The sequence below is a fragment of the Zea mays genome, chromosome 2 (genome assembly GCF_902167145.1).
Source record: "Zea mays cultivar B73 chromosome 2, Zm-B73-REFERENCE-NAM-5.0, whole genome shotgun sequence".
Classification (NCBI taxonomy): Eukaryota; Viridiplantae; Streptophyta; class Magnoliopsida; order Poales; family Poaceae; genus Zea; species Zea mays.
The window spans coordinates 15201756-15271463 of NC_050097.1; the positions used below are offsets into that span (position 1 = coordinate 15201756).

General features: G+C 49.1%; 5 protein-coding genes across 5 annotated transcripts; 2 read left to right on the forward strand and 3 right to left on the reverse strand.

Moving 5' to 3' along the window:
- The first annotated feature begins 28811 nt into the window (after positions 1-28811).
- Positions 28812-31580, forward strand: LOC100276228 (Protein MULTIPLE CHLOROPLAST DIVISION SITE 1). Its single transcript, NM_001150066.2, has 4 exons — positions 28812-29147; positions 29921-30087; positions 30665-31052; positions 31261-31580. The coding sequence occupies exons 1-4, from the start codon at positions 28929-28931 to the stop codon at positions 31444-31446; spliced, it is 960 nt and encodes a 319-aa protein (NP_001143538.2). The 5' UTR covers positions 28812-28928; the 3' UTR covers positions 31447-31580.
- A 1141-nt stretch (positions 31581-32721) lies between these two features.
- On the reverse strand, positions 32722-36467 carry LOC100273127 (GTP binding). The gene is made up of 6 exons (NM_001147574.1): positions 36246-36467; positions 35750-35810; positions 35475-35610; positions 35049-35376; positions 34665-34793; positions 32722-33460 (listed from the first exon to the last, which is right to left on the reverse strand). The coding sequence occupies exons 1-6, from the start codon at positions 36322-36324 to the stop codon at positions 32946-32948; spliced, it is 1248 nt and encodes a 415-aa protein (NP_001141046.1). The 5' UTR covers positions 36325-36467; the 3' UTR covers positions 32722-32945.
- Positions 36468-36633: 166 nt separating this feature from the next.
- LOC100304218 (Pentatricopeptide repeat-containing protein) lies at positions 36634-39639 on the forward strand. Its single transcript, NM_001165668.1, has one exon. It carries the CDS (start codon positions 36681-36683, stop codon positions 39336-39338), a length of 2658 nt encoding a protein of 885 aa, NP_001159140.1. The 5' UTR covers positions 36634-36680; the 3' UTR covers positions 39339-39639.
- Positions 39610-44988, reverse strand: LOC542224 (calcium dependent protein kinase). The gene is made up of 7 exons (NM_001111834.2): positions 44007-44988; positions 42904-43047; positions 42648-42800; positions 42410-42525; positions 42041-42208; positions 41243-41467; positions 39610-40079 (listed from the first exon to the last, which is right to left on the reverse strand). The coding sequence occupies exons 1-7, from the start codon at positions 44719-44721 to the stop codon at positions 39957-39959; spliced, it is 1644 nt and encodes a 547-aa protein (NP_001105304.2). The 5' UTR covers positions 44722-44988; the 3' UTR covers positions 39610-39956.
- Positions 44989-47608: 2620 nt separating this feature from the next.
- On the reverse strand, positions 47609-51624 carry LOC103646023 (putative E3 ubiquitin-protein ligase LIN-2). Its single transcript, XM_008670762.4, has 7 exons — positions 50125-51624; positions 49943-50037; positions 49225-49848; positions 48971-49115; positions 48591-48827; positions 48164-48491; positions 47609-48036 (listed from the first exon to the last, which is right to left on the reverse strand). Exons 1-7 carry the CDS (start codon positions 51472-51474, stop codon positions 47921-47923), a joined length of 2895 nt encoding a protein of 964 aa, XP_008668984.1. The 5' UTR covers positions 51475-51624; the 3' UTR covers positions 47609-47920.
- Between the last annotated feature and the right edge of the window lie 18084 nt (positions 51625-69708).

Sequence of the window (69708 nt, forward strand, 5' to 3'; positions counted from 1 at the left end):
AGGTCGATAGGAAGAGTACATCGGGGACGTGCCAATTCTTAGGAAGGTCCCTGGTGTCATGGAATTCTAAGAAACAAACCTCCGTTGCCCTATCCACCGCTGAGGCTGAGTATGTTGCCGCAGGTCAGTTTTGCGCGCAACTACTTTGGATGAGGCAAACCCTCAGGGACTTTGGCTACAATCTGAGCAAAGTCCCACTCCTATGTGATAATGAGAGTGCTATCCGCATGGCGGAAAATCCTGTTGAGCACAGCCGCACAAAGCACATAGACATCCGGCATCACTTTTTGAGAGACCACCAGCAAAAGGGAGATATCAAAGTGTTTCATGTTAGCACCGAAAACCAGCTAGCCGATATCTTTACCAAACCTCTAGATGATAAGACCTTTTGCAGGCTGCGTAGTGAGCTAAATGTCTTAGATTCGCGGAACTTGGATTGAATTGTAGCATACATGTGTTTATGCCTTTGATCATGTTCATTCTGCATTTTGTTGCTTATTGTGGTGCTCAAGTTGTACAAACATTCCCTGGACCTCACAAGTCCTTGTGTAAGTGATGCACATATTTAGGGGGAGTTGTGTTACAACTTGACCCTTTGAGACTAACCATATGCTTGAGTTTGCTTGATTTAGTCTCGAAGGAGAATTGAAAGGGAAAAGGTGGACTTGGACCATGAAAGACTTCCACTGCACTCCGATGAGAGGGTAACTTATTCCAAGTTCATCTCATGAACTCTTATTGCCATTTGCTCTTAAATGAAGATTTTGGTGAGGCAATGGGGTTATAGGGCCAAGATTGATCCCGTTTTGGTGCTTGATGCCAAAGGGGGAGAAAATAAAGGCCAAAGAAATAAATGGATCAGCTACCACTTGAGAAATTTTGAAAATAGTAAAATAGAGCTTTTTGTTTTGTCAAAACTCTTGCATTGTCTCTTTTGTCAAAAGTTGGCCTCTTGTGGGGAGAAGTGTTGATTATGGGAAATAGGGGGAGTTTTTGAAATCTTTGATCAAACTCTTTTGGAATGACTCTCTTTATGCTTCAACATGTGTGTTTGACTTAGAGATAGAGATTTGAGTTTGATTTGCAAAAACAAACCAAGTGGTGGCAAAGGATGATCCATATATGCCAAAAATTGAATCAAAATAAATTTGAGTTTTATTTGAAGTGATATTGCACTTGTTCTAGTTACTTTATGTTGTGTTGGCATAAATCACCAAAAAGGGGGAGATTGAAAGGGAAATGTGCCTTTGGGCCATTTCTAAGTATTTTGGTGATTGAGTGCCAACACAAGTGCTTAAATGTGAATTTATGCTCATGGATGGACAAAGTGCAAATCAAGAGTAAAGGTATGTTTCTAAGCCTTAGTACATTGGTTTTGTGTACTAATATACTTGTCTAAGTGTTAGAAACAGAAAGAAGAAGAAAAGAAAAGAGATGAAAAAAGGCTTGGCTGTGTACAGCCAAGACTCAGCTCAGTCTGGCACACCGGACTGTCCGGTGGTGCACCGGATAATGTCCGGTGCGCCAGGCTGACTCGGCGTGAAGTGGCCGCTCTCGGGAATTCGCCGACGGCGTACAGCTAAAATTCACCGGACTGTCCGGTGTGCACCGGACTGTCCGGTGAGCCAACGGTCGGCCGGGCCAACGGTCGGCCGCGGAATCTGCGCGCGACACGTGGCCGGGCCAACGGTCGGAAGGGGGCACCGGACTGTCCGGTGTGCACCGGACATGTCCGGTGCGCCAACGGCTCCCAGATCTGCAACGGTCGGCCGCGCCATTTTAGGAAGGAAATCGGGCACCGGACAGTGTCCGGTGTGCACCGGACTGTCCGGTGCACCCGACGACAGAAGGCAAGATTGGCCTTCCAGATTTACGCTCAACGGCTCCTAGCTGCCTTGGGGCTATAAAAGGGACCCCTAGGCGCATGGAGGAGAACACCAAGCAACCTTAGAGCATTCTTGATCATCCACACTCAGTCTTTGCGCATTCGTTTGTCATTCTCAGTGATTCGAGCTCCGTTCTAGTGAGAACTTTGAGATAGTCTTTTGAGCTCGATTCTTGGCCGTGTGTGTGCGCATTTTGCTGTGGATTTGTGTGTGTTGCTTCCCTCCCTTACTCCGTGCTTCTTTGTGAACTTCAAGTGTAAGGGCGAGAGACTCCAAGTTGTGGAGATTCCTCGCGAACGCGATAAGAAAAGAAAAGCATAACACTGTGGTATTCAAGTTGATCATTGGATCACTTGAGAGGAGTTGAGTGCAACTCTCGTCCGTTGGGACGCCACAACGTGGAGTAGGCAAGTTTTGTACTTGGCCGAACCACGGGATAAACCACTGTGTCTTCTCTGTGTTGAACTCCTTGTGGTTATCGTATTGTGCAAGATCTTCTCTCTAGCCACTTGGCATTAACTGTGCTAACGCTTAATCAAAGTTTTGTGGCTTAAGTTTTTAAGTTTTACAGGATCACCTATTCACCCCCCCTCTAGGTGCTCTCAACCGGACATGTCCGGTGCACACCGGACAGTCCGGTGCCTCCTTCTAGCCGTTGGCTCGTCCACGTGTCCCGCGCAGATCACGCGGCCGACCGTTGGCTCACCGGACAGTCCGGTGCACACCGGACAGTCCGGTGAATTATAGCCGAACGTCGCCGACGATTTCCCGAGAGCGGCTAGTTCGCTCGAGCCAGCCTGGCGCACCGGACACTGTCCGGTGCACCACCGGACAGTCCGGTGCACCCAGACTGCGCTGACTTTGGCATAACTTAGCCACCTTTGCTCCAATTCAATCTTTCCTGTTTCCAGCACTTAGACACAATACATTAGTCTCTAAAACAATGTACTAAGTCTGAGAAACATACCTTTATCCTTGATTTGTACTTTGTCCACCATTTTACACTTAGGCACTTGTGTTGGACACTAAATCACCAAAATACTTAGAAATGGCCCAAGGGCACATTTCCCTTTCACTTAGTAAGGGTCCGGACTCATAGCAGTTGTCACTGAGCAGTTCCACCCCTAGGATACGTGGCGGCACCGGAACTGTTCTTAAGCCGGGAATGGGTCCCGGGTCCAATGGTCCCGTCACATGGGTCTGGACCCATGTGCCCGGCTTATCAGTTCCTTAGTACATGGTTACAAATAACCACGCGGTTATCTACCTTTAGCACAGTAGGAGAGGGTACCCCGGTTACAGGGTATCGATAAAAAAGATACGTTGAAGATCACCATTAGGTCTGAATAGAACAGGAGGCAAGCACGATCGGCCACCCCGCCAAGGGCCCTTATCTAGTACTCATCGGATAGTCTGTCTACAAAGGCATGATAGTCCAAAGATGGCTAGCAGCAACGGTGCCCTAGGAATTTGAGGCCTCGATGACGTTAGATAGGTACGTGTAAGCAAAATATATCTAGAACATCTTGGCGGCTCATTAGCGCTGGCCCCACTTTCGATCATCTCCTCTCTAGGTATGTCAACAAGAAGACTGCTCCATGCGATCGCCGAGAAAGCGACCTCAATCACCAACATTAACGAGGCAGGCAATAGAAAGCCATATAGAACGAGAGACATGGTCGACTACAAATGGCCTAGGAGGTGGTCAAGCTGGTTCCACCAACACAACTGGTACTACAAGCACCATGGATAGTACCACATGCTTATCCATTCGCTTACCCACCTGCTTATACATCCGCTTATCCAACCATTATCCACCTGCTTATATGTGGTTACGTTAATGGGCACAATATTATACCCATCTGTCGGCGTTTCGACCCCGGGGGGTCCCTGGACCGACGAGTAAATTGTCGCCGCGTGTCCTAGCTCAGATGGGTCGGCGCGAGACGGAGCACGAAGGGGGGCAAAAAAGGGGAGACCGGCAAAAGGGGAAACCCGCGGCCTTCGTGTTGCCCTGCGCCCAGGTCGGGTGCGCTTGCAGTAGGGGGTTACAAGCGTCTGCGTGGGAGAGAGCGAGAGACTTTACGCGTCGTCCCGTTCCCCCGCGCGGCCAACCTTCTCGTACGAGAGCCCTGGACCTTCCTTTTATAGGTGTAAGGAGAGGGCCCAGGTGAACAATAGGAGATGTAGCAGTGTGCTAACGTGTCTAGCAGAGAGGAGCTAGTGCCCTAGGTACATGCCGTCGTGCCAGCCGGAGAGGTTTTGGCACCCTGTTCATGTGATGTCGTGGCCGTCGGAGGAGCGCCGGAGCCTTGCGGAAGGACAACTGTCGGGGCTGTCAAGTCCTTGCTGACGTCTCCTTGCTTCCGTAAGGGGCTGAGAGCCGCCGTCGTCATGGAGCACGCGGGGCGCCATCATTATTTGTTTACCAGGGCGAGCCAGATGGGACGCCGGTCTTGTTCCCTGTAGCCTGAGCTAGCTAGGGGTAGGGTAATGATGGCCCCCCCTGTGACGTGGTCGGTCCGAGCCCTGGGTCGGGCGAGGCGGTGGCTCCTTCGAGGTCGAGGTCGAGTCTGTCTTCCGAGGTCGAGGTCGAGTCCGAGCCCCGGGTCGGGCGAGGCGGAGACCATCGTCTGAGGCCAAGGCTGAGTCCGAGCCCTGGGGTCGGGCGAGGCGGAGTTCGTCGTCTTCCGGAGCCGAGGCTGAGTCCGAGCCCTGAGGTCGGGCGAGGCGGAGTTCGTCGTCTTCCGGAGCCGAGGCCAAGTCCGAGCCCTGGGTCGGGCGAGGCGGAGTTTGTCGTCCGAGGCCGAGACGGGGGTCGAGCCCTGGGGTCGGGCGATGCGGAGCTTCCTATGGCGCCCGAAGCCGGACTTGGCTGTTGTCAGCCTCACTCTGTCAAGTGGCACAGCAGTCGGAGCGACGCAGGCGGCACTGTCCTCTTGTCAGGCCGGTCAGTGGAGCGGCGAAGTGACTGCGGTCACTTTGGCTCTGTCGACTGAAGGGCGCGCGTCAGGATAAGGTGTCAGGCCATCCTTGCATTAAATGCTTCTGCGATACGGTCGGTCGGTGTGGCGATCTGGCCAAGGTTGCTTCTTGGCGAAGACTGGGCCTCGGACGAGCCGAAGGTGTGTCTGTTGCTTGAGGGGGCCCTCGGGCGAGACGTGAATCCTCCGGGGTCGGCTGCCCTTGCCCGAGACTGGGCTCGGGTGAGGCGAGATCGTGTCCCTTGAGTGGACCGGGCCTTGACTTAATCGCACCCATCAGGCCTTTGCAGCTTTGTGTTGATGGGGGTTACCAGCTGAGATTAGGAGTCTTGGGGGTACCCCTAATTATGGTCCCCGACAGTAGCTCCCGAGCCTCGAAGGGAGTGTTGATACTCGCTTGGAGGCTTTTGTCGCACTTTTTTTGCAAGGGGACCGGCCTTTCTCGGTTACGTTTCGTTCCGGTGGGTGCGCGCGAGCGCACCCACCGGGTGTAGCCCCCGAGGCCTCGAAGGAGTGATTTGACTCCTTCGAGGTCTTAGCGCGTTTCGTGATGCTTCGACCGGTCTAGTTGTTCCCTCATGCGAACTGGCCGTAGCCCAGGTGCATAGTCGAGTCCCAAGTTCTCGGGCTGGTATGTTAACGCTGTCAACGGTTTAGCCGGAGCCGGGTTTGCGAGAGAAGCCCCCGAGCCTCCGCACAGAGCGAGAGGACGGTCAAGGACATACTCGACTTTTTTACATACGCCCCTGCGTCGCCTTTCCGCAAGGAGGAGGGGGGAAAGCGCCATGTTGCCCTCGGAGGGCGCTGAACATGGTGTCTCCAGTGAGTTGCTAACGGGTAATCCGAGTGGACACCCGTGCCCCATTCGTTAGGGGTCGGCTAGTGGCCCGGAGGTGCGCTCCAAAAGTACCTGCGGGTGATTTGCCGGACCCGGTCCCCTTTTGACGGGGTCCGAGGGCTCGATGCCTCCCTCTGGTGGGATTCCGTTACAAGATCGTTCCCGTTGGTCTCAGAAATGTCCTAGGGTACCTCGGGAGCGTAGCCCGAGCCTTGGTTATGTATCGAACGTACCCAGGGTCATCCCTCGCTCTGCGTCTGAGGCAGCTGTCAAACCCTTCGGGGGCCAGCCTACAAACCCCTGATCAGTAGTGGGCGCGGAGCCCGAGTGGCCTGAGGCGACCGTTGAACCCTTCCGAGGGGCCGGGCTTCGAACCTCTGACCAGTAGTGGGCGCGGAGCCCGAGTGCTCTGAGGCGGCCGTTGAACCCTTCCGAGGGGCCGACCTTCGAACCTCTGATCAGTAGGGGGGCTCGGGGCCCGCTTCCTTCGCGGAGAAGGATCCCTTTCAGAGTATCCCCTTTCCCGATCCCTGAGGCAAGAGAGAGAAAGCGGAAGTGGAAAAGGATACGAAATCGAATGACGTGGCACACCTTTTTTGACGCGGTCATTATGGCAAAGGTGAAGCGTCGCCTGCTTCGCCTGCCAAAGGTGTCGCTTGTCCTGCCGCAGAGTTAATGCGACGGGACGAGTGGCTCGCGGGGCGGCCGTTGTGCGTGCGTGAGCCGTTCGAGGAACGGAACACAGGCGCGTCGTCTTCACGCCGTGGGAGTGGGTTCTCTCACTGTCCCAGGAGGGGACGTGAGCTTGCTGACGACTTGACTGCTGCTTCCGCCCGCCTGCCATCGCCATTAGTGTCGGCCCATTTCTGGCCGTATCGACCGTCGTGCCTTCTTCCGCGGCTGACTGACCCGTGACCGATGTGCTCGGTTGGCACTGTTGGGCCGTGCGCAGGGTCGCCTCAAGTCGCGGCACTGGTTCCGCAGTCGAGGAGGCGCGGTACTGGCACAAGTGGCGGTGCAGTTTCTCGCACGTAGTAACCGGCGCGCCGGTTACATGACGTGTGGGCCTGGGCCTCCACGCTGGACGCGTCGAAGTCGAAGGGGTGCGCCCCCTTGGTGCGGTTGCATGTCGCCTGCATGGCGGTCCGCCCTTTCACCCGCTGGTCTAGGCGAAAGTGGAGGAATGTTCGTAACCGCTGGGCAGTTGCGCGCATCGCGCGCGGCGGTTTTGGCTCCTTCTGTCCTGGGCCAGCTTGCACGATGCGTGGGGCCCATCCCCCGTGTCGTAGGGGGAGGACCTTGGAGCGTGTTGGAGAAGACTCAGTCCACGACGGCTGAGGACGCAAGTGGGGAGAGTTGCCTTTAAAAGGAGGGTGACCCCCTTGAAAGGCAACCATGTCTTCGCGCTCCCCTCATGCATCGCGTCTTTCCATCTTCCGAGCCCCCGGATGGGGGGCGCCCGCAGTTCTTCCGCCTTGTCGTCGTTGGAGGAACGCAACTTCGCGGAAGTTGGTACCTTTCAGCCATCGTTCGGCTTCAAGGATTTTCATCAGGCAGCCCGGCCGCATCCCCTTGCCGGTGGTCACCCAAGACGGTGACCACCAGTTCGATGGTGGGGAGAAGCGAGCCGGGCTGCAATCTTGGTCCCGCCCTCAGCTTCAAGGATCTTCATCATCCTGGCTGGGCGGAGGCCGGGCTGAGCCGGAGCTCTACCTCCCGCGCGGGTTCGTGGGTCACCTTCTCCCTCAGCATTCAAGGGAGAGGGCGCTCACCGGCCTAGCGGGAGGGTCGGACTTCGACAACGCGGGGCTGGTTGGCGGCGAGCGTCGTCAGCTTCACCGCGTTGGGTGAAAGTCGCCTAGAGGGGGGGTGAATAGGGCGAAACTGAAATTCTCAAAAATGATCACAACTACAAGCCGGGTTAGTGTTAGAAATATAATCGAGTCCGCGAGAGAGGGTGCAAAACAAATCGCAATCGAATAAGGAGTGAGACACGTGGATTTTTTTTACCGAGGTTCGATTCTCGCAAACCTACTCCCCGTTGAGGTGGTCACAAAGACCAGGTCTCTTTCAACCCTTTCCCTCTCTCAAACGGTCCCTCGGACCGAGTGAGCTTTTCTTCTCAATCACTTGGAACACAAAGTTCCCACAAGGACCACCACAAGATTGGTGTCTCTTGCCTCAATTACAAGTGAGTTTGATCGCAATGAAGAATCAAAGAAAGAAGAAAGCAATCCAAGCGCAAGAGCTCGAACGAACACAAGCAAATCTCTCTCACTAATCACTAGGGCGTTGTGTGGAGTTTGGAGAAGATTTGATCACTTGGATGTGTCTAGAATTGAATGCTAGAGCTCTTGTAAGTAGTTGAAGTGGGAAAACTTGGATAACTTGAATGTGGGGTGGTTGGGGGTATTTATAGCCCCAACCACCAAACTAGCCGTTTGGTGGTGGCTGACTGTCGTATGGTGCACCGGACAGTCCGGTGCACACCGGACATGTCCGGTGCGCCAGCCACGTCACCAGGTCGTTGGGATTCGACCGTTGGAGCTTCTGACTTCTGGGCCCGCCTGGCTGTCCGGTGCACACCGGACAAGTACTGTAGATTGTCCGGTGCACCATCTCGCGCGTGCCTGGCTTCTGCGCGTGCCTGGCGCGCATTAAATGCGCCTGCAGGTGACCGTTGGCGCGAAGTAGTCGTTGCTCTGCTGGTTCACCGGACAGTCCGGTGTACACCGGACATGTCCGGTGAATTATAGCGGAGCAAATTCCCGAGGCTGGCGAGTTCCAGAGCCGCTCTTCCTTGGGGCACCGGACACTGTCCGGTGTACACCAGACAATCCGGTGAATTATAGCGGAGCGCCTCTGGATTTTCCCGAAGGTGACGAGTTCGACTTGGAGTCCCCTGGTGCACCGGACACTGTCCGGTGGCACACCGGACAGTCTGGTGCGCCAGACCAGAGGAGCCTTCGGTTATCCTTTGCTCTCTTTGTTGAACCCCATACTTGGTCTTTTTATTGGCTAAGTGTGAACCTTTGACACCTGTATAACTTATACACTAGAGCAAACTAGTTAGTCCATTTATTTGTGTTGGGAAATTCAACCACCAAAATCAATTACGAACTAGGTGTAAGCCTAATTCCCTTTCAATCTCCCCTTTTTGGTGGTTGATGCCAACACAAACCAAAGCAAGTATAGAAGTACATAATTGAACTAGCTTGCATAATGTAAGTGCAAAGGTTGCTTGGAATTGAGCCAATATCAATACTTATAATATATGCATGGATTGTTTCTTCATTTTTAACATTTTGGACCACGCTTGCACCACATGTTTTGTTTTTTCAAATCTTTTGTAAATCCTCTTCAAAGTTCTTTTGCAAATAGTCAAAGGTAAATGAATAAGATTTTTGCGAAGCATTTTCAAAATTTGAAATTTTCTCCCCTTGTTTCAAATGCTTTTCCTTTGACTAAACAAAACTCCCCCTAAATAAAATTCTCCTCTTAGTGTTCAAGAGGGTTTTGATATATCAATTTTGAAATACTACTTTTCTCCCCCTTTTGAACACAATAAGATACTAATTTGAAATTTATCAATTGAGAATCATACCAATTGAGAAACTATTTTAAAATTAGGTGGTGGTGCGGTCCTTTTGCTTTGGGCTAATACTCTCTCCCCCTTTGGCATGAATCGCCAAAAACGGAGTCATTAGAGCCCTTTAGAAATACTCTCTCCCCCTTTGGTCATAAGTAAATGAGTGAAGATTATACCAAATACGGGGTTCTTTTCTCCCCCAAAGATGGAGAGTTGTTCGGAGTGATGGCGAAGGATGAGTTACGGAGTGGAAGCCTTTGTCTTCGCCGAAGACTCTAATTTCCTTTCAATATACCTATGACTTGATTTTGAAATTCACTTGAAAACACATTAGTTATAGCACAGGAAAGAGACATGATCAAGTGTATATAAATGAGCTATGTGTGCAAATCAACAAAAGAAGTTCCTAGAATCAAGAATATTTAGCTCATGCCTAAGTTTGTTAAAAGTTTGTTCATCTAGTGGCTTGGTAAAGATATCGGCTAATTGATCTTTAGTGTTAATATATGAAATCTCGATATCTCCCTTTTGTTGGTGATCCCTTAGAAAATGATACTGAATGGCTATGTGTTTAGTGCGGCCATGCTCAACGGGATTATCCACCATGCGGACTGCACTCTCATTATAACATAGAAGAGGAACTTTAGTTAATTTGTAACCATAGTCCCTAAGGGTTTGCCTCATCCAAAGTAGTTGCGCGCAACAATGGCCTGCGGCAATGTACTCGGCCTCGGCGGTAGAAAGAGCAACGGAATTTTGCTTCTTTGAAGCCCAAGACACCAAGGATCTTTCCAAGAACTGGCAAGTCCCCGATGTGCTCTTTCTATTGATTTTACACCCCGCCCAATCGGCATCCAAATAACCAATCAAATCAAAGGTGGATCCCCTAGGATACCAAAGCTCAAACTTAGGTGTATAAACTAAATATCTCAAGATTCGTTTTACGGCCGTAAGGTGAGCTTCCTTAGGGTCGGCTTGGAATCTTGCACACATGCATACGGAAAGCATAATATCCGGTCGAGATGCACATAAATATAGTAAAGAACCTATCATCGACCGGTATACCTTTTGATCCACGGACTTACCTCCTTCGTCGAGGTCGAGATGCCCATTGGTTCCCATGGGTGTCTTGATGGGTTTGGCATCCTTCATTCCAAACTTGCTTAAAATATCTTGAGTATACTTTGTTTGGCTTAGGAAGATGCCCTCTTGGAGTTGCTTCACTTGAAATCCTAAGAAATACTTCAACTCTCCCATCATAGACATCTCGAACTTTTGTGTCATGATACTACTAAATTCTTCACATGTAGACTCGTTAGTAGACCCAAATATAATATCATCAACATAAATTTGGCATACGAACAAGTCATTTTCAAGAGTTTTAGTAAAGAGTGTAGGATCGGTCTTTCCGACTTTGAAGCCATTAGCAATAAGGAAATCCCTAAGGCATTCATACCATGCTCTTGGGGCTTGATTGAGCCCATAAAGCGCCTTAGAGAGTTTATACACATGGTTAGGGTACTCACTATCTTCAAAGGCGGGAGGTTGCTCAACATAGACCTCTTCCTTGATTGGTCCATTGAGGAAGGCACTTTTCACGTCCATTTGGTAAAGCTTAAAGCCATGGTAAGTAGCATAGGCCAATAATATACGAATTGACTCAAGCCTAGCTATGGGTGCATAGGTTTCACCGAAATCCAAACCTTCGACTTGGGAGTATCCTTTGGCCACAAGTCGAGCTTTGTTCCTTGTCACCACACCATGCTCATCTTGCTTGTTGCGGAAGACCCATTTGGTTCCTACAACATTTTGATTAGGACGTGGAACCAAATGCCATACCTCATTCCTAGTGAAGTTGTTGAGCTCCTCTTGCATCGCCACCACCCAATCCGAATCTTGAAGGGCTTCCTCTACCCTATGTGGCTCAATAGAGAAAACAAACGAGTATGTTCACAAAAATGTGCAACACGAGATCTAGTGGTTACCCCCTTATGGATGTCGTCGAGGATGGTGTCGACGGGGTGATATCGTTGGATTGCTTGGTGGAATCTTGGGTGTGTCGGTCTTTGTTCTTCATCCTCCTTATCTTGATCATTGTCGTCATCTTGAGGTGGCTCATTTGCTTGATCTTCTACTTCATCAATTTGAGCTTCATCCTCATTTTGAGTTGGTGGAGATGCTTGCGTGGAGGAGGATGGTTGATCTTGTGCATTTGGAGGCTCTTCGGATTCCTTTGGACACACATCTCCAATGGACATGTTCCTTAGCGTGATGCATGGAGCCTCTTCATCACCTATCTCATCAAGATCAACTTGCTCTACTTGAGAGCCGTTAGTCTCATCAAACACAACGTCACAAGACACTTCAACTTGTCCAGTGGACTTGTTAAAGACTCTATATGCCCTTGTGTTTGAATCATATCCTAGTAAAGAGCCTTCTGCAGTCTTAGGAGCAAATTTAGATTTTCTACCTCTTTTAATAAGAATAAAGCATTTGCTACCAAAGACTCTAAAATATGAAATATTGGGCTTTTTACCGGTTAGGAGTTCATAAGATGTCTTCTTGAGGATTCGGTGTAGATATAATCGGTTGATGGCGTAGCAGGCGGTGTTGACCGCCTCGGCCCAAAACCGATCCGAAGTCTTGTACTCATCAAGCATGGTTCTTGCCATGTCCAATAGAGTTCTATTCTTCCTCTCCACTACACCATTTTGTTGAGGGGTGTAGGGAGAAGAGAACTCATGCTTGATGCCCTCCTCCTTAAGGAAGCCTTCAATTTGTGAGTTCTTGAACTCCGTCCCGTTGTCGCTTCTAATTTTCTTGATCCTTAAGCCGAACTCGTTTTGAGCCCGTCTCAAGAATCCCTTTAAGGTCTCTTGGGTATGAGATTTTTCCTACAAAAAGAACACCCAAGTGAAGCGAGAATAATCATCCACAATAACTAGACAGTACTTACTCCCGCCGATGCTTACGTAAGCGATCGGGCCGAATAGGTCCATGTGTAGGAGCTCCAGTGGCCTGTCGGTCGTCATGATGTTCTTGTGTGGATGATGGGCACCAATTTGCTTCCCTGCTTGGCATGCGCTACAAATCCTGTCTTTCTCAAAATGAACATTTGTTAATCCTAAAATGTGCTCTCCCTTTAGAAGTTTGTGAAGATTCTTCATCCCAACATGGGCTAGTCGGCGGTGCCAGAGCCAACCCATGTTAGTCTTAGCAATTAAGCAAGTGTCGAGTTCAGCTCTATCGAAATCTACCAAGTATAGCTGACCCTCTAACACTCCCTTAAATGCTATTGAATCATCACTTCTTCTAAAGACAGTGACACCTACATCAGTGAATAGACAGTTGTAGCCCATTTGACATAATTGCGAAACGGAAAGCAAATTGTAATCTAAAGAATCTACAAGAAAAACATTGGAAATGGAATGGTCAGGAGATATAGCTATTTTACCAAGACCTTTGATCAAACCTTGATTTCCATCCCCGAATGTGATAGCTCGTTGGGGATCCTGGTTTTTCTCATAGGAGGAGAACATCTTTTTCTCCCCTGTCATGTGGTTTGTGCACCCGCTGTCGATAATCTAACTTGAGCCCCCGGATGCATAAACCTACAAAACATGTTTAGTTCTTGACTTTAGGTACCCAAATGGTTTTGGGTCCTTTGGCATTAGACACAAGAACTTTGGGTACCCAAACACAAGTCTTTGACCCCTTGTGCTTGCCCCCAACATATTTGGCCACTATTTTGCCAGATTTGTTAGTCAAAACATAAGACGCATCAAAAGTTTTAAATGAAAGGTTATATTCATTTGATGCACTAGGAGTTTTCTTTTTAGGCAACTTAGCACGGGTTGGTTGCCTAGAGCTAGATGTCTCACCCTTATACATGAAAGCATGGTTAGGGCCAGAGTGAGACTTCCTATAATGAATTCTCCTAATTTTGCTCTCAAGGTAGCCGGCAGGGTACAAAATGTAACCCTCGTTATCCTGAGGCATGAGAGCCTTGCCCTTAACAAAATTAGATAACTTCTTAGGAGGGGCATTAATTTTGACATTGCCTCCCTGTTGGAAGCCAATGTCATCCTTAATGCCAGGGCGTCTCCCTCTATAGAGCATGCTTCTAGCAAATTTAAATTTTTCATTTTCTAAGTCATGCTCGGCAATTTTAGCATCTAGTTTTGCTATATGATCATTTTGTTGTTTAATTAAAGCCATGTGATCATGAATAGCATTAACATCAACATCTCTACATCTAGTACAAATAGAAGTGTGCTCAACGGTAGATGTAGAGGGTTTGCAAGATTTTAATTCTACAAACTTAGCATGCAATATATCATTTTTAGTTCTAAGGTCGGAAATTGTAACATTGCAAACATCTAGTTCTTTAGCCTTAGCAAGCAATTTTTCATTTTGAATCCTAAGGCTAGCAAGAGACATGTTTAATTCTTCAATCTTAGCAAGTAAATCATCATTGTCATTTCTAAGATTGGGAATTGAAACATTACAAGCAATAGAATCAACCTTAGCTAACAAATTAGCATTTTCATTTCTAAGGTTGTCTATTGTCTCATGGCAAGTGCTTAGCTCACTAGATAATTTTTCACATTTCTCAACTTCTAGAGCATAAGCATTTTTAACTTTAACATGTTTTTTGTTTTACTTGATTAGGAAGTCCTCTTGGGAGTCCAAGAGATCATCCTTCTCATGGATGGCACTAATTAATTCATTTAATTTATCCTTTTGTTGCATGTTTAAGTTGGCAAAAAGAGTGCGTAAGTTATCTTCCTCATCACTAGCATTTTCATCACTAGAAGACTCATATCTAGTGGAGGATTTAGATTTAACCTTCTTTTTGCCGTCCTTTGCCATGAGGCACTTGTGGCCGGCGTTGGGGAAGAGAAGACCCTTGGTGATGGCGATGTTGGCGACGTCCTCGTCGTCGGAGGAGTCGCTAGAGCTTTCGTCGGAGTCCCACTCACGACAAACATGGGCATCGCCGCCCTTCTTCTTGTAGTACCTCTTCTTCTCCTTTCTTCTCCCCTTCTTGTCGTCACCCCTGTCACTGTCACTAGAAATAGGACATTTTGCAATGAAATGACCGGGCTTACCACATTTGTAGCACACTTTCTTGGAGCGGGGTTTGTAGTCCTTCCCCCTCCTTTGTTTGAGGATTTGGCGGAAGCTCTTGATGACGAGCGCCATTTCCTCATTATCGAGCTTGGAGGCGTCGATTGGTGTTCTACTCGGTGTAGATTCCTCCTTCTTCTCCTCCGTCGCCTTAAATGTGACCGGTTGTGCTTCGGACGTGGAGGGGCCGTCAAGCTCGTTGATCTTTCGTGAGCCCTTGATCATAAATTCAAAGCTCACAAAATTCCCGATTACTTCCTCAGGAGTCATTAGTGTATATCTTGGATTACCACGAATTAATTGTACTTGAGTAGGGTTAAGGAAGATAAGTGATCTTAAAATAACCTTAACCACCTCGTGGTCATCCCATTTCTTGCTCCCGAGGTTGCGCACTTGGTTCACCAAGGTTTTGAGCCGGTTGTACATATCTTGTGGCTCCTCTCCTTGGCGAAGACGGAAGCGACCGAGCTCCCCCTCGATCGTTTCCCGCTTGGTGATTTTGGTGAGTTCATCACCCTCGTGCGCCGTCTTGAGCACGTCCCAAACTTCCTTGGCGCTTTTTAGTCCTTGCACCTTGTTGTACTCCTCCCTACTTAGAGAGGCGAGGAGTATTGTTGTGGCTTGGGAGTTGAAGTGCTCGATTTGGGCCACCTCGTCCTCATCATAATCCTCATCCCCTACGGATGGTACCTGTGCTCCAAACTCAACAACATTCCATATACTTTTGTGGAGTGAGGTTAGGTGAAATTTCATTAAATCACTCCACCTAGCATAATCTTCACCATCAAAGGTTGGCGGTTTGCCTAATGGAACGGAAAGTAATGGAGTATGTCTAGAGGTACAAGGATAATGTAAGGGGATCTTACTAAACTTCTTGCACTCATGGCGCTTAGAAGTTATGGAGGGCGCGTCGGAGCCGGAGGTAGATGGTGATGAAGTGTCGGTCTCGTAGTAGACCACCTTCCTCATCTTCTTTATTTTGTCGCCACTCCGATGCGACTTGTGAGAAGAAGTCTTCTTCTCCTTCTTCTTTTCCTTCCTCTTCTCCTTGTTGCGGGACTCTTCCGATGAAGCCTTCCCGTGGCTTGTAGTGGGCTTGTCGCCGGTCTCCATCTCCTTCTTGGCAAGTTCTCCCGACATCACTTCGAGCGGTTAGGCTCTAATGAAGCACTGGGCTCTGATACCAATTGAAAGTCGCCTAGAGGGGGGTGAATAGGGCGAAACTGAAATTCTCAAAAATGATCACAACTACAAGCCGGGTTAGTGTTAGAAATATAATTGAGTCCGCGAGAGAGGGTGCAAAACAAATCGCAAGCGAATAAGGAGTGAGACACGTGGATTTGTTTTACCGAGGTTCGGTTCTCGCAAACCTACTCCCCGTTGAGGTGGTCACAAAGACCGGGTCTCTTTCAATCCTTTCCCTCTCTCAAACGGTCCCTCGGACCGAGTGAGCTTTTCTTCTCAATCACTTGGAACACAAAGTTCCCACAAGGACCACCACAAGATTGGTGTCTCTTGCCTCAATTACAAGTGAGTTTGATCGCAATGAAGAATCAAAGAAAGAAGAAAGCAATCCAAGCGCAAGAGCTCGAAAGAACACAAGCAAATCTCTCTCACTAATCACTAGGGCGTTGTGTGGAGTTTGGAGAGGATTTGATCACTTGGGTGTGTCTAGAATTGAATGCTAGAGCTCTTGTAAGTAGTTGAAGTGGGAAAACTTGGATAACTTGAATGTGGGGTGGTTGGGGGTATTTATAGCCCCAACCACCAAACTAGCCGTTTGGTGGTGGCTGACTGTCGTATGGTGCACCGGACAGTCCGGTGCACACCGGACATGTCCGGTGCGCCAGCCACGTCACCAGGCCGTTGGGATTCGACCGTTGGAGCTTCTGACTTCTGGGCCTGCCTGGCTGTCCGGTGCACACCGGACAAGTACTGTAGATTGTCCGGTGCACCATCTCGCGCGTGCCTGGCTTCTGCGCGCTTCTGGCGCGCATTAAATGCGCCTGCAGGTGACCGTTGGCGCGAAGTAGTCGTTGCTCTGCTGGTTCACCGGACAGTCCGATGTACACCGGACATGTCCGGTGAATTATAGCGGAGCAAATTCCCGAGGCTGGCGAGTTCCAGAGACGCTCTTCCTTGGGGCACCGGACACTCCGGTGAATTATAGCGGAGCGCCTCTGGATTTTCCCGAAGGTGACGAGTTTGACTTAGAGTCCCCTGGTGCACCGGACACTGTCCGGTGGCACACCGGACAGTCTGGTGCGCCAGACTAGAGGAGCCTTCGGTTATCCTTTGCTCTCTTTGTTGAACCCCATACTTGGTCTTTTTATTGGCTAAGTGTGAACCTTTGACACCTGTATAACTTATACACTAGAGCAAACTAGTTAGTCCATTTATTTGTGTTGGGCAATTCAACCACCAAAATCAATTAGGAACTAGGTGTAAGCCTAATTCCCTTTCATTGGGCTCGCTGGCTCAGCTGGCTCTGGCTCGGCTCCCGGTGCCCCCTCCTGTCGCGAGAGCGGTTGTCGCGCCGCGCGCACCGGAGGACCGCCCAAGACGTCGCGCGCTGCTAGGGTGGCGTTCGTGTTCTGGGGCTGTCCTGCCTTTGCCCCGGTACGGCGCCTCTGCGCTTGTCCGGGAGGATCCGAGTGGGGATCTGCCGGTGGGCAGATGGCTTCCGTCGTTGGCGCCTAGGTGGTGGCGGCTGAAGAAGTCCTCGTTGCCGACGGGATCACCGCCACCATCCGTGCTCCGGGCCTCCGGCTCTTTGGCTTTGATAGCTTGTCCTCGCCCCTCAAGCGGGGACGTGGGCGAGGGCCTTGTTGCAGCAGCGTCCGTCCTGAGGCCATCGCTGCTGCTGTTTGGCCACCTGGAGCGGAGGTTGTTGTCGCTGCTGCCGGAGCGGGCGTCGGCGAGCCATCCGTTGGCCTTCTGTTGCCCCGCAGGCCCTCCAACGTGGGGGGTTGTTCGTACCTGCGGAGGCGGAACCGGAGTTCAATTTGTAATGGCACCTTGAGTGCCGGTGTCTGTTCATTATGGCTGTCGGGGCCTGAACACGTATGTATTTTTGGCACGGAGCCGTGTTTTTTTCCTCATTTCGAGCACTAGGACTCGCCTGTCGGCTAACTGAACCGCTTCACCAAGCGTGAGTTGCCTCGTGCAAAGGTGACGAGTGAGGTATCCGTATCCCGGAGGCGTAGGAGTCCCTCGGCTCGGTCGGCCTTGCCGCCCGAGGCTTCTCTTGCTTAGTTAAGGGAAACCCTCGGCCGCTCTTCGATGAGCCGAAGCCGGAGGCAGCGGTGTTAGCATGGACAGAGGCAGAGTTGGCTCAAAAAGAAGACTTCGTCGGCCGGAGCCTGGCCGGGCCGTCCACAGGCGGGACCGACGCCGGAGTCGAGTTGCCGAAGCCACGAGCCGGGCTGGTGTCCTCAGAGGACAGCTGGCTGAGGCTTTGGGGCGGCCGGCCGAGCCGTCTGCTCGGGTCGGATTCCTGGAGGAGACCACAGCGGCGATGGCCCTGGCGTGGTGCTGACGTCGTCCTTCGGAGTGGAGACCCTCCGACCGTGTTCCATTCGAGGCTCGGTCGGACTTCGCCGAAGGTGGAGTTGACGCTGAGGGTGCTGCTGCTCGCCCTCCGTCGACGTCCGAGCCTGCAGGATCGGTTCATCTTGTAGTGTGCGTATGTTTTCTGCGGCCGCCGAGGCCCAAACATACTGTCGTCGCGTTGTAAAGCTGCGTTTCTTTTCCTCTTGTTTCGAATATCTGGACTTATTTGTCGGTAACAGAATTGTTTGTCCGAGCAAGAGTTACTTTTCACGGAAGGTGATGAGTGAGGTATCCGTATCCCGGAGGCGTAGGAGTCCCTTGGCTCGGTCGGCCTTGCCGCTTACGTGTACTCTTACTCGTCCGTAGGATTCTGCTATCGATATAGTCGAGAAGGCACGAAAAATCGTTTCGGCAGAAGAGTTTTCGAGCGTTAAGACTTGTTCGGTCCGCGGAATCGCTTATCCGAGCGTGAGTTACTTATCGCAGAAGGTGATGAGTGAGGTATCCGTATCCCGGAGGCGTAGGAGTCCCTCGGCTCGGTCAGCCTTGGCTGCTTACGTGTACTCTATCATTTTCAGGATCCCACTTTCGAAGTAGTCGAAAAGCACGAAAGGCGTTCTGGCAGAAAAGACCTTTTCCGAGGAAAATTTTGACGCAGAGGGGGTTCGCCCCTTCTAGCCCCCGAGGGAGGGTCGGGCTTTGCCGAGGCAAGGCTGACCCTTCCTTGATGGTTAGACTTTGTGTGTAAACGAGGTGTACGAACAACTTGAAAGCATCTTAAGGGTAGAAGCGACATAGCTGTCGGATGTTCCAAGCGTTGCTGTAGACCTCGCCTTGACTGTTGGCCAGCTTGTATGTCCCGGGCTTCAGAACCTTGGCGATGACGAACGGCCCTTCCCAAGGAGGCGTGAGCTTGTGCTGCCCTCGGGCGTCTTGTTGCAGCCGAAGCACCAAGTCGCCCACCTGGAGGTCTCGGGACCGAACCCCTCGGGCGTGGTAGCGTCGCAGGGACTGCTGATACCGCGTCGAGTGTAGTAAGGCCATGTCCCGAGCCTCTTCCAGCTGGTCTAGTGAGTCTTCTCGGTTTGTTCGATTGCTTTGGTCGTCGTAGGCCCTCGCCCTCGGGGAACCGTATTCTAAGTCTGTGGGCAAGATGGCCTCGGCCCCATAGACTAGAAAGAACGGTGTGAAGACCGTGGCTCGGCTCGGCGTCGTCCTCAGACTCTAGACCACCGAGGGGAGCTCCTTCATCCACCGCTTGCCGAACTTGTTGAGGTCGTTGTAGATCCGTGGCTTGAGTCCTTGCAGAGTCATGCCGTTGGCACGCTCTACTTGCCCATTCGTCATGGGGTGAGCCACGACGGCCCAGTCCACCCGGATGTGGTGATCCTCGCAGAAGTCCAGGAACTTTCTGCCGGTGAACTGGGTGTCGTTGTCGGTGATGATGGAGTTCGGGACCCCAAAGTGATGGATGATGTTGGTGAAGAACGCCACCGCCTGTTCGGACCTGATGCTGTTTAGGGGTCGGACCTCGATCCACTTGGAGAATTTGTCGATGGCGACCAGCAGGTGCGTGTAGCCCCCGGGTGCCTTCTGCAAGGGACCGACGAGGTCCAGACCCCACACAGCAAACGGCTAGGTGATGGGTATTGTCTGTAGAGCCTGAGCGGGCAGGTGAGTCTGCCTTGCGTAGAATTGACACCCTTGGCAGGTGCGGACAATTCTAGTGGCGTCGGCCACCACGGTCGGCCAGTAGAAACCTTGTCGGAAAGCGTTTCCAACAAGGGCTCGAGGCGCTGCGTGATGACCGCAAGCCCCCGAGTGTATTTCTTGTAAGAGCTCCTGGCCTTCGGCGATGGATATGCATCGCTGGAGGATGCCTGAGGGGCTGCGGTGGTAGAGCTCCTTCCCATCCCCCAGCAAGACAAACGACTTGGCGCGCCGCGCCAGTCGCCGAGCTTCGGCTCGGTCGAGGGGCAGCTCTCCTCAGTGGAGATATTGCAGGTACGGGGTCTGCCAGTTTCGATTAGGCGTGACCCCGCTCCGCTCTTCCTCGACGTGCAGTGTCTCACCCTCGAGGGCCGAGGGTGCCTCGGGCTGGGCCGAGGCCTTCTTGGGCTCGGGCGTGTCGTCGGTCTTGACTGAGGGTTGATGTAGGTCTCGGGAGAAGACGTCCGGGGGAACCGTTGTTCGCCCCGAGGCTATCTTAGCCAACTCGTCCGCAGTCTCGTTGTATCGTCGGGCGACGTGGTTGAGCTCGAGCCCGTAGAACTTGTCTTCCAGGCGCCGAACCTCGTCGCAGTAGGCTTCCATCTTCGGGTCGCGGCAGTGGGAGTTCTTCATGACTTGGTCGATGACAAGCTGCGAGTCACCGCGAGCGTCGAGGCGTCGGACCCCTAGCTCGATTGCGATGCGCAACCCGTTGACCAGAGCCTCGTACTCAGCCACGTTGTTGGACGCCGGGAAATGGAGGCGCAACACGTAGCGGAGGTGCTTCCCGAAGGGCGAGATGAAGAGCAGGCCCGCGCCTGCCCCTGTTTTCATCAGCGACCCGTCGAAAAACATGGTCCAGAGTTTCGGTTGGATCAGAGCCGCCGGGAGCTGGGTGTCGACCCATTTCCGCAATGGGCGAAAGCCTGACGGAGCAATGTCGCGTGGAGGTGGAAGGCCTACGGGTCGTCAACTTCTTTTCTCGGAGAAGAAACAATGACGGTATCTGAGGAATAAGCATCGGCTAACTCTGTGCCAGCAGCCGCGGTAAGACAGAGGATGCAAGCGTTATCCGGAATGATTGGGTGTAAAGCGTCTGTAGGTGGTGGACTTTTCTTTCTGTTTAGCTTTACTTATCAAAGACTTCTCCCCCCTGCGGTGAAGGAAGAGGCCTGGCACGACACACAAGTCGGGAGACATGGACAGGTTGCGGGGTCTGCGGCTCCCATTTCGAGGCACTATTGCGGACCTCTATTGGTCCCCTAACTTTTGCGGAGAATCAAGATCTAACACCTCATTTCTTTTATTTCTCTATGATATTTTGGAAAGAGATAGATCCGGCACTGCACAATCCTCTGGCCTTGGCCTCCCCGCAACCGGTCATCTCTTCTTTTCATGGAATTGCTTGCCCAGCTGGAAATGCAGTCAATCAGGTCTCTCTACGCCAGGAAATGGTCCTCGAGTGCAAGGGCAGAAGGGATCCAGAAGTATGGTCGAGCAGAGACATACCTTATCTAAACTGGGTCTGGCTCCGGTTTCATCCTGTTATCCATACATAACGAATTGGTATGGTATATTCATACCATAACATAAGAACAATAAGAACTCGAATTCTTATCGATACTGGAACTCAAAGCATAGGGGGGACCACCCTATTGTCACTTTACTGTCCAGTTCGCGAGTCCCACTCACTTATTTTAGTCAAACCGACCCTAACTAAAACTAAGTTAAGTATAGTACTTTTCTCAATGCTGCCCGCCTCTCATCTGTTTTCTAATCAGCTTCTATCTTCTGTTCCAACCAAGGAAGCTCTTCTATTCAACCAGTTCGTATCGCCAGGCCCCTCAGGGGGTATGGCTTTTCCTTAGCTGGGTTGAGTTCTTGTCTCTAGTGGTGAGTCGCCATGATATTGATATGACCCCTTGGATCTTCAGTTCCGATGTTAGTCCAGTGGCAGTTTGCCTAGTTTTTTGTGCCGGTCCCAGGCTCTTGCTCGAGTTTACGCCCTGCCGGGAATTAATCTTAGAAAAAAGGAATTCACGGCCGGAGCATTTATATATGAAAATATTCAGCCACAAAGTCCGCCAAGACTTAGGACTTGATGGCCTTCTGAGCAGCGAACGAGATTGTCTCGCCCATGATTTCCACCGCCCACTTTGCAATCCTACCCGAGGCCTCTCGACACTGGATGATCTCCCCCAGGGGGAAGGATGACACCACAGTCACCGGATGAGACTCGAAGTAGTGTCACAACTTCCGCTGCGTCAGAATCACCGCGTACAACAGCTTCTGAATTTGTGGGTAGCAGATCTTGGTCTCGGACAGTACCTCACTGATGAAGTAGACCGGCCTCTGGACGGGCAATGTATGCCCTCCTTCTCGTCTCTCAACCACGATCGCGGCACTGACCACCTGAGTGGTAGCGGCGACGTAGATCAAGAGGGCTTCTCCGGCAGCGGGGGGCACCAAGATGGGCGCGTTCGTGAGGAGCGCCTTCAGGTTCCCGAGGGCTTCCTCGGCCTCGGGGGTCCAAGTGAAGCACTCGGCCTTTCTTAAGAGGCGGTACAGGGGTAGGCCTCTTTCGCCGAGGCGCAAGATGAAGCGGCTCAGAGCCGCAAGGCATCCCATGACCTCTACACGCCTTTCAAGTCCTTGATGGGGCCCATGATGGTGATGGCCGCAATTTTCTCCGGGTTGGCCTCGATGCCCCGCTCGGAGACGATGAACCCCAAAAGCATGCCTCGGGGTACTCCGAAGACGCACTTCTCAGGATTGAGTTTTACGCCTTTCGCCTTGAGACACCGGAATGTCGTTTCAAGGTCGGAAAGGAGGTCGGAGGCCTTTCTCGTCTTGACTACGATGTCATCGACGTAAGCCTCGACCGTTCGACCAATGTGTTCGCCGAACACGTGGTTCATGCACCTTTGGTACGTCGCACCCGCATTCCTCAAACCAAACGTCATAGTAACGTAGCAGTACATGACAAAAGGTGTGATGAAAGAAGTCGCGAGCTGGTCAGACTCTTTCATCCTGATTTGGTGATACCCTGAGTAGGCATCGAGGAAAGACAGGGTTTTGCACCCAGCAGTGGAATCCACGATTTGATCGATGCGAGGCAGAGGGTAGGGAACCTTCGGACATGCTTTGTTTAGACCAGTGTAGTCTACACACATCCGCCATTTCCCTCCTTTCTTTCTCACAAGCACAGGGTTGGCAAGCCATTCGGGATGGAATACCTCTTTGATGAACCCTGCAGCCATCAGCTTGTGGATCTCCTTGCCTATGGCTCTGCGGTTTTCTTCGTCGAATCGGCGCAGAGGCTGCTTCATGGGTCGGGCTCCAGCTCGGATATCCAGCGAGTGCTCGGCGACCTCCCTCGGTATGCCAGGCATGTCCGAGGGACTCCACGCAAAGACTTCGGCGTTTGCGCGGAGAAAGTCAACGAGCACCGCTTCCTATTTGGGGTCGAGCTCAGAGCCGATCCGGATCTGCTTGGAGGCGTCGTTGCTGGGGTCAAGAGGGACGGACTTAACCGTCTCTGCTGGCTCGAAGTTGCCGGCATGACGCTTCACGTCTGGCGCCTCCTTGGAGAGGATCTCCAGGTCGGCGATGAGGGCCTCGGATTCGGCGAGGGCCTCGGCGTACTCCACACACTCCACGTCGCATTCGTACGCGTGTCGGTACGTGGGGCCGACGGTGATGACCCCGTTGGGGCCCGGCATCTTGAGCTTGAGGTAGGTGTAGTTGGGGACGGCCATGAACTTGGCGTAGCATGGCCTCCCCAGCACTGCGTGGTAGGTTCCTCGGAACCCGACCACCTCGAACGTGAGGGTTTCCCTTCTGAAGTTGGAGGGAGTCCCGAAGCAGACGGGCAGATCGAGTTGTCCAAGGGGCTGGACGCGTTTCCCGGGAATGATCCCGTGAAAAGGCGTCGCGCCTGCCCGGATCGAGGACAGATCGATCCGCAGGAGCCCGAGGGTTTCGGCGTAGATGATGTTGAGGCTGCTGCCTCCGTCCATGAGGACCTTGGTGAGCCTGACGTTGCCGATGACGGGGTCGACAATGAGCGGATATTTCCCCGGGCTCGGCACACGGTCGGGGTGGTCGCCCTGGTCGAAGGTGATGGGCTTGTCGGACTAGTCTAGGTAGACTGACACCGCCACCTTTACCGAGCAGACCTCCCGACGCTCTTTCTTGCGGTGCCGAGCCGAGGCGTTCGCTGCTGGCCCACCTTAGATCATGAAGCAGTCGTGGACCTCGGGGAACTCCTCTGCCTTGTGATCCTCCTTCGTGTCGTTGTTGTGGGCCCTGCCACCTTCTGCAGGTGGCCCGGCTTTGTGAAAGTGGTGCCGAAGCATGACGCACTCTTCGAGGGTGTGCTTGACGGGCCCCTGATGATAGGGGCACGGCTCCTTGAGCATCTTGTCGAAGAGCTTGGCACCTCCGGGAGGTTTCCGATGGTTCTTGTAGGCCCTGGGGCTGCTTGTCCTTCCGGAAGATGGCCTCAACCGCCTCCTGGCAGAGGCGAACTTGGTGGCGATGTCCATCAGCTTGCTCACCCTGGTGGGGGTCTTGCGACCCAGCTTGCTCACCAGGTCGCGGCAGGTGGTGCCGGCGAGGAACGCGCCGATGACATCCGAGTCGGTGACGTTGGGCAGCTCGATGCGCTGCTTCGAGAATCGCCGGATGTAGTCCCGGAGAGACTCTCCCAGCTGCTGGCGGCAGCTTCGGAGATCCCAGGAGAAGGCTTGGAAGTTGTCGGCGAAGGCTTGGACCAGGTCGTCCCAGTTGGAGATCTGCCCCGGAGGCAGGTGCTCCAGCCAGGCTCGAGCGGTGTCGGAGAGGAACAGGGGGAGGTTGCGGATGATGAGGTTGTCATCGTCCGTTCCACCCAGTTGGCAGGCCAACCGGTAGTCCACGAGCCACAGTTCCGGCCTCGTCTCCCCCAAGTACTTTGTGATAGTAGTCGGGGTTCGGAACCGGGTCGGGAACGGCGCCCGTCGTATGGCCCGGCTAAAAGCCTGCAGACCGGGTGGTTCAGGCGAGGGACTCCGATCCTCCCCGCTATCGTAGCGTCCCCCACGCCTGGGGTGGTAGCCTCGGCGCACCCTCTCGTCGAGGTGGGTTCGACGGTTGCGGTGGTGGTGCTCGTTGCCGAGGCGACCCGGGGCCACAGGCGCTGTGTTGCGCGTGCGCCCGGTGTGGACCGAAGCTTCCCGCATGAATCGGGAAGTCGCGGCGCGATGCTCCGAGGGGTATCTCTGCCTTCGGGAGGCAGAGCTTTCGGCCCGTCGGACCGCGACATCCTCCAGGAGATTCTTGAGCTCTCCCTGGATTCGCCGCCCTTCGGTGGTCGATGGTTCCGGCATCGCGCAGAGTAGTATCGCTGCCGCAGCCAGGTTCTGGCCGACCCCACTAGAAGCCGGTGGCGGCCTTGCCCTGACGTCGTCGGCAATGCGGTGCTGGATGCCCTGGGGTAGATGACGCGCTTCTCCGGCCGAAGCTTGGTCTGCCCATTCCTGCCCAATGTTCCGCCGGAACGGCTCAAGTGTTCCCGCTCCCTCGTCGAGCCTGGCCTGCATCTCGCGGATTTGCTCGAGCTGTGCGTCCTGATCCCCCGCAGGGACTGGGACCACGGCTAGCTCCCGAAGGATGTCAGCGCGAGGCGCAGGCCTAGGGGGATCACCGTTTTCCGGTATACCAAGATGGTTGCCTTCGCCGGGACCCCCTAGATCGACGTGGAAACATTCATGACTTGGGCCGCAGTCTTCGTCGCCGAAGCTACGGCTACCGTCGGAACAATCGGAAAGGCAGTAGTCGCATGCGGTCATGAAGTCCCGCATGACACTGGGGTTACCGAGTCCGGAGAAATCCCAACAAAAGTCGGGCTCGTCTTCTTCCTCGGAACCCGAGGGTCCGTAGGTCGAGACGGACGTCAGCCGGTCCCAGGGTGACCGCATACCGTACCCCGGAGGGTTTGGACCTGCCTCTATGAAGGCTTCCACCGAAGCGAAGTCGCTTGGTGGGTCGAGGCTGAATCCAAAAGGCACGAGATGGGAATCGATCGGTACCTCTTGTTCGACGGGCGGTGACGAAGTCGCGTCAGGGGCAGACTGCACCGTCGTCTCAGGTACGAGGGTGACGCCCAGCAAGTCCTTTGCGAGCGTGCTGGCGTCGTCCGTCCGCTTGGAGTTGGCGTGTTGCGGGGAAACGGCGCTCGTCTTCGTCTCAGACGCGAGGTCGACGCCCGATAGCCGACGAGGTGCCGCCTCCTGCTTGGCCTTGGTTGCCCCGCCTCCTCCTCCGTCGGCGGGGGAGGCGACGGGACAAACCCGAATGTTGTTCTTCCGCCACGTGGGGAAGACGTCGTTGATTCCGCCGCCGGCGGGCGGGTTGTCGGCCGCCATTGTCGTTGTCGCGCGGCGGAGGAAGGAGTATCATGTCGTAGCTGCCGTCGAGGAACATGAACTCAAGACTCCCGAAACGGAGCACCGTCCCAGGCTGGAAAAGTTGCTGGAGACTACCCATCTGGAGCTTGACGGGAAGTTGTTCGTCAACACGCAGCAGGCCCCTACCTGGCGCGCCAACTGTCGGCGTTTCGACCCCGGGGGGGTCCCTGGACCGACGAGTAAATTGTCGTCGCGTGTCCCAGCCCAGATGGGTCGGCGCGAGACGGAGCACGAAGGGGGGCAAAAAAGGGGAGACAGGCAAAAGGGGAAACCCGCAGCCTTCGTGTTGCCCTGCGCCCAGGTCGGGTGCGCTTGCAGTAGGGGGTTACAAGTGTCCGCGTGGGAGAGAGCGAGAGACTTTACGCGTCGTCCCGTTCCCCCGCGCGGCCAACCTTCTCGTACGAGAGCCCTGGACCTTCCTTTTATAGGCGTAAGGAGAGGGCCCAGGTGTACAATAGGAGATGTAGCAGTGTGCTAACGTGTCTAGCAGAGAGGAGCTAGTGCCCTAGGTACATGCTGTCGTGGCAGCCGGAGAGGTTTTGGCACCCTGTTCATGTGATGTCGTGGTCGTCGGAGGGGCGCCGGAGCCTTACGGAAGGACAGCTGTCGGGGCTGTCGAGTCCTTGCAGACGTCTCCTTGCTTCCGTAAGGGGCTGAGTGCCGCCGTCGTCATAGAGCACGCGGGGCGCCATCATTATTTGTTTACCGGGGCGAGCCAGATGGGACGCCGGTCTTGTTCCCCATAGCCTGAGCTAGCTAGGGGTAGGGTAATGATGGCCCCCCTGTGACGTGGTCGGTTCGAGCCCTGGGTCGGGCGAGGCGGTGGCTCCTCCGAGGTCGAGGTCGAGTCTATCTTCCGAGGTCGAGGTCGAGTCCGAGCCCCGGGTCGGGCGAGGCGGAGACCATCGTCTGAGGCCAAGGCTGAGTCCGAGCCCTAGGGTCGGGCGAGGCGGAGTTCGTCGTCTTCCGGAGCCGAGGCCGAGTCCGAGCCCTGGGTCGGGCGAGGCGGAGTTCGTCGTCCGAGGCCGAGACGGGGGCCGAGCCCTGGGGTCGGGCGAGGCAGAGCTTCCTATGTTGCCCGAAGCCGGACTTGGCTGCTGTCAGCCTCACTCTGTCGAGTGGCACAGCAGTCGGAGCGACGCAGGCGGCGCTGTCCTCTTGTCAGGCCGGTCAGTGGAGCGGCGAAGTGACTGCGGTCACTTCGGCTCTGTCGACTGAAGGGCGCGCGTCAGGATAAGGTGTCAGGCCATCCTTGCATTAAATGCTTCTGCGATACGGTCGGTCGGTGTGGCGATCTGGCCAAGGTTGCTTCTTGGCGAAGACTGGGCCTCGGGCGAGCCGAAGGTGTGTCCGTTGCTTGAGGGGGCCCTCGGGCGAGACGTGAATCCTCCGGGGTCGGCTGCCCTTGCCCGAGGCTGGGCTCGGGTGAGGCGAGATCGTGTCCCTTGAGTGGACCGAGCCTTGACTTAATCGCACTCATCAGGCCTCGGGTGAGGCGAGATCGTGTCCCTTGAGTGGACCGAGCCTTGACTTAATCGCACTCATCAGACCTTTGCAGCTTTGTGCTGATGGAGTTACCAGCTGAGATTAGGAGTCTTGGGGGTACCCGTAATTATGATCCCCGACACCATCATATAGACAAGTGTAGGTATGAGTAAGTACTAGCCATACCCACGTACCCATGGGTAATTTATACCTGCCTTAGCCATATATAATCTACTCAATCAAGTACATGCAAATACATATTAGCTAAAAATATGATAACCTCTATGTTGCTATATTATTAATTATTTTTCTTTTTTTATTTACTCATTTGATGATGTATACTTTTAAATACACCATATATTTATTATATTTATGCTATTTAATATGTGTTTAGCGGATGTCTAATCGAATGTGGGTTACACCATGAGTTTTTTTACCCATACACGTGAGAGTACGGGTACAATTTTATAACTACGAGCGGGTATGAGTTTTTTGACGGGCATCATTTTATCTCACGGGTACGGATATAGGTAAACTACCAAGTGGGTACATACTTGTTGCCATCCCTAGACGTGGGTGCTCTCTTCCTCCACGCACGTGGGTGCTGTGTCGACAACGAGAGAGGCAGACAAGGGTTTGATGCACGGACACAAGAATGAGTGTTTGTTGCGTGGAAGGTGGTAGTGGATGCCGATGTGATGTCGGGGACGCGAAGCTCGTGGAAGACGACATGAGAGGCGAGAGCTCTTGCCTTGGGTGCACTACCGTTCGGGTAGAGGTGATAAGGGACTACGATTCAAATATTTCTTTACAATTTGTTTAGAGCCTATTACCAACCTTACATTTTGGGCCCGTGAGTTTCTTCTACGCGTGTAGCTAGGAGTGGAAATGAATCATGATCCAAGTATTTCTTCATAATTTGTTTAAACTCTTAATTAATTTTAGTTAAAATGAATATAAACAGAGTTTAATCCTAATTGGATCTGATTCAGTGATTCTTAAAATTTTCATTATAAAATTTAGAGCTTATTGCGAGGCCAACGTGTGTAGCGCGTCAAGACAGAAACTCGTGCTTAAATAAAGGAGCAAATAAGGCACGGAGGCCCATGGGCTTTCTGGAGCCCGCTCGGCACTCCGGCTCGATTTGTGACGTTCACCGGTCTGTCCGGATAGGCACCATGGCAGCCTCCGACACCGACCTCCGTCTCTCTCCATCCCCACCTCGGCCTTGAGCACACCGAGCCCAAACCCCAAAGCCTCCTGACCCTGGTTAGCTTCTGTTTTTTACTCCATGCAAGGACGACAATGGCGACCGCCTCCGTCGCCACCTCCCTCCCCTTCGGCCTCCTTCTCCCTCCGCGGCTATTCCGTGGGAGGCTGGTGAGGTGGCCGCGGCAGATTAGGGCTTCGGCGTCGAGCAACGCGAGTAACGTCGCAGGCGGGGAGAGGAAATTGGGGGCTCTCAAGGGCAGGGTAGGAGATCTGAGGGCGCTTGTCGCCTCTATGCCTGATGCCGTTGGCTCGGTAAGGACTCGATTATTTGGTTAGTGCCACCATTAGGTGTTATTATTGTGGTGGTGGGGGTCCTATAGTTCTATGAGCAACTAAGTGGCAGACTGATCTTAATTTGGACGGACAATTTGTTGAATTGATTAGTACACAGTGCCACAGTGATAGTACGAACCTAGTGCCTATATAGATAGGATGAAGACACAATGTACAATGCATTTGTGAATGTGATTTGGCATCCCCTGTTTCTATGTCCGTGATCCTCAGCGAACCTTCAATTTTTTTCAGCACATCAGGGGTTGAAAGGTGTAGCCCTTCTTCTTTCTGAACATCTGCCCTGCCATTTGTAAGTTTTATTAGGGTTGATGGCCCAATATGGTCTGGTATCTATCATCTATGGATATGGACACAGATAGCTACAATGTTCCTCATATTTAGATTCGAATATGGATAGTGTCAACTGCGTCGAATAGGATAAGAATGGATATCAACATTATAATGCGATTTGAGTATTTATATACGGATACAGTATTGGATATTGAATATACAGACTCGGATACGGACGGATCTGAACTTCTCTAATAGATTTGAACTCGGTTACGGTTGGAAAATATCCGTACAATTTGCATCCCTAATTTTAAACAATACATGCATTTTGTTTATTTGTTATTCTGTGCCTTCCTCTTCTTCTTCTAGCATAGACCAATTACCATTTCTGCTTTAACATGTTCATCCTTGAGTACCAGTACCATGTTGTGTACTTTATCTTACTTTCTATTTTCATACAGATCCAGAAAAACATTGGCCCAAATTTTGTTGCTGGTTTCTGTGTTGGCATTGCATTTTTGGCTGCTGTTGCAAGACAGATCACCTTAAGAAGTCGAGAGCATGATAATAAAGGTTCTGTTGCTGATCTAGTAAGGCGTGGACAGTTAAAATCAGGGCAACGAGGGACGTACGTCACTTATTCCTTGAAGCTCCCTTTTGTATTCTCATTGATTGATTGCTGGGCAGGCCTGGCGCAGTGGTGAGAGTTGTTTCACTGAGTCGTTAGGTCACGGGTTCAAAACAACCTCTCCACATGTGCAAGGGAAGGCTTGCATCAATTTGTCCTTTCCCCAGACCCTACTCATGTGGGAGCCTTCGGCAATGGATCTGCCCTTTTATTGATTCATTGCTGGGTCAATGATCACGTTTTAACTTAAGATTTGAAATCTGAAACTTGTCTATGTGTCTTGGTTGGTCATGTCCCATTGTATACTATTTTTTTTCTGTTAAATGATCTTATCATTGTGCTTATGCTTTTGAGAAGTTACTGTCCCTAGTCACTTGTTCCATGCCATTGCAAAGCATCACCATAGTCTTCACCTGTTTGTCTTTTTCCTGTTATAGGCATCAGAATTGAACTTTCAGAAATTAATTACAGGGTTCACTTCAGTGCAGATGTAAATGGTTAAATGAAGCTTTTTCTGTGGACTGCAAAACCTTTGAGTTGTGCAATAATAATGACTGAAACAATTCATTTACTGCAGTGCAAAGCCCCGCACATTCGATGATCCTTTCAATAATCCATTAGTCAAGATTGATGAGGGTACATCTACTGTGCAAATGTTTGGCAAGGAGTACCGTCTGGCTCCTGTTAGGCTTACAAAAGAGGAACAAGAAATGCATCAGAAGAGGAGATCACGTGCATATCAGTGGAAAAGGCCAACCGTGTTTCTCAGGGAAGGTGATTCCTTACCTCCAGATGTTGATCCAGATACAGTTAGATGGATTCCAGCAAACCATCCTTTTGCTGCTGCGTCAAGTGAAGTAGACGAGGAGACCGCCAAACAAAATGTCTATCAAAAGGATGGCGTCCCATCCCGTGTTAAGGCTGAGCATGAAGCTTTGCAGGCAAGGCTAGAGGCTTCAAACGATGTGAGTACCTTGCCGATGAACATGATCTCCTTGACATTTAAAATAACAACAATATATCTATTATTAGTTCCTCTCTTCTGCAAAATTGATTATATTGATTGATAAAACTCCAAGCTTAGTTTGACAAAAGAGCCAATCACATTGTGTATTTTTGTTAATCACCAGCCTTCCAGAATAACGATTCCTGAATCCCAACACTGCTTTGCAGGTTACCAGACTCCCTCCGGATCCAAGGAGTATGCAGCGTAATGAGAGACAAATGGAATTGTCAGGCAAGCCATCTGAAAATCTTCAGGGCTCCAAGTTTGAGAACCAAGATAGACAACTGGTTATCGAGTCTGGTAAACATAGCTCCGATGGAAGTTTACAATCAAATGAGCCGGAAGGGCAATAAAATTTGTGTACTCAAGCGCTTTGATGACATTTGCTTTGTTGCGTAGTGTTATCAGCTTTGTGGCTGTAGCTGTAGATAGAGAAGTGTTGGAACAGTGGGCTTACCGGTTTACATAGTGAGCAGTTAATATGGAAGTCGCTTGACGTGTTGTGAATGGATATTTATTTTTGACGAGTACGTGGGTACTGGGTACCTTCACCGAACGACTCCGGACTAGGGTAGGCCAGGCCAATTGGCCAAGGACAAACCTGGCTCGGGGTGTCTCACCCACTTGGCGCACTCAGGTAGCTGATGAAAGTTTGTACGGGATACATTATATTGTGTATTCAGAACCAATAATGCACAGGAGGAAGTCCACAATATTATCGACACTGCAAAGGGTGAGCATTAGATTTTTTTAGATAGGACTCCCTCACGGCATTCTTGCTCTTATTTTAAAGTTGAATTGGGATTTCATCTATAGAAAGACAACATATCAAATGCAACCAGATTTATTGGTACAACCATGCAACCAAGGTATAAGCATGTAGGTCGGAGGACTTTTTTAAAATATTCTTTTTCAAAACAACCCTCCCAACTCTCTCTTTTTTTAAAAGTTCTTCCACCTTGCTTATGTCTTGGCTGCACGGGTTAGAGCATCTCTAACCATGTGACCTATAAAAATGCCCTCTAATTTAAAAATAAGTATAATTTGTAGAATTTAGGGCACCAACAAAACACTCTGCTCCAACAATAAAGCCTCAAATCTAGATTATAAGTCAGTACACTACGGTGTAGTATATTTGAGACACTTGAGATGATGTCATATAATTTTTTACCAAATTTTATGAATTGAGGGACTGTTGGAATATTTTTTTTTTATGTATAGCCTTATATTTCAATTTGAATCACTAGTTTGAGTCATTGTTAGAGATACTCTTATGTTGCCCAACGAGAAAGAAGTGAAACAAAACAATCAATATTTTGTGTACCTAGTGACATAATAGGTATTTTTATCTAGTTGTGCCAAACTTGAATTTGATATAGCATTTATCGAGGCACTCTATCAATTTGGTAAATTTGAAGGGCAGATCCACCATTTTGGTGGAGCAGATCGATGGTAAAGCTGTTGAATTCAAAAGTGTTTGGCCAGAAAATTTGGATCTAGCTGTGGTTTTAGTGAAACCAGAGCTAATGGAGTTCTTACCAAAATGGACTATAATATGCAAACTTGTTATCTTTTTTTTTTTGTCTTTGGTTCTACAATATCACCGTTTTGTTCAATTGCACCATGGTCCACAAAATTTCCACCTGGATGATTGAAGGAGTTAAAGTTCATAATAATACATCTTACAAGGCATATAGAACGCTCAACAGCCACAAAAATTTTCACTAAGAAAAAAGACATTATCATGAGAAAGGCCCTAGGTGGCAAGAGGCTCGTCGGCTTGTACAAAGCCATCTTTCAATCATCTGCAACCCTGTCTGGGAATCAGCAAGGTGGAGTTACATGAATTGCCTTAGATATCATCAAATGCCTCTTCATCATCATCACCAAACATGGCTGCCATTTTCATGGCTAGCTTTGCAGCCATCTCCCTCCTTTGGAAGTCAGGCATGAGTCTTAAGTTTGATCGCATGTTGCCAATCTCCGACATTATTTTCTCCAGGTCATCCAGACCATAATGCTCGTCCTCAAAAAGATGGTTAGCCTCTCGAAGATCACTTTGATGATCCTCAGTGCTATATGCTGTGGTTTTGTCCACATGATCACTATTGTCGGTTTTGTTGCTCTGAGTTACAGTATTCTCTTCAGCAGTTTCTGTGGGTGTGTTAGTCGGGGGAGAGTTGGATGCTGAAGAGTCAGTACCGGCATTCACAACTTGATGTGTGTGATCCTGTGCACCATCAGGCTCATTTGGTCTCTCAAATCTTCTGGATGTACTTGTCTCTCCAATAAATTCCCACTGGTCATCGGATCCATGAGACAAGACCTCGTACTCAAAATCATAGTTGGATTCATCATCTGTGGATTCTGTCAGAATGAAAATGAATAATCAGGGACATTGCATGATTTAAAAGTAATAACATAGGACTACATCAAGGTTTGGCTTTGAGGTCGTAAGGAGATATCCCTTGGTGTATGCTTTTCGCTGACGATGTAGTTCTAGTAGATGAAAGTCGGGAAGGAGTAAATAGAAAGCTAGAGTTATGGCGTTAGACCTTAGAGTCAAAAGGATTTAGAATTAGCAGGACCAAAACCGAGTATATAAGATGCGACCTCGGTATTACAATTAGTGAGGATGGAGATGTAAGCTTGGGAGGCCAAGTAGTACCAAAGAACACATTCCGTTATTTGGGATCGATGTTACAGAGAGATGGTGATATTGATGAATATGTTAACCATAGGATCAAAGCGGGGTGGATGAAATGACGTCAAACATCGGGAGTCCTATGCGACAAGAGAGTGCCATAGAAGTTGAAAGACAAGTTCTACAGGACGGTGATTAGGTCTGCTATGTTATATGGGGCTGAGTGTTGGCCTACTAAGAGACGACATATCCAACAACAAAAGTGTCGCAGAGATGCGTATGTTGCGTTGGATATGTGGGCACACAAGATTGGACCGAGTGAGAAATGATGACATATGTGATCGGCTAGTAGTAGCGCCAATTGAAGAAAAACTTATTCAACACCGGTTGAGATGTTTGAGCATGTCCACCGGAGACCCCCAGAGGCACCGGTGCACAGAGGCATCATAATACGGGACAATAATGTGAAGAGAGGTAGAGGACGACCAAACTTGATATGGGAGGAGGCAATCAAAAGGGACTTGAAAGAATGGAATATCCCAATGGAGTTGTGTTTCGATAGAAGTGTTTGAAAAGAAGCTATTCACGTGCCCGAACCGGGATTAGGCATTTTCCCTTTTAGTGCTCTCAAAAGCTTTTCCCCCTCCCCTTTCTCTTTCTCTTTTTGGTGACTTCTTATTGGGTTTCAACTCTAACCTACCCTAACTTTGTTGGGACTAAAAGGCTATGTTGATGTATACTGGCGCAAAAAAATCATGACAAGTTCTATGTAAAAGAGGGGCAGCAAATTCCAATAGCTGAATTTACTTGATAGAGAATCTTTCTAAGCATGTCATGTCGTCCCATAGTTTTCCAGTAGTGCAGAGCAAGCAATGCTAAGATCAACAATCATCAGGGCCACTTTACTCATTTATAGAACTTAATTACCTTGTTTTTCAACCAAGGATGGGACAGTTATTCTGTTTCCAGATTTCAGAATCATTCCAGGCCACATATGTGCAGAAAGAGCTCCAAGGAGTCGCTCTAAGCCTTGGCTATCACCATCCACTGATAGACCTGTTAGTTTAAATAAACATCAATTAAGATAGAAACAACCACGGTTACTGTATATGCCTTCTTCTATTGGAGTCCCTAAAAAAGATATAAGTTTTCATTGGTATAAAATAATTAATTGATGCTCAATTTAGAATTCATGGTAATAGGTTCATTACTGGAAATATGAAAAGCCTAATGGCAAAGTTCAGAAACTTGGGGGGGGGGGGGGGGGGGGGGGGGCTTAACAGTTACAGGTTTACAGCCGAGACAACTTACACTTATCAAAGTCAGCATTGGAAGCACAGGCCTCAATATATTCTATGTTCTGCTCAATGCACCACTGTGCAGTCGAGTTTCTGATCTTTATGCATGGTTCTTCCTCAGATAACAAGCTACAACCCTCACTTTCATTTATCCCAAAATTGAAATAATCAGGGTGTGGATCAGAACTTGACTCCCCAAGATTTTGCATACGCCTCCTATATTCTACATGCACGCTATGACCAGGTACAAGATCTGCTTTATTTCCAACGCATAACAAGATCTCAAACCTCTGGATATCAACACTGGCAGCCCAGCTTTGCAGAGTAAGCAAGGTGGATTCCTGCATAAATACTTAAGGATGTTACCCTACTGTAGCTTTGAGGTCTGAAGGTAAAAAAAATAGACTGAAAATTATAAGAACACAGGTTCAGTTCGGACATCACTCATATCGAAGACCATAACGAGGGCAGCCACCCGGTCTAAATGAGGGAGGGAATCAAGAGAAAATTCTTCACCAAGATTTGCTGTCCAGATGGAAAGATCAGCTGAATAATACTTTGTTTCAATTGTCCACCTACATGGAAATCAGTAGCAAAATAAATTATATCAGGTATTAGAAGACTTAAATGAAAAAAATGATTTCTACTTCTATTTACGTAGGAGTATTTGACAAATCTCACAAAAAAGTATCGGGACAGGATGCTATTACATACCCCTGACAAAGCACACCGGATGATAAGTCATGCACGTCAGGTATTTCTGCTCCAAGAAACTCTAAAGTTCATGGTAGAATGAAAATGGTCAGGAAATAATAATCACAACCATATATAAATAATATACAGTAAATTTTGCAATATCAGAGTAGTATCTTATTTTAGCAAAGCATGTAAACTTAAATATCTATATCTATCCACAGCCCAACGAATTCATCAATTATCAAGGTAATGGTTAAAACTAGAAGCGTTAATTTGTTAGCTAAGACAGTATAAGCTTGCCGTCTCGTGCCTTCTCTTCTCTATCTACTCCGAATCAACCCCCGTTTTACTTGGTCCATTCATAGATCACAGTTTATCTTCTCATCCTGCTCACGACGCGAACACATCGGATTCAGATCCTAAATAGTTCAACAACTCAACCCACTCGATGTTTCGCAGTCAAATCGGGAGAAGGAAACCGAAACATAAGGAAAGGAGGACGGCGAGATCTCACGGGAGAGGATGGTCCGCTTGCCGACGCCCGGGGCGCCGACGAGTAGGACACCGGGCCGCGCCTCCAGGGATCCCTCCATGGTCTCGCGCCAAACCAGTGTACCCTACACCAGATCGGAAGTCCCCCCCGCCTTGGTCTCCTCGCTGCCGAATGAGACGTCCGGAGACCACGCGCGACGGCGCGAGTAACGAGAGACGAGGAAGACAGTACGACACGTCAACGTCAACTTTACGCTTTCATTTTGAGATGGCGTATTTTCTTTTGCGTTAGGCCGCTAGTGCTATTGCTTGTGTTTCTCCAAGACTTCACAACCTGGCAACCCGCCAACCCGCAAGGCCGCAACAAGATTTCATTCAATGGGCCGAATTGGACCATTGCGATTTTGCTTCTTCTGGGAGGACTCATATAGCATAGCGCAAGGCTGCAACCGTTTGAATGGTGGCGTCCCCATGGCCGTCACCGCCGTCTCCTCCTCCTCCGGCGGTTGCCTCCCACATGGCGGTGACGCAGGCGTTTGCCGACGCGCTGCGTTCGTGCGGTGCGCGCGGCGCGCTCGCCGGCGCCCGCGCGTTGCACGGTCGCCTCGTCGCCGTGGGCCTCGCGTCCGCCGTCTTCCTACAGAACACGCTCCTCCATGCCTACCTCTCCTGCGGAGCCCTCTCCGACGCCCGACGCTTGCTTCTGATGGACATCGCCCATCCTAATGTCATCACCCACAACGTCATGCTGAATGGGTACGCCAAGCTCGGCCGACTGAGCGATGCCGTGGAGCTGTTCGGTAGAATGCCCGCGCGAGACGTGGCTTCGTGGAACACGCTCATGTCCGGATACTTTCAGAGCCGACAGTACTTGGTTTCTTTGGAAACCTTTCTGTCCATGCACCGAAGTGGTGATTCGTGGCCAAATGCATTCACATTAGCTTGTGCCATGAAGTCTTGTGGCGCCCTTGGATGGCACAGTTTGGCGCTGCAGCTGCTTGCGATGGTTCAGAAGTTCGATTCTCAGGATGATAGTGAGGTAGCAGCTGCCCTTGTCGACATGTTTGTGAGATGTGGAGCTGTGGATTTAGCTTCAAGGTTGTTTGTTCGCATTAAAGAACCCACTATGTTCTGTCGGAACAGTATGCTAGCGGGATATGTCAAGACATATGGTGTCGATCATGCTCTTGAGCTTTTTGATAGCATGCCTGAACGTGATGTTGTTTCGTGGAACATGATGGTATCAGCATTGTCTCAGAGTGGCCGAGTCAGAGAAGCCCTTGATATGGTTGTAGACATGCAAAGCAAAGGGGTGCGTCTTGATTCAACAACATACACTAGTTCGCTTACTGCATGTGCTAGATTATCTTCTTTAAGATGGGGTAAGCAACTTCATGCTCAGGTGATTCGGAACCTACCGCACATTGATCCATATGTTGCAAGTGCTCTTGTTGAACTGTATGCAAAATCTGGCTGTTTCAAGGAAGCTAAGGGGGTCTTCAACTCTTTACATGACCGTAACAATGTGGCTTGGACAGTTCTCATCTCAGGATTCTTGCAGTATGGGTGTTTCACTGAATCTGTTGAATTGTTCAACCAGATGAGAGCTGAGTTGATGACACTTGATCAGTTCGCTTTGGCTACTCTTATAAGTGGCTGCTGCAGCAGGATGGATTTGTGCCTTGGGAGGCAACTACATTCACTTTGTCTGAAAAGTGGGCAGATTCAAGCTGTAGTCGTCTCCAATTCTCTCATCTCCATGTATGCAAAGTGCGACAATCTCCAGAGTGCTGAAGCTATATTCAGATTTATGAATGAAAAGGACATTGTATCATGGACAAGCATGATAACTGCATATTCTCAAGTAGGAAACGTTGCAAAAGCTCGTGAGTTCTTTGATGGCATGTCAGAAAAGAATGTCATTACATGGAATGCTATGTTGGGAGCATATATACAGCATGGAGCTGAGGAAGATGGCCTCAGGATGTATAAGGTCATGCTAAGTGAGGAGTATGTTAGACCTGACTGGGTTACCTATGTCACATTGTTCAAAGGCTGTGCAGACTTAGGTGCAAACAAACTTGGAGATCAGATTATTGGTCGCACTGTAAAGGTTGGTCTCATTATAGACACCTCTGTTGCGAATGCAGTCATAACAATGTATTCCAAGTGCGGAAGGATTTTAGAAGCTCGAAAGGTATTTGACTTCCTGAACGTGAAGGATATTGTATCTTGGAATGCCATGATCACTGGTTATTCACAGCACGGAATGGGAAAACAAGCCATAGAGATCTTTGATGACATACTTAAAAGAGGTGCAAAGCCAGACTACATAAGCTATGTTGCAGTTCTGTCAGGCTGCAGCCACTCTGGACTCGTGCAGGAGGGGAAATTTTATTTTGATATGATGAAGAGGGCCCATAACATATCTCCAGGTTTGGAGCATTTCTCATGCATGGTAGACCTTCTTGGCCGTGCCGGGCATCTGACGGAAGCCAAGGATCTCATTGACGATATGCCCATGAAACCAACCGCTGAGGTTTGGGGAGCTCTTCTTAGCGCCTGCAAGATACATGGCAACAATGAGCTCGCGGAACTTGCAGCGAAACATGTGTTTGAGCTGGACTCACCTGATTCTGGGAGCTACATGCTTATGGCGAAGATTTATGCCGATGCCGGGAAATCAGATGACTCTGCGCAGATAAGGAAGCTGATGAGGGACAAGGGAATAAAAAAGAACCCGGGCTATAGCTGGATGGAGGTTGACAACAAGGTCCACGTCTTCAAAGCGGATGACGTGAGCCATCCCCAAGTTCTCGCGATTCGGAAGAAGCTAGATGAGCTCATGGAGAAGATCGCGCGCCTAGGGTACGTGAGGACAGACTCCACGCGCTCCGAGATTCACCACAGCGAGAAGCTAGCTGTAGCATTCGGGCTCATGACCTTGCCCACCTGGATGCCGATCCACATCATGAAGAATCTGCGCATTTGCGGCGACTGTCACACTGTGATCAAGCTGATATCCACAGTGACTGGCCGAGAATTCGTGATTCGAGATGCCGTGCGATTCCACCACTTCAATGGTGGTTCCTGCTCTTGCGGGGATTACTGGTGAGTGGTGACCACTGACCATGGTCCATGGATTCTTGCATAGTTCTTTTCGTTGACATTGGTTGAGGAGAGTATCATAGAATATCTTGATGTTATCTTTTTTCGTCATTCCTTATCCATAATCTATAGATTCGCTCCAGCCTAAATAAAGACGGCCAGATCGCTAGATCATGCTTACATCATGGCAAGTACTCCCTCCGATTTTTTTTAATTTGATGTTTGTTAGTGTAAATTTGTACTATCTCACGTCAAATAAAAAAATGGAGGTAGTATCAGGAAACAGTATATTGAGTACATGTTCATCCAAACGGAGCAACACATTGCTTTGAGATACAGCGTGCATCCAAGAACGGATGCCATCAATCAATAGGGAGCGATTTCTTTTCACTGAGCATTAGTGTTTCTGAGAGTCAAAGGGGCAGCAGCATTTACAATCTGGCTTCTTGCGTAACATGGGCATCTTGTTATGCATTTCATGGAATCAATCACCAGAGTTGAATCAGAATCCCCAGAAAAACACATCCACACAGACACTTGACAACATCTTGAAAAAATGCAGAAGGTTTCGTAGGGCAGCAAGGCAGGAAGTAGCCAAGCAACAAGCTGTACATCGTGTTAAGTCTCAGAACGCACCAGGTGCGTCCCTCATGCTGATATTCAAGCTGTTTCTCATTGTTCTTCGACCGACTCCCATATTGCCCTTGGTCATCATGGCAACAAATTCTCCATAGTCAATGCGGCCATCCTGGCAAAAATAAGGAGCAAGGTTAGACTACACATGTTGACGGCATTGACTTTGTATCATTGCTAACAGAACCATAACCGTTGATTAATGAAAATTTGGCACGTATGAACTCTCGGCAAACTGGTTGAGACTTGAGAGACGGCCGCGCACTCCAGTTTCACCCCCTATAAGGCTGCACTGCACCTACGTGGGCCAACGACCACTGCCACTACTACCCGTGTAGGGCCGCATCGTTACCACTTAGGGCTAAGTTTGTTGGCAAGGGAAGACAAACATAGGGAGAGAAACCCTCATTAAATAACTAAATATCTTATTCAAATGATACTTGTTGGAATTGCTACTCGGGAAAATGACAGGGATCCCCGAAGGGCTTGTTTGGAATCAAAGGTAATGAAGTGGATTGAGGGAGTTAGAATCCCCTGTTACTCAATTTTGAATAGTGAGGGATTCTAACCCCTTCAATCCCCTCCATTACCCTTTATTCCAAACCAGCCCGAAGGGATTTGGGTTGTCAAACTAGCCCTTAGGTTGTCTGGAATAAATCTTGATCAGGTTGGTTGTCTAATTTGTATAAGCTTTGATGAGGTAGAATGATTCCGAGGGTAACTCTGAGATAAACAAATATACCCTTAGGGCATGTACAACCTAGAGATTCCGACTCGGTTTTTCAAATATAAAAGACAACTAAGAGATTGCATGATACAAATCTGAGTCCCTAAATTATAAATGTAGTCAGGATACAATATGTAAGAGAGTCGTGTAGAGAGAAAAAATCACTTAGCCTCCTAAAGATTAGTCAAGGGACACCTCATTTAATTGGGTTGTACCACTGATCAGTGTCTTGCCACTATTTTTCATGGCCACCACAGAGGGGCGTTTTTTTTTGTGCCACTGGTGTTTGATCCCTGGCCGGCTGCTCTCACCTGGGAGCTAACCGTTACACTTGAAAGCATTGGCAACATTGATTAATTGAGCATCAAATGAACTATGTTGATCAATAAAATGTGTCTGCCTTTATTGGCAAGCTGTATGTGTTTTCATTGCATCACACTACTTGCATTGATTGTACATTTCATATAGGTTTAACGAAGGTGAGTAAGAAATAAAAAAGATATGCCATTATATAAATTAAATGTTTGTGGCCTAATTAAAGTAAGACTTACATTGTCCTGATCAGCTTCGTTGATGACATCATCAAGAAAAGCATCCGGCATGTTATGCTCTTTGCAAGCTTGCTGTAGTTCGTCCACTGTGATATAGCCACTACCATCTTTGTCGAAATATGAAAAGGCTGCCACGAGATGTTCCTCACGCTCCAGCTTATTGAGATGCAAAGTTGCAGCAATGAATTCTATGTAGTCAATTGTTCCACTGTTGTCAATATCAGCCTAAACGAAACAATGAAACAAAAGAAACATATAAGTTTTTTGGTGCAATGTGCTATTTCTCTTTTACAAAGCCTCTGGCATAAGAAGTGAGCCAAGTGTGATGCTCAATTTATCAGCCTCTAAATTAAATATGCATAGTTGCTAGACCACTCAAGTAAAAAAAACACGCATACACGTCATGTAGGCTGTAGCACATAAGCACACATTTATAAGTCATAAAATGGTGGCTGCTTTAAGATGATGAAATATTAGTTGTATCCCATGCTGTCTACTGCACTCATCTTAATCATACATATGCAATGAGAAATGGTCATACATAAGTTGAAATTGCAACAGGTAATTGATTGACTTCCTAGATTCTTAATGAAGCCACATATTTATGATTCTTAATAATAGCCAGTGCTGCTTGATTGACAGCTTTCAAGTTTGAACACAGAAAGGTGTCTTTCTGGACACAAAGGGACCAATCTTAATAAGCCTTCCCCGAACCCCCAGTCACTGTATAGGTTCAGGACCTAGGTTGTTGAAGCTAAAAATACAAACAAGCATAATAAAAGGTTTCAATTAACTTACTGCTTCCATAAGATCACGAATCTCAGTGTCCTTTAGTGTGGAGCCATATTTTCTCAATCCTTCTTTTAGCTCATCATAAGTGATTGCGCCACTGTTGTCAGTGTCCATGATCTGGAACATTTCCTTCAACCCCGCAATTTCCTCTTCTGATAGGCTCTCAGCTATTACCTATTAGAATGAACACATACAGTCAATTAGTTCAGTGTTGCACAAGCAAGCAATCTAAAATGTAGCACAACTCTCCTGATCGATACTCGGTAATATGGGTCCTATCAGATAAGGAATAATAACTAAGAACTATTGGGGTACTATCTTCTGAATCTGTGAATCAAAGTTCATACAAATCATTCCTAAAAGAACTGCACTTACTCGTAAAGCCATTTTCTTCAACTTATTCATTGCAGAGAATTGCTTAATGCGAGATAAGACAGCTGGATCCAGTGGACGGTCAGGAGCTACTCCATGATCACGAATCCATGGATGGCCTGTGCACAAGTTCAAGTGTCATCTTTTTATCCAACAATTGCAAATACATCAGGCAAATGGATGCATTGCAGTGTTAGAGAAATGACAAAACAAAAAGTATAAAGTCTTGGAAGAAACTAACATAGAACTTCATGTGCTGTTAAGCGCTCGGCAGAGCGAGGATTCAGCATTCGTCTGATAAGATCTTTTGCACTATCAGATATGACAGGCCACGGATCAGAATCAAAATCAATGGCACCCTTCAATACAGCATCAAATATTCCTTGTTGTGTTTCTGCATTGTATGCATTGAAAATGTTAGCATGCGGTCAAAAGGATTAAAGTTAAACATCCTAAAGAACTTGAGGCAAACATGTGAAAGTACTACATATATATACCTGCCCAAAATGGAGGCACACCACTCAGTAGAATGTAAAGAATGACACCGGCTGTCCATACATCAGCTGCGGGTCCATAACTTTTCAACAGAACTTCTGGAGCTACATAATATGGGCTACCAACTACATCGGTGAAAACTTGACCTGAAAGAACAGAACAAGAAAAGGGAAAAGCGTCAAGGTCCTGTGTAGATTTTTTTTAAAAAAAAAGAAGAAAATTAGCTTGGTCCAGAAAATTTCCCAAAGATGTTCAAAATTACTGGATCCCTAAGGCCCCGTTTGTTTCCTTTCATTTCGAGAAATTGGAATCTTACTAATGGAATAGGCTATTTTTTTAGAATATGACATTCCACCACTTTCCAAAGTTATCATATAAGCCTACCTCAAATTCATGGGATGAGAGATGGAAAATGGTTTTATAGATTTACATGCTATTTTTCGATGTACAACTTATAGCACATTCTTCTACTTGCGTCTCTATAACATAAATGTAGTATATAACTATCTCTCTCATATGATTTAGGATAATATACAAATATATTACATATATAAATATATAATCTTAATTAGTTTTGTCTAAATTATAATTATTAAAATGGAATTCAATTCCAACGAAACAAACGAGCCCTAAGAGAACAATACGCAGCTTCCATAGGATCCAAACCCAATAATCCAACTACTACTCAGCCAAGAAATGCTCCCTGCTGAACTTGCATTCCAGGCCTGCTAGCAGGTTAGGGCAGTAAACTTATTAATTGTTGTTATTTATTTCCTGTGAAACTAAGCTATTGCAACGTTAGGTTTCATCACATAACAATCGATACCGGCTATGACTAGCACTTTTCAACCCTTTCTGTTGCAAAATTTCAGTTGCATGATGACTCCAACAAAGCCGGCCGCTGTTACATAATTTCAGCTGCAATCATCCATTTCATGTCCTACGACAACGAACATGGATAAAACAGAGCTAACGCAAGCACAACTGTACGAGCTACCGATTAGTAACACATGCAGTGCACAAATTTCAGCCGTTGACTAAAACAGTACTATGTCGCAATGGAATGGAAGAAGTTTGCGATTCTGCAACTGCAACAGCAGCTTACCAGGCTTGAAGAAGACAGAGAGACCGAAATCGATGGCCTTGAGCGAGAGGTCATCGTCCCTGTTGGCGAGCAGGAAGTTCTCGGGCTTGAGGTCCCGGTGCATGACCCCGAGCGAGTGGCAGGCCTCGACGACCCCGACGATGATCCTTGTGAGCGCGGCGGCCTTGCGCTCGCTGTAGTGTCCGCGCTGTATGATCCGGTCGAAGAGCTCGCCCCCGGCACAGAGCTCCATGACGATGTGGACGTAGACCTGGTCCTCGTACGCGCCCTTGATAGCGACGACGTTCTTGTGGCCGGATAGGTGGTGCATGATCTGGATCTCGCGGCGCACGTCGTCGACGTCCTCCTTGGTGATGAGCTTGCGCTTGGAGATGGACTTGCAGGCGTAGTCGATCCCCGTGGCGAGCTCGGTGCAGAGGTAGGTGGTGCCGAACTGCCCCTGCCCGAGCTTCCTGCCGAGCGCGTAGAGGTCGCGGAGGTTGGGGGTTGGGTGGCCGAGCACGGACCCGAGGTCCGGCGTCGCGCCAGCCGCGCCGCGCCTCATGGCGGCGGCGGGCGGCGCCGGCGCGTGGGCGTCCGTGGTGGCGGGCGGTGTGGGCTTCCTGGGCGAGTCGTCGGCGCTGGCGCTGTACTCGGAGTCGTGGCGCTGCGACGCGGCGTGCTTGAAGCTGTGCAGGTACTTGGATCTAAGGGCGCCGCTGCATGCGTTGCCCATCAAACGACGGGGTGAAGCCGCCGCCCCTGGCGCATGAAGCTCCGGTCGGTCGGTCGGTCACGGACGCCTTCGCCCACCTCACGGAAACGCTAGTGCAAACCGCCTACGACACAAACGGGTTGGGTCGGGGTCGCGGACCGGGGGCGAGCAGGGATTTAACGGGGACGACTAGGAGGCTGCTGCTGCTGCCGCTGCTTCATGGCGGCTTCTCCTCCCTTGTCCTTTCTCTCTCTGTAGCTTGGGTAACGTTTCGGGGAAAGCGAACGCACGCAGCAGCTGATGCCGTCCGTGCGTTTGTCTGGATTGGCCTCGGCCTGGCGGTCAGTGAGTGCGTGCGAGGGCGAGCGCGACGACGACACCGGCAGCGCCGAGCGAGCGATGCGTGCGGCCGCGGGAGAAGGGAACTGCCGTTTTGGTCGATGGATGCGTCCGGTCCGGTGCGCGCTTAATTAATCGCGGCGTGGGGCTGGGGCCGATGGGGTGGGGTGGGGGTGGGGGTGGGGGAAGGTGGGTGAGGCGAGGGTGAGACGAAGGTCGGCAGTGGCCTTCCTTCCCCGCCCTGGCTTGCCTTTGGTTTCGGCGAGGAAGCGGACAGGTACACTGAACTCTAACCAAGGTCGGGGCGGGGCTACCACTACCAGCTCCGTGGTGGTGGGCTCCTCCGCGTTGCGGACTTCAGGCCGGCGGACCGACCCGCGCTTGGGGTGAGAGTGAGACTGAGAGGGGAAGACGCGGTTCGCGAGCAGTTGAAAATGTCAAACCGCCGGCGTCGTGGACAGGCGAGGTGTAGAGGGGGAAGTGGGGAACGTGCGTGCGTGTGTCTTGGGCTTGGCCGCTTGGGTCAATTCCCTTTTAGCCGCTGGCTGGCAACTGGGTTTAGGATAAGCGTGCCCGGTGTCCCTACCTGTCGTGATGCTGGTTCCTCCTTTCGCTTTGTTGCCATTGTTGGGAACGATTCTTTATTCGGAATCGAAGATGAGCATAGCTAGGTGATTGTTTGTTTCGACTTTTCGCAGCTTCTGGCCACCAAAAGTTACTGCGGACTGCTAAACACTCAAGTTTTTTAGCCAGCTTCTATAAAATTCGTTTAGTTAAAAAACATTCAAAATCAACATAAATGTATAATCGGTTGAGTCGTCGCAATAGTAGTAATCCGTCACGTTATAGATCCTGAACCCCATGGACAACTTTATCTTCCTCCACACGTAATTCTAATGATACTGAGATTCTCTACACAGTCAGATTCTCCCCACAGCTAGATTCTCGGAAAAGCTGGTCAGAAAAAGCTGAATCAAACAGTCCCTAGGCCCTAGCTACTGCGAGGATAAACCGATAAAGTGACAGGGAAAACAACCGCTGACCAGTAGTACTACCATAGAAAAATAAGACAAAGAATTTAGTAGTACTTCCTCCATCTTACAAATTAATAAAGTATGTGTCGTATCTATCAAAAGGCCAAATTTCTTTTATATTTAACTAAATATATAAAAAACAGCATCAACAATTATGTTTAAAAAATATTATTAAAATGTATTTTCATAATTAATATAATGATAGTTATTGCATCCTGCTACCTTCGTTCTTTTTCATAATATAATTAATAGTAGTTTCATGAGAAGTTTTATATATTAATTAGAGTGGCACTTCAGTTTTTATGACGTATCATCATATCTATTATAGAATGGATGGAACTAGTTTCATCACCATGAAACCATGTCAACCCGTTTTTATGACATTAAAAACACGCATTAAACCTCTATTGGGAAGAATTTATTTTATATTTAATCATTTATACATTTTCACTACCCATTTGGATGCACCATTAAATCAGCATGGTAGCATATGAGATTATGACGTGAAATTTTGTATTAAGAGTGCATTTTTATTCTTTATTTCATGAAGCTCTTATTGAGAATAACCTAAGAGCAAGGTTAATAATATAGCTTATAGTGGCCTTTTACGATGTTGTCATGCCCTATATAGCCAACTAAAAGCCTATTCATATAATAACCTCTGATGATACAAGTTATACATTTAATATTAGGTTCATCACTTTCTCTCACAAAAGTGTCTTGAAGCATGTGAGCGGCCCAATTTTAGCTGGCTATTAGTGAGCAGACTGTTTCCCTTCTCTCTTTGTTTCAATTTCTTCCATTTCACTATAAATGTAACGTGACATGTCTAAGAGTCTACCACATCACCTTTATTGTACTTGCTCTGAGCAATGTATTTGTAATTGTAATTGCAACGACGACATATGAATCACAATAATGAGGCGTGCCCTAGCCGACGTCTCCTAGTCCTACCCAATAAGACCTTATTCGGTTGCATGGGTATTAAAGGGGAACGAAGGGATTAAATCTCTTTCTATCTAATTTTAACTAGCATTGGATTAAATTATCTTCAATCATTTTTAATTCACTCCTAGCCGAACAAGACCTATTCGGGTATTCTAAGGAATTAGAAAAACAACTAGGAACAATTTTAATATGCTAAAGATTTAAACACACTCAATTCCGTTCAATCCACATTAGGTTATATCTGTTTTGTCCTAAATCCATGGGTAATGAGGGGAAATAAATCCACTACTAATCAAAATACTCTTCAATCCACTTAATACACCTCAATCCAAATGGATTAGGTATAAAACGAACCAGGCTGGCGTACACGGCTACACGAAATTAACATAGGAACCGTAAAGAATAGAAAAATCCATGGAGCCCATATTATATTCTGTCCTAGGTCAAGTGCTACAATCAAATATTCCAAACTATTGTTAAACGTCCTAATCCACCACGGTACCACCCAAACTCCCAAGCAGATAAGATCATTCCAACGCTGAATATTCATGGTCACAACTCACAAGCACGAAAAAAAAAACTCTGTCAAAACTGAAAACCATCATGTGGTATTCACAGCCGGAGCCTCATCGATCAGCGATCACAAAGCTTTTTGAGAAAAAAAGGAAAAGAAAGATATAAAGTTTAGTGTATAGTAGATAGACTGTACAACCTTTGTCTCTCTCGGCGAAACTGTTGGGAAGGCTTCTTAGTTCTGACGAACGGGTCAAGAAAAGGCAGCGGGTACTCTTCACACGCTTCCGCTGAATCTCCCGCCGCGATGACGAGAGGCCCCGTCGCCGGCAGCCATCCGTCATCCGACGACCGACGGCACCCGGCGAGCGCGCGGAAGCCAAATATCAGTCGTTGCTATGGAGTTCGGCGGATAGCTGACCGGCCGTCCAGGTCAGCTGCGCTAGCTCCGCGAGGTGGTCGCGCATGCCGTCAGCCAGCAGCATCAGCAGCTCCCTGCAGTCTGCAGCGCAATCATTCCCGTCAGTCACTTGACACCAGCAATCACGTGGCCGATGCCTTTCGGGCAAGCAAACACGAGACGCCACACGTGACAGAACAGAAAAGAGAGGAGACGACGCACGCGTTACCTGGGATTCTGCTAAAGTTGTGCAGCGACACGGCCGCAAGAACCCTGTGCCGGACCGGCCTGCCGGGTGCCAGGCACTGCTTCAGCCGCGGGACGAGCGCCGAGAACGCGGCGAGGGACGTGTCCGTGGCGCCGTCCTCGTCCAGCGACGCCAGCGAGCGGCTCAGCCACGCTGCCGTCGTCAGGCACGCACCCACCAGGCCGGCGTTGGGGGAGCCCAGGCACCTGGACAGCGCCTCCAGGAACGGTCTCCTGATCCCGCTGCGGCTGCCGAGGAGCGCCGCTGCTACGTGTCTCAGCCACGCATCGTTTTCGGCCGCTTTCTTGTCCTGGGCACCGCAAAGCGAACTTCAGAAACTACTAGTCATCGTCGATACTGTACCGTGCTTTCCTGTGTGTAAAAGGTGACCGGGTGTGCAGTACTGTACGTGTACAACAGCATCAGAAGTGGCAGTGGTGGCCCGTGAGGGGTCGACGAAGCCAGCATGTTCCAGCATCCAGTCCTCTGCGTGAAGGTCGCCTGAGAAGGTGAACTGCCCTCCCAGCAGCAGCAGAGCTCTCCGAGTGCTGGGCACGACAGTGTCCTCTGACAGGCAGCATCTCAGAGAACGTGTGATGGCCTTGATCGCCTCTTCTCTGTACGTGTTGTTTCTGTTCGGCTCCACCTGCAATGCATTTCAGTTACAGTTCTCTGCAGACTATTAAATTCCAGGCGATGGCTGGGGCGACTAGCAAACGAAACACGATTTCATGGAAGTGGAGATGTATGCGTACAACAAAAAGAGATTCAGGGTTTAAAGATGTATACCAATGCATCCAAACGCATCAGTAGAGCAGCGATCGGGGCTTGTTCTTCTGCGGGCAAGCTCCGGAGGTACTCCAGCAGCACATCCATTGCCTCCACGATCGACTCTGCTCTCGATCCATGGAGGAGCAATTCAACCATTTCTCTCCTGTTCGAAATCAGAGTGTTGGTGGTGATCGGCAGGTAAGATGGCAACACATATACATATGCTTTGTCATATTTTTTTGAGAAAAAAAAAACTCTGAATGAAACTGCACCTTCTTAAGCAGACCAGTTCCATGAGCAAATCCACTGCAGTTCTCCTTGTCGAAAGCACTTTACTCTGAAGGAGCCGCAGAATACTCGAGCCATCCATCTTTATAGCCACGTAATCCCTGCAGCTGCCTTCAGCCCTGATGCAAGACAGCAAGTGCTCAGCCACCCGCGGCTGCTCGTCTCCCCCTCCCTCCTGAAACTTGCACAGAAGGAAGTCTATCCCCCCGATCGCCATCAGGTGTCTTGCCCTGTCAAATTTTTCAGACACGTCCCGAGCTGAACCAAGAGCCTTGTCTATTGCTGATACGGTTAGCTTCACATCGAGCCCAGCGCCTCCGGATGTCAGATGCTTGAAGTGTTCAGACCTCCAGCTATCGACCAAGCGTTTGAGCACACGGTTCGTGTCCGGCACCGTCGAGCTCGAGAGATCTTGGCCTGTGACCGGGCACGTCCTGAAGCCTCTGTCTAGCCACTGAACTATGGCGTGCCGCTCGAACGTCTGGCCTGTCTCGATCGTCACGGGATTGCTGAATATCTGGCGCGTCAGTGGACACAGGAAGTCGCTGGGAACCGTGGAGAAAATGGAGAGCTCGTTGCCATTTGTGTCACTCTGGAGTGGCGCTTCACTGATGAGCTTACACGAGATCACACCCATCAGTACGAAATTGTATGCACTGGGAGACTGAAGGGTAGTCGAAGGGAAGGGAATTGTGCTCATACCAGAACTCGAGTGTAAGAAGGTCAATAGCAGAGTTGTCAGAGATCGGCGGGTGACTTGCTCGCGCATCTGATTGCTTGTTCGGTTCTTGCTCGACCTATGATTGTGAAATGTAATCTATCATAAACTTAGGTGCATTTCGTGTTAACAAGCATGCAGGAATGTTTCCGGCGGAAATGCTTACGTGTGGATCGAACGTCTCTCTGTCTACATTGTTAGGCACGGGCTCGTTTTCTTCTGCCAACGGAGTGGGAGTGTAGCTCCTTTCCTCACCTCCAGCTCCATCGCGCTCCTGGTCCTGGTGGAGCACGGTCACCGCTTCTGCGGCGGCCTCGGGGTACACCGCTTCTTCCTCCTCCTCGATTTCCTCGGATGCCCGCATTATGTCGTCGTACGCGAACTTCGCCAGACTCGAACTCCCGGAGCCGAACATGACTTCCGAGCTGATGTCATACGACGTCGACGCCGAGCACCTCGGCGTGCTGGGATGGACCGTGCTCGGAGGAGCGGGAACGTCCGGGAGAGCCATGGCATCTGTCCGCCCCAGCAGCCAGTCCCTGTAGTAGCACGCGAGCGCGCGCGTCCCGTCGTCCAGTACGCCCAGGAACACCTTCTCCACCTCCTCCACCCTTTCGTCCGCGCTCGCCGACGCCGACTCGCGGTCGCGCCACGTCCTGAGGTGCGAGAGGCCCGGTCGGAAGAGCCTGTCCCAGAGCGCGGGCAGCAGGACCGTCCGCGCCTCGCGCGGCGCCAGGCAGAAGGCCTCCAGCGCGTGCACCGCGGCGGAGTGGTCCCGCTTCTGCAGCTTGGAGACGGCGGACATGTATAGGTGCGCGCACGCGGCGAGGCGCGTGTGGGGAACGCCCGCCGCGGTCACCGCGTCCGCGTCCTTGCCTTGGAGAGACGCCACCTCGTGGAGCCTGAGGGACGCGCGCTTCAGTTCGCGCGGGTCCAGGCCCTCTCTCGCGGCCCGCTCGACGGTTTGCGATTGCACGCGGAGGTCCAGCACGGCGCGGTGGCTGGAGTCGCCGAGGCAAGACGCGCAGCCGGCGCGCAGCGAGGCGCGGAACGCCTCGTCCAAGGCGAACCGCTTCAGAGGCCCCGCGGCGAGGGAGATGAGCGCGGTGAGCGCCGACTCATCGAGCGCCGGCACCGCGGAAGGGTCAGACGCCGAGGCACCCCTCCTGGCACCGGCGCCCGAGCCGCTGTCGCCTTCTCCCTTGTTGCTGTGGACCTTCCTCACGCTCGTTAGCGACGCCGACAACCCTCGCGTCGCGGTCGCGGCCCGCCGCCGCTCGGCACCGGCGGCGTCCCTGCTGCCATCGTCCGCGTCGGCGTTCGCCTGCCTCAGGCGGCTGCGGGTGAGCACGTCCGACTGTGACCGCGAGGGCGGCTTGCCCGGGCGCCGGTGCTGTAGTGGCATGCTCGCGGCTCTGGAGGTCGGCGGGGCGGAGCTGTCGAGCGGCTTGCGACGGTTCTTGAAGCCGTCAGCTGTGAGGAGCTCTCGGAGTAAGGACGGCGGCGGCGGCGCCATTGGCGTGGACGCGGCGGGTGACGTGACCGATTCGACGAGAAGTTGGCTCTGCTACGCCTTGCGGTGGCAGAGCAGAATTCTCGGTTATTTGCATGGTATACGTGACAGGGCGACCTGACGAAAGGAGCGATGGGGACAGCGGGAAACGGTCTCGCGAGACAGTGCGTGACAAATGGGGGATTTGGCGAGCAGCGCCTCGCCCCGGCTCTCCGGCCGGCAGAGTTGTACGTTTTTTTCTGATTCGGCTGCCGCGTAGGCTGTTGTTGGTTCAGTTTTTTCTGACCCTATCAAGGTTGCTGCGTCGAAGTGTTTGTGCGTCAGTGGCCGTCAGACCGTCACGTCCTGGATCAAATTGTGATCACCGTCCCTATCCCGATGGCGTTCACAGATAAAGAGCAGTAAGTATTATATAGTCCGTAGTTAGTGTGTTCTTATGAAAGGTATCTTGTGAAAGAGGATGTCGCACATTGGAGACCTGGGCCATCGGAAAATGTCCATCGAATAATCCAACAAATAGAATGGGATGATCCAATCAAGGATGATGATACGTACACGATCTAGATTCAGAATTTAGGAGGGAGGTTTGGACTATCGAGCTTGACAAACTGCGATGGCGCCAAAAAAGATTCCTAATTTCCCTTTCCATATTTACTGTAACAACGTGTTGACACCTTTTTGGAGGCGCCAATTACTCGAGAGAACCAGCGGTGGTGCTCTCTGGTCAGGCGCGGACGGTCCGCGGCCCAGGGCCGGACGGTCCGCGACCTGGCGCGAGGCGGCGGTGCTCTCTGGTCAGGCGCGGACGGTCCGCGGCACAGGGCCGGACGGTCCGCGACCTGGTGCAGGAGCTCGGGTTCCCTGCCTGACGGCCGGACGGTCCGCGCCCTAGGGCCGGACGGTCCGCGCGTACGCAGGGGCGGCGGAAGATCGCCGGCGGCGCCTGGATCTCGCTCCCGGGAGGGACCCCGTCGGGGAGGAGAGATCCTAGGAGTTGTCTAGGCTCGGGTAGACCGACCTAGACTCCTCTAATCGACGTAGAGTCGAGGAGAGACTGAGAATTTGGGGATTGGAAGGCTAAACTAGGGCTAAACTAGAACTACTCCTAAGATAAAATGTGAAATAGAAGTTGTATTGATTCGATTGATGATTACAAATCGGCCGTAGACCTCTCTATTTATAGAGGAGGGGGGCTGGACCCTTTACACAACTGATTCCGAGCTAATTCTGCGAATATAGCTAACAACCGTAGCACAAAACTCGGAACCCTAATCTGTTCTGCGCACGCGCGGACCGTCCGGCCCACAGGCGCGGACCGTCCGGACCGCGGACCGTCCGGCCTCAGGGCCGAACCGTCCGCTTGCTCATTTCTGGTTCAAACATATGCCCCCTGCCTTTTGGTGGAGCTGGGCGAACCAAAAGAAACTAACTCGATGTGATCACATCGGTTCTCTTAGGCATCTTGCCACATACTAGGATGGTACTGTTTGAGGAAACGCCCATTCAAAGCCTTAGGTAAATCCTTGCCTTGTAATGTTTGTAGTAAATAAGCGTTACCAGACACCACTTGTTTTACTTTATAAGGACCCTCCCAGCTTGGTGACCATTTTCCAAACTTCCGGTCTTTATTCCTTAGAGGCAGGATGGTCTTCCACACCAGGTCCCCTACTTGAAATGATTTTGCTTTAACCTTCTTATTGTAGGCCCTGGCTACCATAATCTTGTCCTTTTCTATTGCTCCCAAAGCTATCACCCTCTTGTCGGTCACCTCATCAATATTATCCATCATTGAATTATAATAATCAGTGACGGTTAGATCATTTTGTCTGGCGAACCTGACAGCATTCAAACTTATTTCCACAGGCAACACTGCTTCCTGTCCATAGACAAACTCAAAAGGAGATACTTTAGTAGCACTATGTTTAGATATTCTATGAGCCCATAAAGCTTCGGACAAAATCTTATGACAATGCTTAGGGTTATCAGATATCTTCTTTTTTATCAAACTAATCAATGTCCTATTACTAGACTCGGCCTGTCCATTGGCCTGAGCATAATATAGAGATGAATTAAGCAGCTTAATTCTGTATAATTCAGTAAATTCACGTACCTCCTTTGACATAAAAGAAGTACCTTGATCTGTAGTCAAGGTCTGGGGAATGCTGAATCTATGAATAATATGCTCAGTTATGAACTCAATTACCTCCTTGTGCGTCATGTTCTTTAGAGCAACGACTTCAGTCCATTTGGTGAAATAGTCAGTGGCAACTAACACAAATCGATGCCCCTTTGATGATGAAGGATGAATTTCTCCAATAAAGTCTAATCCACATCCTCTGAACGGCCAAGGCTTGATGATAGGATGTAATTCGGCTGCAGGGACCAACTGTAGGTCGCCGAATTTTTGACACACTTGGCAACCCTTGTAGTATTTGAAACAATCAGCTATCATATTAGGCCAATAAAAACCAGACCTTCGCAACAACCACTTCATCTTTGGAGCTGATTGATGAGTACCACAAATTCCTTCATGTACTTCGGCCATGGCTAATATAGCATCATCTGGGCCCAAGCACTTAAGCAGGACATCATTGACCGTTCGGCGGTAAAGTTCATCACTCATCAAAACATACTTGAAAGCTGTTCGCCGAATGTTCTTATCTGTCCTGATATTGGGATTTCGTAAATAATTAAGTATAGGTGTCCTCCAATCACTTGCATCGGCTTCATTGTGAGAGCACCTAGAGGGGGGGGGTGAATAGGTGATCCTGTAACACTTCAAAAACTTAAGCCACAAAAACTTGATTACTTGTTAGCACAGTAATATGCCAAGTGGCTAGAGAAGGATCTCAACACAACACAATAACCAAGAGATATCAATCACAGAGATGGCACAGTGGTTATCCCGTGGTTCGGCCAAGACCAACGCTTGCCTACTCCACGTTGTGGCGTCCCAACGGACGAGGGTTGCAATCAACCCCTCTCAAGCGGTCCAAAGACCAACTTGAATACCACGGTGTTGCTTTGCTTCTCTTAATCCCGTTTGCGAGGAATCTCCACAGCTTGGAGCCTCTCGCCCTTACACAAGATGTTCACAAAGAATCACAGAGCAAGGGAGGGATTAACAACTCACACACGACACAAAGATCACAGCGAATACGCACACGCAAAACCCAGACTTGAGCTCAAAAGACTAGCACACTAGAACGGAGCTCAAATCACTAGAATGTCGAACAAGTGCGCAGGAATGAGGTGTGAGTGATCAATGATGCTCAAAGGATGCTTCGTATTTTCCTCCATGCGCCTAGGGGTCCCTTTTATAGCCCCAAGGCAGCTAGGAGCCGTTGAGCACAAATCTGGAAGGCCATTCTTGCCTTCTGTCGTCGGGGGCACCGGACAGTCCGGTGCACATCGGACACTGTCCGGTGCCTGATTTCCTTCCTTAAATAGCGAAGCCGACCGTTGGAAGACTCGGAGCCATTGGCGCACCGGACATGTCCGGTGTGCACCGGACAGTCCGGTGCCATCTTCTAGCCGTTGGCTCAGCCACGTGTCTCGCGCAGATTGCGCGGCCGACCGTTGGCCCTGCCGACCGTTGGCTCACCGGACAGTCCGGTGCACACCGGACAGTCCGGTGAATTTTAGTCGTACGTCGCCGGTGAATTCCCGAGAGCGGCCACTTCGCTCGAGCCAGCTTGGCGCACCGGACACTGTCCGGTGCTCCCAGACTCAGCAGATTCTTGGCTGCTCGAGCCAAGACATTTCCAATTGGATTTTTCCTGTTTCCAGCACTTAGACACAATACATTAGTCCATAAAACAATGTACTAAGTCTGAGAAACATACCTTTATCCTTGATTTGTACTTTGTCCACCTCTTTATACTTAGGCACTTGTGTTGGACACTAAATCACCAAAACACTTAGAAATGGCCCAAGGGCACATTTCCCTTTCAATCTCCCCCTTTTTGGTGATTTATGCCAACACAACATAAAGCAAGTAGAACAAGTACAAAAACAATTCAAATAAGAACTCAAAACTGTTTTGATTCAATTTAGACATATATGGATCACTTTATGCCACCACTTGGTTTGTTTTTGCAAATCAAACTCAAATTCCTATCTCTAAGTCAAAACCACTTGTAGAGACATAAAGAGAGGTTTTCCAAAGAAATTTGATCAAGGATTTCAAAAACTCCCCCTTTTCCCATAATCAGCACTTTTCCCCACAAGAGGCCAACTTTTGACATAAAAGGCAATAAAAGAGTTTTGACAAACCAAAAAACTCAAAACTCTAATCTACTATTTTCAAAATTTCTCAAGTGGTAGCTGATCCATTTATTGCTTTGGCCTTTATTTTCTCCCCCTTTGGCATCAAGCACCAAAACGGGATCAATCTTGGTCCTTTAACCCCATTGCCTCACCAAAATCTTCAACTAAGAGCAAATAGGCAATAAGAGTATAAAGATGAACTTGGAAGAGTTACTCTTTTCATCGGAGTGCAGTGGAAGTCTTGCATGGTCCAAGTCCACCTTTTTCCCTTTCAATTCTCCTTGGAGACTAAAACAACCAAACTCAAGTACATGGTTAGTCTCAAAGGGTCAAGTTGTAGCACAGCTCCCCCTAAATATGTGCATCACTTGCAAACAAGACTTGTGAGGTCCAGGGAGTGTTTGTACAACTTGAGCACCACAATAAGCAACAAAATGCAGAATGAACATGATCAAAAGCATAAACACATGTATGCTACATTTCAATCCAAGTTCCGCGAATCTAAGATATTGAGCTCACTACGCAGCCTGCAAAAGGTCTTCTCATCTAGAGGCTTGGTAAAGATATCGGCTAGCTGGTTCTCGGTGCTAACATGAAACACTTCGATATCCCCCTTTTGCTGGTGGTCTCTCAAAAAGTGATGCCGGATGTCAATGTGCTTTGTGCGGCTGTGCTCAACAGGATTTTCCGCTATTCGGATAGCACTCTCATTATCACATAGGAGTGGGACTTTGCTCAGATTGTAACCAAAGTCCCTGAGGGTTTGCCTCATCCAAAGTAGTTGCGCGCAACACTGTCCTGCGGCAACGTACTCGGCCTCAGCGGTGGATAGGGCAACGGAGGTTTGTTTCTTAGAGTTCCATGACACCAGGGACCTTCCTAAGAATTGGCACGTCCCCGATGTACTCTTCCTATCGACCTTACATCCAGCATAGTCGGAATCTGAGTACCCAATCAAGTCAAAGTTAGACCCCTTTGGATACCAGATCCCGAAGCAAGGCGTAGCGACTAAATATCGAAGAATTCGCTTCACAGCCACTAAGTGACATTCCTTCGGATCGGATTGAAATCTAGCACACATGCATACGCTAAGCATAATATCCGGTCTACTAGCACATAAATAAAGCAAAGAACCTATCATGGACCGGTATGCTTTTTGATCAACGGACTTACCTCCTTTGTTGAGGTCGGTGTGCCCGTCGGTTCCCATCGGCGTCTTTGCGGGCTTGGCGTCCTTCATCCCAAACCTCTTTAGCAAATCTTGTGTGTACTTTGTTTGGGAGATGAAGGTGTCGTCCTTGAGTTGCTTCACTTGGAACCCAAGGAAGTAAGTCAACTCGCCCATCATCGACATCTCGAATTTCTGCGTCATCACCCTGCTAAACTCTTCACAAGACTTTTGGTTAGTAGAACCAAATATTATGTCGTCGACATAAATTTGGCACACAAAAAGATCACCATCGCAAGTCTTAGTAAAAAGAGTTGGATCGGCTTTCCCAACCTTGAAAGCATTAGCAATTAAAAAGTCTCTAAGGCATTCATACCATGCTCTTGGGGCTTGCTTAAGTCCATAGAGCGCCTTAGAGAGCTTACACACATGGTCGGGGTACCGTTCATCCTCGAAGTCAGGGGGTTGCTCCACGTACACCTCCTCCTTGATCGGCCCGTTGAGGAAAGCGCTCTTCACATCCATTTGGTACAACCTGAAAGAATGGTGAGCGGCATATGCTAGCAAGATGCGAATTGACTCTAGCCTAGCCACAGGAGCAAAAGTCTCCTCAAAGTCCAAACCTGCGACTTGGGCATAACCTTTTGCCACAAGTCGAGCCTTGTTCCTCGTCACCACCCCGTGCTCGTCCTGTTTGTTGCGGAACGCCCACTTGGTTCCCACAACATTTTGCTTGGGACGAGGCACCAGTGTCCAAACTTCATTGCGCTTGAAGTTGTTGAGTTCCTCCTGCATGGCCAACACCCAGTCCGGATCTAGCAAGGCCTCTTCTACCTTGAAAGGCTCAATAGAAGAGACAAAAGAGTAATGCTCACAAAAATTAACTAATCTCGAGCGAGTAGTTACTCCCTTGCTAATATCACCCAATATTTGGTCGACGGGATGATCCCTTTGAATCGTCGCTCGAACTTGGGTTAGAGGTGCCTGAGGTGCTTCTTCTTCTTCAACTTGATCATCCTGTGCTCCCCCTTGATCATTTGCCTCCACTTGAGGTACCTGTTCGTCACCTTGGGTTGGGGGATGCACCATAGTTGAGGAAGACGGTTGATCTTGCTCCAAATGTTCTTGAGGCCGTATATCTCCAATCGCCATGGTGCGTATTGCGGCCGTTGGAACGTCTTCTTCATCTACATCATCAAGATCAATAACTTGCTCTCTTGGAGAGCCATTAGTCTCATCAAATACAACGTCGCTAGAGACTTCAACCAAACCCGATGATTTGTTGAAGACCCTATACGCCTTTGTATTTGAATCATATCCTAATAAAAACCCGTCTACGGCTTTGGGAGCAAATTTGGAATTCCTACCCTTCTTCACTAGAATGTAACATTTACTCCCAAAAACACGAAAATACGATACATTCGGTTTGATACCAGTTAGCAGCTCATACGACGTCTTCTTGAGGAGGCGGTGAAGGTAGACCCTGTTGATGGCGTGGCAAGCCGTGTTCACGGCTTCCGACCAAAAGCACTCGGGGGTCTTGAATTCTCCAAGCATAGTCCTCGCCATATCTATGAGCGTCCTGTTCTTCCTCTCTACCACACCATTTTGCTGAGGTGTGTAGGGAGCGGAGAACTCGTGCTTGATCCCCTCCTCCTCAAGAAACTCCTCCACTTGAAGATTCTTGAATTCGGACCCGTTGTCGCTCCTTATCTTCTTCACCTTGAGCTCAAACTCATTTTGAGCTCTCCTTAGGAAGCACTAGAGGGTCCCTTGGGTTTCAGACTTATCCTGCAAAAAGAACACCCAAGTGAAGCGGGAAAAGTCATCAACGATAACTAGACCATACTTACTTCCTCCTATGCTTAGATAGGCGATGGGTCCGAAGAGGTCCATATGTAGCAGCTCCAGGGGTCTTGATGTTGTCATCACATTTTTGGTGTGATGAGAGCCTCCCACCTGTTTCCCTGCTTGACAAGCTACACAAGGTCTATCTTTTTCGAAATGAACATTGGTTAGACCTATCACGTGTTCTCCCTTTAGAAGCTTGTGAAGGTTCTTCATTCCCACATGTGCTAAGCGGCGATGCCACGGCCAGCCCATGCAAGTCTTAGCCATTAAGCATGCATCTAGACCGGCCTCTTCTTTTGCAAAATCAACTAAGTAAAGCTTGCCGTCTAGTACACCCTTAAAAGCTAGTGAACCATCACATCTTCTAAAGACAGATACATCTACATTTGTAAACAAACAGTTATATCCCATATTGCATAATTGACTAACAGATAGCAAATTATAACCAAGACTCTCCACTAGAAACACATTAGAGATAGAATGCTCATTGGAGATCGCAATTTTACCTAGCCCTTTTACCTTGCCTTGATTCCCATCACCGAATATTATTGAATCTTGGGAATCTTTGTTTTTGACGTAGGAGGTGAACATCTTCTTCTCCCCCGTCATATGGTTTGTGCATCCGCTGTCAATAATCCAGCTTGAACCCCCGGATGCATAAACCTGCAAGGCAAATTTAGGCTTGGGTCTTAGGTACCCAACTCATGTTGGGTCCTTCAAGGTTAGCACAAATATCCTTAGGGACCCAAATGCAAGTTTTGTCTCCCTTGCATCTTGCCCCTAATTTTCTAGCAACTATCTTCCTATCCTTTCTACAAATAGCAAAAGAGGCATTTAAAGCATGATATATTGTAGAAGGTTCATTAACTTTCCTAGGAACATTAACAACATTTCTCCTAGGCATATTATGAATAACATTTCTCCTACCAACATTTCTATCATGCACATAAGAAGAACTAGAAGCAGACATGGCATGAGAATCAAAGGCATTATATACATTACAACCCCTATAAGCATTTCTAGGTTGTCTTTTATCATAGTACATGAAAGCATGGTTCTTTTGCACACTACTAGCCATAGGGGCCTTCCCTTTCTCCTTGGCGGAGATAGGAGCCTTATGGCTTGTCAAGTCCTTGACTTCCCTCTTGTAGCCAAGTCCATCCTTAATTGAGGGGTGTCTACCAATCGTGTAGGCATCCCTTGCAAATTTTAGCTTGTCAAATTCATTCTTGCTAGTCTTAAGTTGGGCATTAAGACTAGCTAATTCCTCATTTAATTTTGAAATTGAAACTAAATGATCACTACAAGCATCAATGTCAAAGTCTTTACACCTATTACAAGTTTCAACAATTTCTACACAAGAATTAGATTTACTAGCTACTTCTAGTTTAGCATTTAAATCATCATTAAAACTTTTTAACTTAGCAATAGTTTCATGACAAGAAGATAATTCACTAGAGAGCATTTCATTTTTCTTAATTTCTAGAGCAAGAGATTTATGAGCTTCTACAAATTTATCATGTTCTTCATACAACAAATCCTCTTGCTTTTCTAAAAGTATATTCCTATCATTCAAGGCATCAATCAATTCATTAATTTTGTCTACCTTAGTTCTATCTAATCCCTTGAATAAGCATGAGTAATCTATCTCATCATCATCACTAGACTCATCCTCACTTGAAGAAGCATAAGTACTAGTATTAGGAGTGCTTACTTTCTTCTCCCTTGCCATGAGGCAAGTGTGACGCTCGTTGGGGAAGAGAGATGACTTGTTGAAGGCAGTGGCGGCGAGTCCCTCATTGTCGGAGTCGGACGAGGAGCAGTCCGAATCCCACTCCTTGCCAAGATGAGCCTCGCCCTTTGCCTTCTTATAGTTTTTCTTTTTCTCCCTCTTGTTCCCTTGATCCTAAACTATCATTGTCGGGACAGTTAGCAATAAAATGACCAAGCTTACCGCATTTGAAGCATGAGCGCTTCCCCTTGGCTTTGGTCTTGCTTGGCTGTCCCTTGCGACCTTTAAGCACCGTCTTGAATCTTTTGATGATGAGAGCCATCTCTTCATCATTAAGTCCGGCCGCCTCAATTTGTGCCACCTTGCTAGGTAGCGTCTCCTTGCTTCGTGTTGCCTTGAGAGCAAGGGGTTGCGGCTCGTTGATCGAACCATTCAAGGCGTCGTCCACGTACCTTGCCTCCTTGATCATCATTCGCCCGCTAACGAATTTCCCAAGAACTTCTTCGGGCGACATCTTGGTGTACCTGGGATTTTCACGAATATTGTTCACCAAATGAGGATCAAGAACGGTAAATGACCTTAGCATTAGACGGACGACGTCGTGGTCCGTCCATCACGTGCTCCCGTAGCTCCTTATTTTATTGATAAGGGTCTTGAGCCAGTTGTATGTTTGTATCGGCTCCTCGCCCCTTATCATCGCGAACCGTCCCAGCTCGCCTTCCACCAACTCCATTTTGGTGAGCAAGGTGACGTCGTTTCCCTCATGAGAGATCTTGAGGGTGTCCCAGATCTGCTTGGCGTTGTCCAAGCCGCTCACCTTGTGATACTCGTCCCTGCACAAAGAGGCTAGCAACACAGTAGTAGCTTGTGCATTTTTATGAATCTGTTCATTAATAAACACAGGGCTATCCGAGCTATCAAATTTCATTCCATTTTCCACAATCTCCCAAATGCTTGGATGGAGAGAAAACAGGTGAGTACGCATTTTGTGGCTCCAAAATCCGTAGTCCTCTCCATCAAAGTGAGGGGGCTTGCCAAGTGGAATGGGGAGCAATTGAGCATTTGAACTATGCGGGATGCGAGAATAATCGAAAGAAAAGTTTGAGTTAACCGTCTTTCGTCTATCGTGGTCGTCGTCGTCCTTTTGGGAGGAGGAAGATTCGTCGCTGTCGTAGTAGACAATTTCCTTGATGCGCCTTGTCTTCTTCTTCCTCCCGTCTTTTCTTTTGTGGCCCGAGCCTGAGTCAGTGGGCCTGTCATCATTGGGCTCATTGACGAAGGTCTCCTTCTCCTTGTCGTTGATCACCATCCCCTTGCCCTTAGGATCCATCTCTCCGGGCGGTTAGTCCCTTTCTTGAAGAGAACGGCTCTGATACCAATTGAGAGCACCTAGAGGGGGGGTGAATAGGTGATCCTGTAACACTTCAAAAACGTAAGCCACAAAAACTTGATTACTTGTTAGCACAGTAATATGCCAAGTGGCTAGAGAAGGATCTCAACACAACACAATAACCAAGAGATATCAATCACAGAGATGGCACAGTGGTTATCCCGTGGTTCGGCCAAGACCAACGCTTGCCTACTCCACGTTGTGGCGTCCCAACGGACGAGGGTTGCAATCAACCCCTCTCAAGCGGTCCAAAGACCAACTTGAATACCACGGTGTTGCTTTGCTTCTCTTAATCCCGTTTGCGAGGAATCTCCACAGCTTGGAGCCTCTCGCCCTTACACAAGATGTTCACAAAGAATCACAGAGCAAGGGAGGGATTAGCAACTCACACACGACACAAAGATCACAGCGAATACGCACACGCAAAACCCAGACTTGAGCTCAAAAGACTAGCACACTAGAACGGAGCTCAAATCACTAGAATGTCGAACAAGTGCGCAGGAATGAGGTGTGAGTGATCAATGATGCTCAAAGGATGCTTCGTATTTTCCTCTGTAAGGAAAATGGACCCCGGGCCTTTTGGCTAATTGAGTTTTGGTGTTTGATGAACAACACAATCCGTGAACTAATAAGTTTTCTAGTGTTTGTGTTTGTAGTTCACAGGATGCGAAGAGAGTTGGACCAAGGCAAATAAGGATGCAACACCTCAGAAGAAGACATAAAAAGATGCATAGGAGTCCAATACTCAAGAACAAAGAAGCCCGAAGAAATCAGCGAAGAAATCCAAGATAAGGGTTGTCAGCCAGCGCCTGGTGGCGCACCGGACATTGGTGTCCGGTGTGCACCGGACTGTCCGGTGAGGCACCGGACAGTCTGCGCAGAGAGGCCAAAGACAGGCGCTCTCTGGCTGTAGCACCGGACTGTCCGGTGTGCACCGGACTGTCCGGTGTGCCAACGGGCAGACGGCAACGGTCGGATCCAACGGTCGACTGCTACAGGCGCCAACGGTCGGCTGACGTGGCGTGCACCGGACATCTACTGTGCAGTGTCCGGTGGTGCACCGGACTGTCCGGTGCACCCGACGACAGAAAGCTGCTGCTTTCTGTCCAACGGCTAGTTTGGGGTGTGGAGGCTATAAATACCACCCCAACCGGCCATTCTCAAGTGTGGGAGCCCAAGCAACATACCAAGGCATATAGTGCACATTTCCAAGAGCTCAAACACCCAAGTGCTTAATAGAATCACTCGGTGATTAGCGTAGGTGCTTTGCGAAGTGCTTAGGTTAGTTAGACCGCTTTAGCGCTTGCTCTAGGTGAACCCTAGTTAGTTGAGTGAGTTTTGTAAAACCACACAACCCCTCGGCTCTCGCGTGAGTCGTTGTAATTGTACCGAGTGGGGCGAGAGTCTTGCGAGACCGTGACAACCGCGTTTGTGTCACGGCCGCCACCGTGTACCGGAGGGAACGAGGCCCACGGCGTTTCGGCCGGAAGCTCGATAGTGGAGACGGCGGGGAGCGTCCGAGAGGAGCCGGAAGCGGAGCACCACTTGCGCGTGGAGAAGGCTCGTGGCTCTCTACGGAGTTACTCGACCGTGGTGCTTGGCCCTCGCGTGGGCTTCCCTTTGCGTAGGGGCACCAACGAGGATTAGTCGGGACCTTGCGTGGTTCCGGATACCTCGGTAAAAATACCGGCGTCATCCACGAGAGTTTGCTTCTCTACTTAGCTCTTTACATTCCGCATTTATATTAAGCATTTAAGTTTCAATCTTGTAGTCATACTTATTTAGTGTAGATTGAAACTTAGCCTTTGCGGTAGAGATAGCAACACTTAGACAAAACCTAGTTTGCACATTCTAGTTTTGATTATTTGCATAGGTTTTGCTCTAGGGATTTAATTGTGGCCTAGTTTAGTAAAAGTTTTAGAAGTCCTAATTCACCCCCCCCCCCTCTTAGGTGTCACCCGTTTCCTACAATTGGTATCAGAGCCGGTTTGGCTCATTTGAAACGCTTTAGCTTCACCGCTAAAAGAGCCGACACTTTTTAGAGGAAGGGATGGATACCCATAGGCCACCACACTTTGACGGCACTAACTTCCCATATTATAGTGCTAGAATGGCTTGTTACCTAGAGGCCGTTGATCTAGGTGTTTGGAGAGTCACTCGTGACGGGATGAAACCTCTCAAGAATCCCGAGAAACCCACCACGAGTGAGGAAAAAGAAATCCATTTAAATGCTAGAGCCAAAAATTGCTTGTATGAATCTCTTAGCATGGATATTTTCAATCAAGTATTTACCTTGAAAACTGCTAATGAGATTTGGCTAAAATTGCATGAGCTCCATGACGGCACATCAAATGTCCGTGAGCAAAAACATTGCCTAGTCTTGAATGAGTATAATTCTTTTGCCATGAAAGATGATGAGCTTGTTAGAGACATGTATTCTCGTTTGAATCTAATAATCAATGAGCTCAACTCTATTGGCATTAATAAGCTAGGTGATGCGGACATTGTGAGGAAGATTATCTCCCTGCTACCACAACAAAGATATGGGAGCATCATCACCATCCTTCACAACATGGAGGACTTGAGCAACATGACCCCGACCATTGTGATTGGGAAAATCGCGGCCTTTGAGATGTCGTGAAAAATGAGTCGGGGAGAGGAGCCAACTTCCTCAAAGCCATATGCTTTTGCATGTGATGAAAGGAAGGGCAAAAAGAAGGCTCCCACTCCAAGTTCCTCAAGTGAAGAAGAAGAAGAAGAAAGTGATGATGATGAAGATAATCAACCATGCACATCATCCTCCGAGGACGAAGAAACAATCCGACGCGTCGGAAAGGTAATGAGGATGATCCGCAAGATTAATCTAATGGGTGTGCCCCTGCAGGTCGAGGATCTTCTCTTTAACATTGACAGGAAAAAGCAAAGGAAGAGAGGATGCTTCGCATGTGGGGAGAAGGGCCACTTCAGGGACAACTGTCCAAATATGGCCAAACCCAAAAAGGAGAGGAGCAAAGGCAAGGCGCTCACAAGTGTTAGAACTTGGGATGACTCTTCAAGTGAAGATGAACCTCCAAGGACGCGCAGCCACCGGTCCTCGTCACGATCATCACGGTCATCACACAAATGCCTTATGGCAAGAGATAACAAAAGCATTCCATCCTCTAGTGATGAAAGTAGTAGTGATGATGAAGGTGAGGGAAAGGCCTCTCTAGAAGAGCTTGCGGAAGCCGTAAATTTTTTCCAGGATGTTTGCACTAAGCAAAAAGCTCAACTTAAAACTTTGAAAAATAAGTTGGTTAGCTCTCAAAATGACTACAAAGGTTTGCTAGAAAAATTTGAAACTTTTGCAAACTTAAATAGTGAGCTATCAACTAAAATTGAGCTATTAGAGTCTAGTGCTCCATCCACTGCTACCGATGATAGCCTTATTAAAAAGAATGAAAAACTTAAGGCTAAGTTAGCTAGCTCCCAAGAAGCTATTGAAAATTTGCTAGAGAAAATGGAAATTCTTAGCATACACAATAATGAGCTAACTACTAAGCTAGAAAACATTGGTAGCACCCCAGCAGCATCTTTAGTTGAAATACCTGAAATAATTAAGAAAGATGCTTCTACTTCCTGCTTTGATTTAATTGATAATTCTAACCCCTGCAACCAAGTTGTTGTTGAGAATATTGTTGTAGAGACATGTTCGGATGAGGTTGCAAAGGAAAATGAACAATTAAAGCAAGAAGTGGCCCGTCTTGGCAAGGCTTTGTATGACAAGAAAGGCAAAGCCAAACAAATCCGACCTCCACAGGATAACACCACTGCGGGAGTGAACAAGCCTGTAGAGGGAGAAACTGTGATTTGTAGGCTGTGCCACATGGAAGGCCACAAGTCTTTCCAATGCAAGGCGATGACCGGGGATAAACAAAGGCAAAAGCTCAAGCAAAAGCCATCAAGCAAAATCTCCAACACCTACATCAAAAAGGTGAACAAAAAGGATGCTACACCATATTTGATCAAGAAGAAAAAGAATGGAAAGGTGATAGCAATCAAGGCCAACAAGCAAGCCAACAAAGGAAAGGGGGCCAAACGCATCTGGGTGCCAAAAGAGATAATTTCAACCATGAAAAGCACCAAGAAGGTTTGGATCCCGAAAGGGAAGTGAGTGGACCGAAGGTCGTCGGGAAATTTGGAGACTTGACAAAATTGGGGTGTATATCATGGGATACATCATATTGGATAAAGTTTATTGCCAAGTGGGTTAGTGAAAACTTTGGACCCAAATTTCCCACCCATGACTAAGGTAACTAGTTTATTGTATTCTTCGTTTTTAGATATGCGTATCTATTTACCTTTTATCTAGTTTACCTTTCTTGCCTAGTATTACATTTGTTATGTACTTTTGTTTAAAATCATGCATACTAGGTAAATCATATGGTAGGATTGCTTGTTTTTAATTCATATACTTAAGCAAACCTACATGGCTTAAAATGTTTATTTAAGCACGGCACATAGCTTTTATATCACTCCATAGTAAATGATGCATAAATTGAAAATTTTGATTTCTACAAAGTGTATCATTTAACTTATATGTGCCAAAGTTAGGATTATGGATAATTTGCCCCTCTTGATATCAAATCAAAGTGCATGTCTCCTACAAGTATTCAAAACTTGTATGCACACCTTTAGGGGGAGGTTACTCTATAATCTAATACTTTGAGACTAACACCTTTTCAAGTCTATTTCATGTGATAGTCTCATTGTAAGGAAAATAAGGTCCCCGGAGAAAGACAACAATCTTCCACTGCAAAATCTCAAAGAACTCTCATGTCTCTCAAGCTCACCATTGACCTTCAATCGGTATCTTTTGAGACTACATTCAGTATCATTTACATGTCTTCTCCAATATTTGATTAGACTATATTTCATATCATATGCTTCCATGTTGCTAAAAATGCATAAGTGGTTAACTCATATTCTGTTACCTATGCATAAGGGAAGTTAGTCTTTTCAAATCATGTCTTGCACCTCTAATTTTCACATGCTTTTTCCTAAGTAGAGGATCTCTGTCAAGGGGAGTATTTCTTCATCTCTAAAGGGGGAGAAAAACTCTTTCTAAAGGAGACAACTCATTTAGGGGGAGTAATCTTTTGAGGACTCCTTCAAGTGGTATCATTCACATAGTTTAATTTAATATCCTTCTAGTGATATCATTTGATACAATTCTTGATGAGGGCAAGCTTTTATTTACTTCCTACATGCTTTTAATGTCTTCCTTTTCGGTGGTTGATGCCAAAGGGGGAGAAGTTTAGGGACCAAAGCAATGGAAACTATATCAAACACCAAACACCACCAATTTAAAATTTTATATCTACAAATGGTTTTTCCTGTGGTTTTGGTTATTTGGTCCAAAAATAGGAAGTAAGTGAATTATGGAGTTAGGGGGAGGCTTAAGTCCATAATATCACATTGAGGGGGACAATCATGCATCTTAGCAAGTAGATTGCACATTTTCATTCAAATACTTGTATTATTTGCTTGCTTTGGTTGTGTTGTCATCAATCACCAAAAAGGGGGAGATTGTAAGGAAAATGGACCCTGGGCCTTTTGGCTAATTGAGTTTTGGTGTTTGATGAACAACACAATCCGTGAACTAATAAGTTTTCTAGTGTTTGTGTTTGTAGTTCACAGGATGCGAAGAGAGTTGGACCAAGGCAAATGAGGATGCAACACCTCAGAAGAAGACATAAAAAGATGCATAGGAGTCCAATACTCAAGAACAAAGAAGCCCGAAGAAATCAGCGAAGAAATCCAAGATAAGGGCTGTCAGCCAGCGCCTGGTGGCGCACCGGACATTGGTGTCCGGTGTGCACCGGACTGTCCGGTGAGGCACCGGACAGTCTGCGCAGAGAGGCCAAAGACAGGCGCTCTCTGGCTGTAGCACCGGACTGTCCGGTGTGCACCGGACTGTCCGGTGTGCCAACGGGCAGACGGCAACGGTCGGATCCAACGGTCGACTGCTACAGGCGCCAACGGTCGGCTGACGTGGCGTGCACCGGACATCTACTGTGTAGTGTCCGGTGGTCCGGTGCACCCGACGACAGAAAGCTGCTGCTTTCTGTCCAACGGCTAGTTTGGGGTGTGGAGGCTATAAATACCACCCCAACCGGCCATTCTCAAGTGTGGGAGCCCAAGCAACATACCAAGGCATATAGTGCACATTTCCAAGAGCTCAAACACCCAAGTGCTTAATAGAATCACTCGGTGATTAGCGTAGGTGCTTTGCGAAGTGCTTAGGTTAGTTAGACCGCTTTAGCGCTTGCTCTAGGTGAACCCTAGTTAGTTGAGTGAGTTTTGTAAAACCACACAACCCCTCGGCTCTCGCGTGAGTCGTTGTAATTGTACCGAGTGGGGCGAGAGTCTTGCGAGACCGTGACAACCGCGTTTGTGTCACGGCCGCCACCGTGTACTGGAGGGAACGAGGCCCGCGGCGTTTCGGCCGGAAGCTCGATAGTGGAGACGGCGGGGAGCGTCCGAGAGGAGCCGGAAGCGGAGCACCACTTGCGCGTGGAGAAGGCCCGTGGCTCTCTACGGAGTTACTCGACCGTGGTGCTTGGCCCTCGCGTGGGCTTCCCTTTGCGTAGGGGCACCAACGAGGATTAGTCGGGACCTTGCGTGGTTCCGGATACCTCGGTAAAAATACCGGCGTCATCCACGAGAGTTTGCTTCTCTACTTAGCTCTTTACATTCCGCATTTATATTAAGCATTTAAGTTTCAATCTTGTAGTCATACTTATTTAGTGTAGATTGAAACTTAGCCTTTGCGGTAGAGATAGCAACACTTAGACAAAACCTAGTTTGCACATTCTAGTTTTGATTATTTGCATAGGTTTTGCTCTAGGGATTTAATTGTGGCCTAGTTTAGTAAAAGTTTTAGAAGTCCTAATTCACCCCCCCTCTTAGGCGTCACCCGTTTCCTACATCCTCCATGCGCCTAGGGGTCCCTTTTATAGCCCCAAGGCAGCTAGGAGCCGTTGAGCACAAATCTGGAAGGCCATTCTTGCCTTCTGTCGTCGGGGGCACCGGACAGTCCGGTGCACACCGGACACTGTCCGGTGCCTGATTTCCTTCCTTAAATAGCGAAGCCGACCGTTGGAAGACTCGGAGCCGTTGGCGCACCGGACATGTCCGGTGTGCACCGGACAGTCCGGTGCCATCTTCTAGCCGTTGGCTCAGCCACGTGTCTCGCGCAGATTGCGCGGCCGACCGTTGGCCCTGCCGACCGTTGGCTCACCGGACAGTCTGGTGCACACCGGACAGTCCGGTGAATTTTAGCCGTACGTCGCCGGTGAATTCCCGAGAGCGGCCACTTCGCTCGAGCCAGCCTGGCGCACCGGACACTGTCCGGTGCTCCCAGACTCAGCAGATTCTTGGCTGCTCGAGCCAAGACATTTCCAATTGGATTTTTCATGTTTCCAGCACTTAGACACAATACATTAGTCCATAAAACAATGTACTAAGTCTGAGAAACATACCTTTATCCTTGATTTGTACTTTGTCCACCTCTTTATACTTAGGCACTTGTGTTGGACACTAAATCACCAAAACACTTAGAAATGGCCCAAGGGCACATTTCCCTTTCACATTGTCAGCCGAAACGATTAAGAGAACATTTCTGGTAACCCCGGACGGTCCGGTGCCATCACGCGGACGGTCCGCGACCTGGGAATTTGGCTCTGCACTGGTTATCAGATTTTCAGTTTTGTGAAATTTCCCTCTCTTTATCCGATAACCTGATGCATCTTGTGCCAAATCGTTAGCTCTATGATTCTCAACTCT

Excerpts from the sequence above, each read along its gene's own strand:
- LOC103646023 (XM_008670762.4), bottom strand. The coding sequence starts at position 51,474 with ATGGCGCCGCCGCCGCCGTCCTTACTCCGAGAGCTCCTCACAGCTGAC. Across the intron at positions 49,849-49,942 it reads CTTCTTACACTCGAGTTCTG|TGAAGCGCCACTCCAGAGTG; the intron begins GTATGAGCACAA and ends TAAGCTCATCAG. Across the intron at positions 48,492-48,590 it reads CTTCTGATGCTGTTGTACAC|GACAAGAAAGCGGCCGAAAA; the intron begins GTACAGTACTGC and ends TGCGGTGCCCAG.
- LOC100273127 (NM_001147574.1), bottom strand. The coding sequence starts at position 36,324 with ATGGAGGGATCCCTGGAGGCGCGGCCCGGTGTCCTACTCGTCGGCGCC. Across the intron at positions 35,811-36,245 it reads CAAGCGGACCATCCTCTCCC|AGTTTCTTGGAGCAGAAATA; the intron begins GTGAGATCTCGC and ends CATGAACTTTAG. Across the intron at positions 35,377-35,474 it reads TGGTCTTCGATATGAGTGAT|GAATCCACCTTGCTTACTCT; the intron begins GTCCGAACTGAA and ends GTATTTATGCAG.
- LOC100276228 (NM_001150066.2), top strand. The coding sequence starts at position 28,929 with ATGGCGACCGCCTCCGTCGCCACCTCCCTCCCCTTCGGCCTCCTTCTC. Across the intron at positions 30,088-30,664 it reads AAATCAGGGCAACGAGGGAC|TGCAAAGCCCCGCACATTCG; the intron begins GTACGTCACTTA and ends CATTTACTGCAG. Across the intron at positions 31,053-31,260 it reads GGCTAGAGGCTTCAAACGAT|GTTACCAGACTCCCTCCGGA; the intron begins GTGAGTACCTTG and ends ACTGCTTTGCAG.
- LOC100304218 (NM_001165668.1), top strand. The coding sequence starts at position 36,681 with ATGGTGGCGTCCCCATGGCCGTCACCGCCGTCTCCTCCTCCTCCGGCG.
- LOC542224 (NM_001111834.2), bottom strand. The coding sequence starts at position 44,721 with ATGGGCAACGCATGCAGCGGCGCCCTTAGATCCAAGTACCTGCACAGC. Across the intron at positions 41,468-42,040 it reads TTCGTGATCTTATGGAAGCA|GCTGATATTGACAACAGTGG; the intron begins GTAAGTTAATTG and ends TGTTTCGTTTAG. Across the intron at positions 40,080-41,242 it reads ACGAAGCTGATCAGGACAAT|GATGGCCGCATTGACTATGG; the intron begins GTAAGTCTTACT and ends TATTTTTGCCAG.